General features: G+C 52.3%; 4 protein-coding genes across 5 annotated transcripts in view; 2 read left to right on the forward strand and 2 right to left on the reverse strand.

Annotated features, from left to right (window-relative positions):
• Positions 1-11,193, forward strand: part of UBE2G2 (ubiquitin conjugating enzyme E2 G2) — a 16,946-nt gene extending 5,753 nt beyond the window's left edge. For both annotated transcript variants that reach the window (XM_026036408.1, XM_026036409.1), the window contains exons 2-6: positions 508-543; positions 632-677; positions 6,163-6,281; positions 8,892-9,032; positions 9,665-11,193. In XM_026036408.1, the coding sequence (XP_025892193.1) occupies positions 508-543; positions 632-677; positions 6,163-6,281; positions 8,892-9,032; positions 9,665-9,777 (455 nt within the window). In that variant the 3' untranslated portion in view covers positions 9,778-11,193. The remainder of the gene's footprint in view (positions 1-507; positions 544-631; positions 678-6,162; positions 6,282-8,891; positions 9,033-9,664) is intronic.
• Positions 11,194-23,754: 12,561 nt separating this feature from the next.
• On the forward strand, positions 23,755-34,842 carry TSPEAR (thrombospondin type laminin G domain and EAR repeats). Its single transcript, XM_026036411.1, has 12 exons — positions 23,755-23,848; positions 26,822-27,042; positions 27,322-27,560; positions 27,707-27,797; positions 28,140-28,296; positions 28,655-28,786; positions 29,418-29,650; positions 31,105-31,291; positions 32,903-33,132; positions 33,432-33,619; positions 34,173-34,274; positions 34,689-34,842. Exons 1-12 carry the CDS (start codon positions 23,755-23,757, stop codon positions 34,840-34,842), a joined length of 2,028 nt encoding a protein of 675 aa, XP_025892196.1.
• A 2,813-nt stretch (positions 34,843-37,655) lies between these two features.
• LRRC3 (leucine rich repeat containing 3) lies at positions 37,656-38,712 on the reverse strand. The gene has a single exon (XM_026036396.1). It carries the CDS (start codon positions 38,563-38,565, stop codon positions 37,807-37,809), a length of 759 nt encoding a protein of 252 aa, XP_025892181.1. The 5' UTR covers positions 38,566-38,712; the 3' UTR covers positions 37,656-37,806.
• Positions 38,713-40,036: 1,324 nt separating this feature from the next.
• On the reverse strand, positions 40,037-59,611 carry TRPM2 (transient receptor potential cation channel subfamily M member 2). The gene is made up of 34 exons (XM_026036391.1): positions 59,488-59,611; positions 56,436-56,708; positions 56,024-56,109; positions 55,430-55,598; positions 54,789-54,969; positions 54,250-54,416; positions 53,626-53,806; positions 53,190-53,251; positions 52,710-52,910; positions 52,224-52,326; positions 51,667-51,788; positions 51,135-51,485; positions 50,495-50,632; positions 49,907-50,036; positions 49,447-49,592; positions 48,964-49,076; positions 48,293-48,506; positions 47,583-47,701; positions 47,118-47,250; positions 46,804-46,975; positions 46,092-46,275; positions 45,659-45,840; positions 45,362-45,494; positions 45,070-45,157; positions 44,736-44,823; positions 44,211-44,362; positions 43,267-43,343; positions 43,087-43,188; positions 42,644-42,730; positions 42,322-42,427; positions 41,943-42,044; positions 41,414-41,530; positions 41,028-41,123; positions 40,037-40,573 (listed from the first exon to the last, which is right to left on the reverse strand). Exons 2-34 carry the CDS (start codon positions 56,634-56,636, stop codon positions 40,544-40,546), a joined length of 4,533 nt encoding a protein of 1,510 aa, XP_025892176.1. The 5' UTR covers positions 56,637-56,708; positions 59,488-59,611; the 3' UTR covers positions 40,037-40,543.
• Between the last annotated feature and the right edge of the window lie 4,590 nt (positions 59,612-64,201).

Genomic DNA, 64,201 nt, shown 5'->3' on the forward strand with positions numbered 1-64,201 from the left:
TGGCTCCGGACAAGGGCAGTAGGGAGAGTTGGTCTTTATTTCTCTGTAGAGTGGAAAGAAATAATTGATATTTCATCCACGCACAGGATACTGCCTTTCAGGAGTCTTGCAGGGATCTCTGCTGCTCCTCCACCTTTTTGTGTTGAGTTTGGTGTTTTGCATTAAGATGTTGCCAAGGATGAATCAATGCAAAGTGCTGATGGGGACGGAAAACTCTTTCTCTCCAGGTTGTGGAGAAAATCCCCAAGCCCCAAATAATTTTGTTCAGTAACGTAAGTCTTCTATGAAGAAGTAAAATTATCAGCAGGGAGAAGCTGGGCCTTCTGGTTGTGGAGTCTTGCCCAGTAAAGCTAACAAAGTGCTCTGCCCCAGGTCTTCTCCAGCCTTCCTCCATGGGTGTCTGCTCCTGGCACCTCAGAGCTGAGCTAGGGCTGTCCAACCACCACAAAAATGTTCAGATTTGGAGGTGCCTTCACACTAACCTTGCCCGTGTTTTTCTCTTCACAGAACTGACCCTGAATCCACCAGAGGGGATAGTTGCAGGTGAGGAACCGAACAGTTTGTGCACTGTGGACTTGTAGCCTTTGCCTTCTGGTGGTCTTAGACATTGTTTTATTTTGCTTCTTTATAGGTCCCATGAACGAAGAGAACTTCTTTGAGTGGGAAGCTCTGATAATGTGAGTTAATGCTCTGATTATGTGAGTTTTTATCTGAAATCATCACTTGTTGTATGTCGTTAGTTTTCAGGAGGATAAGAACAAAAACATCCTAATTCTGCATAACACTTAGACCTGTCTTTGCATGAGAACTTCTTGTCCACCCCAGACAAGGAATTCTATTTGGGATTTAAACTGTGACAGGCTCATTGCTGGGCCAAAGTGGAGTTCCCTAGTGCTGGCTTTGTATAGCAGTTATAATAAGAAACATTCCCCGTGGGTAGTGCTGGGATTTAACAGGAACTACCATGTGGCCAACAGTGAATTATGTTCCGTGTACTGTAGGAAACGGTAAGTTGTAGGTAGATTACACAAACTTGTTGGGAACATTGCTCATCTGCAAACACAGCATGCGTTTGCTCATGTTCTCAATAGAACAAAGTATATGACTTACCAGTGATAGGAGAAATAAAAATCCATGACTAAAATCAATTTACTTATTCAGATTTCTTCTGAATTAATGAAAGGGGACAGTTCATTCAAACTTAAATCTTTAAAACCTTTTAAAATTCTTCAGACTTCACAAATGAGTTGATGCTGAGAAGGGGTTGTCTGGTGCAGTGACCCCATGTAGAAAGATCTGACTCACAAGCTGTTGTATTTTGGGAGGGTGACGAAGCCCTGTCCTCCTCCTCCTGAGCTGGTGAGGACAGTTTGCAGCAAGGTTTACACAGAATCATGGAACAGTTGAGGTTGGAAGGCACCTTAGAGATCCCCTAGTCCAACCCTCCTGCTCCAGCAGGGACACCTAGAGTATGTGGCCCAGGTCACATAACTTGAAAAGAGGCAATCTTCTGGAAAACCTTCTTGTCCAACATCTTGCATGTCTCTCCTCGTTAGCTTGCTCATCATGTGCTTTGCCTTGGGAATTTTAAATGCTTTGGAGTTGTTGAATTTCTTACAAATTCAAGTGGTAAATTGAGGGGAAAAAGAGAGACTTCTGTCACTCAGCCTTGACTGTTTATCCAAATGCCACAGTTTTGTGAGACCAGGAAGCTTCAAGGAGCTTCAAACTGCCAAGTTCACATTGAAGCTGATAATCTGTTAAGAGTTAATTGAGGATTTCATTTGCAACTTCTATTTAAGTCAGTTTTAAGTGTTCTAAGCAAAGAGAGGTGGTTTACTTTCCTTAAGGAAGGGCCAGGTGGTCCCTCTACTAGCCCCTGAGGTCACTGGCAAGAGTATTTTTGACTAATTCCAGGTAGTTCTGTCTCCTGGAAACAAAGACTTAACATAGAAATAAGCAAGTTAATTGTCCAGCCCTGCAAAATCTTAATGTTTTCTGTTCTTTAGGTGGGGGTAGTTAGCAGCCTTTTAAGCATGACCTTCGTAATGAATGACATCTCCATTGGGAAAGCTGAACGTTGTTACTTTAAACCCATGGAGATCCCTAAACTCAGTGCATTTCTTGGAGCAAAGTTGCTGTCTGTCAATACTTTCTCGTAGCAGAGATTTTGTGGTTGATTAGAGCTTTCATGGGGCATACTCCAAGCAGAACTGCTTTAATATTTAATTCATTGCCTAGAAAACATTTTCTCCGCTCCCCAGGTTTCCCATAACAAAAAGTTAAACAGAGGAGCAGCTCACAAACTTGAAAGCCCTCTAAAGTGCTGAGTTTGAGCTCTTTGTCGGTGCAAACTCAGGGGCGGAGGTGCTTTAATTTTCATTTCTGCGTTGTGTGTGTGTATATGTGTGTCATAATAAAATGATATTTTAACATCTGCTAAAATTTGAAGCTGTGGTACAATAGCAACATGTTTACCCTAAACATGTTTGGTTACTTTCATCCCTTGATGGATCTCTGTTAATAAAAAATGTTTGGGTACGTATAGACAGCAAGCTAAATAACTGGTTTGTATTTGGCTGTGATGATGTTCTGTAATGTTTTGTAATTCTGGGAATGAAACAGAAGTGCAGATGCGGAAATTAAAGCAAGATCGGCCTCAGATTTGACACAGATGAAGCATAAAAGATAAGTAAGGAGCATATTAAAGAAACAGAATAGGCATTTTTTTTCTCCTTCTCTACCCCACATTTGTATAAAGCACAATAGTCTCAAATAAGAAGGAATAGGCCCTAAGAGAGAGAAGTCTGAGATATCATCCGTTTATCAATCCGGAGGTGGGCTGGGAAATGTTACGGAGATTGATGTAAGAGCTTGACTTGGAGATAAAATAATCGCTTTTAAAATAATAATAATAATAATAATTTGCATTTCCCATGTTGTCGCCTGCAGCAGTGCTGCTGGAAATAGCACAAATGTTAAGGTTGTACCAACATGCACGCATGAAAGAAGAGCTCTTACATTCTCAAAGCAAGTGTATTTGGCCAAATCCAGAAGTAAAAGCGTGATGTAAATGCTAATCTTGTCAAAACATGTCAGAAGGGTTCCTCAAAATACTGCTTCATTCTTCAGGACCGTGTGGGCAGGCAGCATCACGCTGTGCAAGTTTGTGAATGCAGCAGGCAAAGTCCGAGGGGTTTTGTCCTCTTTGACCAGGCTGAGGAACTTCGGGAGCGCTGGCTCGTGCGAGTGCGTGCTGCTATTGAAGTTAGCTCCCAGAGACATAAGAACATATGATTGTTAAGAACTTCATTAGTTTGAAGGGTGCTTGAAAAACAGTTTAAATTGAAGCCATCTTATCAAAAAAAGAGGAACTGTTGAGAAGGGTAATTAGATCTATATATAGGCTTGCGACTTTTGTTTTATCTAGCATGGAATTCCCCTTTTTGCATCTGGTGACTGTGGGCTTGGGGCTTTTTAAGCTTCTTTTACACCTAAGAAGCCACTTACAAACACGCTAGAAGGTGTGATTATAGACTTAACTGTGCTTACGGATTCGTCTCTCCCTCCCATTTCGGCAGACCCGTGCCATCCTCTTCTTTCCTTGCCTTCATAATTAACATCCAGCTCATGGAGCCGAGAATTTCCTATCTCCACATATCCACGTGTCAACAGAGTTCTTCCTAGCATGATTTTCTCTGCATTTGGGTTCAACATCCTTACATGTGATATGGGAATAAAGTAACCTCCTGTTAGCTTCTTATATCCACACAGATGTCCTCGTCTTAGTCTCCTGGGGCAATGTAGAATCTGAATGAAACAAAAACACAAGCAGGAAAGAAAGGTTGAAATAACTGCTTGTCACAGGAACTGGGCCAGAAGGAGAGCTGGGTGCTTTGGTACCAGCTACTTAATGTCCTCCCTCCCCTTAACTGAACATCACTCTTTCAGCTCCTGCTTTGAATCCTTTCGGTGATGTTGCTGCTGGTAGGTGGACATCTCTGGAGGTTGGAGGACTGTTCTTGAACTGCAGAAGCCTACAAGTTTCTTAGTGATCCTTTGGGCTGAAAGGGGCTAAATGAAGTAAATGCTGATTGTGCAGGACTGTTTGGGTGCTCTCATAGGCTGTGTGCGAATCCTCAGCATCTCTCACACGTGGTTAATAAGGATCGTTCTCTTCTGGGAGTTTGGAAACTTTACTTGAGGTAATTCTTGCTTAATCTTCTGCACAGCCTGTTTTTTTTCTTGGAGGAATCCTAATCCGATCCTCCCGGTCCCGGACTCCGACTAGCAGCTCAGGTGAGATCATAGCATCAAGGCTTTGAAAATCTGAGGTCCTTTGAAATCTCTGTGGGACAGGTGTTGTGATTCCAAAAGGTGCTGCGCTCTTTACCTCTTTGGCCCTGGTGATAGCGTGTTTGAACTGCAAGGGATGCTGTCATGTTGGAGTTTTGGGCCCTTCTGAGGGTTTTGCAGTTGCAAACGCTGTTCTGGATTAACTCTTAATTTCTTTGAACTCGATCCCTGCAGTAACGAATGGCTAGAACAAAAGCTGTTTCCGCACTTAATATAAGGCCTAAAAATGGAGCATATTTGGTTAACGTATCTGACAGAAGAGCCCTCGAGGCTGTGGGTTTGCTCTCGAAAGAGAACATTAGACACCCACCAGCTTTTCAATGTGTGTATGTACATACTCTCAGAAGTTCAACAATGAGCCTTTAAAATGCAGCTGGCATCAAAATGCATCTGCAAAGAAACGCGTCGCCTTTACTCTCACATGCAGAATTGAGTCCTGAATAAATAGAGGAAAAACTTAGAAAGGGGACAAAAATGCTTGGGTGTTTTTTTTTTTTTTTTTTTTTAGCTTTGATTTTTGCAGCGCAAAGAAGTATTAGTCTGATTGTGCAAACAAATGCCAATATTCAGGTTTACAGTGCTTGCTACTTTTGATTATGGTTTCCTTAGCTTTACCAGTAAAGTCTTTTGAGTTGCAGAATTTAACAGAGATGAAGTTCTTGGGGCTTTAGATTTAGTCGCTCTTGTTTTTAGGTTATTGTTGCAGCCTTAACTCGTAAAGCACCATTGACCATTTGCCTTAGAAATGTTATGTTCTTACTAGCGTGGAGAGTGTGTTCGGAGGCTGAGAGGTGGAAGTACGTATATATATTTCTAAACAGTATTTTCCAGACAATATAGAGCTCTTCCTTGTGTGGAGAGCTTTCTGCTCAATGCACGAGGTTGCCTTGGCTGAGGTGTTTGGGCGATGAAGCTTGTTTACTGCCCTTTCCAATCAAGGGAGGTGGTGTTTGTTTTACAACTTCCAAATGGTCCATCAGATTTGAATCAATCATGTCCAACTAACTCTCTTGCTCATCTTCCAAGTATGTTTTGAGTAGAGAGGGTAAAATCAGTGTCTTTATATTCTCCCTCGATTGCGCTTTGAACTAGAGGGTGGAAACAAAAGGCGATGTTTGTACGAGAACCCCGGCAGAGCCATTTGTTCGCGGTGTGCATGCGAGGGAGTGAAAGCTAAATACCTGAAGCCTGTCAAGAAACACGTTTGCCCTACACCTTGCAATCACAGCCCCTGCGTTGTGTTTTTAAAACACAAAACAAACACAAAACATTGCTGTATTTTAATTTTTTTTCGCATCAGATAGCGATAAGTGTTTGTGTTATGCTCCATCCTGGCAACTTCAATCTTCTTAGCTCAATTAGATGACTCCTTGCCTAATCCTTGTTTTATATTATTACTATTTTTCTGAGCTGCAGTGTTTGACATCTCTGTCTATGCAGCATAAGAATATCTTCAAAGACACAGGGCTTCCACACCTGCCTGTGCTTTCCCTTGACGTGTAGGCTCTCAAATCCTGGAACATGCCTCGGAGCCAGATACTCCAATTATATCCCAACACACCCTGCTAATTAAGCAGTGTTGTGACCTTCCTAGTAATTTAGTGTGCAAGCTTTGATTTCCCCCTTCCCTCCCCTATCCCCTACTTGGAGTTGAGTTTAGGAGGTGTAGGGTAAGAGCGCATTAACTCTTTATCTTCTTGAGAAGACCATGATACAGCCCAAACCTAAGGTGTCTCATTAGACAAGAATTTGGGTGAAAGAAATATTGAAAACCCCGGTGAATGGCTTTTTTTTATCTCTTTCCAGGGGTCCTGAAGACACCTGTTTTGAGTATGGTGTTTTCCCTGCTGTTCTGAGCTTTCCACTCGACTATCCTCTAAGTCCTCCGAAGATGAGGTTCACGTGTGAGATGTTCCATCCAAACAGTAAGTTTGATATTTGAGAGGGGTTGGGATGGTTTTGCACAGTAAAGAAACAACGTTTTTTTGCAGCAGGACAGCTGTTGTTGCTCACTAAGAGAGTGCTTCATCTGCCTTCCTTTCCTTTTCTTGAGAATGCTGTAGGAGTGTTTGGCCGCCCAAGAGTTTCACCCTGTCATAGAGTCATGCTCCCTTGATCGTATTAATCTTCATTTATCTTTTGATCATAGTCTAATAAAGATGCCAGCAATGTGATTGTTTTCGAAGATCATTCCAGGAATACTTGAAGCTATTGCAAAAATAGTCCAAAGGTAAATGTTTCATACATGACACGACACATACATTGCAAAATGATGCAGTCTGGGTCGGCTCTTCTCCATGTTCCTCTGTGCCTGGTGTTTAAGTAGCTCAGTGCTATTTTAACACGTGAAAATCTGCTCATATTGACGTTTGGATGCGGCGTTACAGCATGGCTCTTTCTCATTAGATCAGGGGTTTAGTAACATCCTCTGATGGGATCTCTCTGAAATACAGTCTAAACAGCTGATAGATTTGTAGGCCTTTAAGATTTTATTGGCCTTTTCTTTGCAACTCTGGTGATGACAGTATCTCAGCTGTGTTATCTTAAAGCTTTTGAGTGGAAGGAATTAAAATTGCTGCAGATAGCTAACAAGCTTGAGCTTTGAACAGATGAAAACACCTACATCCCGCTTTGCAACCCCGAGCTCTCATTTCTGACGTTGGCCGTGGCAGCGTTCTTTATGAAATTGCTGCTTATCACGTCTGTTAGACCAACATTGATTGTGTAAAGTTTGTTTGCTATCACCCAGATTTGATGAGCTGGATCCATACTTCGGGCTATTAGGTCCCTGCAGCCTGCAAGCAATGAAAGGAAAACCCTGCCCTCTTGCCTAGTGTTTTCTTCCAAGCTGACATTCCTGACGCTTGCATAACATGAATCCTAATCTCAGCTGGGAATCTGTTTATTTCATCCCATTCTAAGGAATGTTGCAATTTCTTGAAGTTCTCTGGCTTTCCCTTCTGGGGACACCCCTAACACAGGTTTTTGCCCATCTTAACCCATTTATGGGCCCCTCTTCCCAGCCCCCTCTGGGGGGCACGTCTGCACCGTGCAAAACTGGTTTGGCATCACCTGTGTCCCTCAGGTGTCTACAGAAGCAGTATGGCCACATGAGCACATTGCTCCACCTGGACTCCTTCACCCAACCTCCTTGGCAGCACCCACCTCCGTGAGCAAATCCGCATCCATACAGCACTTGGATTTGCTTGTTCTGGGCCTGCCTTGAGGATCTCTGCTCGGAGCTGCCTTGCATGAGCAGCCCATGGCATAGGGCACTGTGCCCAGTCCCTGTGCTCTAGGTTGTGCTGGGGTGAATCTGAGATCACCAAAAGTAGCTGCTCAAGCCTTTCTTCTCGCTTGGGATTGGGGTGGTCTGGTTGTCCCCAGAAAGGCCATAGAAACGGACATTCTGTGCTCTTTGTGTCCTTAAATATTTACTCTGTGAGAAATTTCAAGGAAATTGTTAAAAATTAAAACATCCGCTATGCTTTCTTGGCTTTGCAGTGCTTGTGCATAGGGGGAATGGAGATGCCATGAAATCCTCTTCTCTTGTAATAAAGTGGTTTCAAAGGATGCTTCGGCTAAGCTACCTTCAAAGTAGCAATTAATGAAAAGCCTTTTGTGGGCATTTAGCCACTGAAGGGGAGGCTTCTTCCTGCAATCTGCCTTTTCGGTCTTGTCTATGCCCCTGGGAGCCAACTGTGTTAAATAAGATACTGCATTAAATTCACATGGTATAATAATATATAGGTGAGTTGTCTTCTCCCAGCGTGTTCCTGACGCGCAGGGGGAAATGCTGATGCAGCGTGTGCTGTTTTGGCCTCTTCCAGCTACGGCCAGGCCGGCTCCAGAGCCCAGCCTGGGGCTGCAGGAGCAGGTGTGAATATAATAAAAATCTCTCAGAAAATGTAGGTGTTACTGACTTGTGTAGACATTAGCTGGGTGAGCGGAAGGAGCTGGAGAAGAACCTCTTCCAGCAGTCATCTGCTCCTTGCTTTTCACTGGTTTTAAAAAATTCCTGGCAATGAGACAGGTTTGGTCATCAGGGAAAGCGCTAGGTGAAGTTGTAACTCCTGGGGACACTTGAGTTTGGCCGCCTTGCTAACGCAGTGTTTGGACCTTCGTTGTCACTTGGAGCTGCTGCTTCAACCTCTCACATCTCATCCTCAAGTCAAAGGAGGGACTCGGGGAAAGCCTCCAATGTGCGTTCAGAGCTGTTTGACTGTCACCTTTGGTTTAAGCAGGACTGCTCAGCTACTTGGGGTTACGTCTGTGCCTAACTACTTGGCCTGTTCCACCAAATGACCTCTCTTAGTTTTTCCTGAGGGACCTATCACAGGTATCGTGGCAGTTGAGTGCTCCTGGCAAGCTTCTGCTGGGGAAGGATGATCCTGGTTTGTTAGAACTGCTTAAAGGATGGTTTTGCCAGCATTTTTTTTTTTTAATCTTTCCAATCAAAATATTTGTGTCTGCTACAGATCTGGAGGGACCAAGTGTTTCCTTTGAGTAACAGTCAATCCCTTCTGCTTGTGCAGTTTACCCAGACGGGAGAGTTTGCATCTCTATTCTCCATGCTCCTGGCGACGATCCCATGGGATATGAGAGCAGTGCTGAGCGGTGGAGTCCTGTGCAGAGCGTTGAAAAGATCCTGCTGTCAGTTGTGAGCATGCTGGCAGGTAAGGACTACATCCGTACAGCTGCTCTGATGTCCGTTCAGCTATTTCAGCTCTTTTAGGGCTTTTGATTACCTCCCTGAGTAGAGTTTAGCTTTAGCAACACGAAGGTTCTCAGCTGGAGTCCCCTGTGATCCACAAATCAGCTCCTTCTATTTCTACATGTCAGTATGCCAGGCTGGGAAACGTACCCCATTCTGCCGTCTCTGATTTGGAGGAAGCCTTCTTGAGAAGAGAGGCGTCCTGGATGACTTCTTGGTCACATTTTATGTCACCTGTAACCAGTCTCCATGTGATAAAGGTTTGGACGTTAGAAGCAGCGAAGCCGAACAAAGACAAAGCAGCAGATTCCATCTGAATTGTCAACGTGGGCGTACTCGCCTGAGCACCCTACCCATCGGTCCCCATGGATGCCCTTTAATGGCAGATTATCTGTGTTGTGCCAAAAAAGACAGGAGCCTAAGAGATCTTCCATGACCTAAGGTGTTTCCTTTAAGGTCGTTGCCGTAATCCCAAGCAGAGGGAACGTGCCAAAGCCACAGGAAAGCACCTGTGTGGAGGCTTTGCTGAAAAGGCAAGAGGGTCTTGCCAAATTTGCCAGCCTGACCACCTCTCTTCCCATCTTCTCGTTTCAGAGCCAAACGATGAAAGTGGAGCCAACGTAGATGCCTCCAAGATGTGGCGAGAAGACAGAGAACAATTTAACAAAATTGCCAAGCAGATTGTGCAGAAATCGCTTGGACTTTAAGCTCCCCAAGAGACTGCAGCGTTTGGCGTTTCTCTGCACTTGAGAAGGAGCAGGGCTCAGTGCTGATACCAAAAAGGCAAACTTTGCAAAACTTTTGGCCTAGTTCTTCTCGTTCATCCCATATTTACCATCTTTTCATTTTTTTTCTGCTTCCACTGCTCCCGAGAAGCCTCTAGTTCACTCACTAAATTGCATGGCAAAGGGATTTATTATAGGAAAAATAATGGGATCAGTCCTGTTTCAAAGGCTGTTTGTTGCTACCTCACTTCGTGGTATGGGAAGCCTGGAGACTTGGCAGTCTAGAGCTCACTTCGGTCCAGCTGCTGTTTGCAAACAGAGCTGTTTTTAGATCATCTGCTGGAAGAATTAGCTTTACCTTCATATGGGCTGCATTGCATCTGGAGCATCAGAAGGCAGAAAATAATTCTATACATTTTACGTTTAGGGAAGTTTGAGGGAATTGTTGAGGGAATTTTATATTGAGACAGCATTTGCAGTCGGAACTCATCTGAAGAGCTGGGTTAGCACGAGAGACTGTAAAACGAGGCTATAACGAGAAGGGTTTAGCGTAGAACATGAATTTGCACCATGTATTTTTAAAAGGAAAAGTTCTTAAGAGAAGATCTAGGTATTTGTTGCCAGTGGTGGTCTAGAGTAGGCTGAGATTCCCCTATTGCACTGTGAATCCGTACTGAGCCTTTGAGTCAGTGTTTGCTTAGAAGTCCCCCCAAAGTGCTGTGTTATTCCCTAACGACACTCAGTATAACCTCTGGTCGTGATTAGATGTGCAGCACGCGAAGGTTTTGCTCCTGTGCACCGAGGGCCAGCTTGTCTGCATCCGAAAATGCAGCACGCCGGGGAATGCAAGATACCTCCACAGGGTGCTGAGTACATCTCGGCACCGTTGGCCTTTGCTGCTAGAGCCCAGGTCATCTTTTCTTTTTCAGCAAAGACTGACTTGATGGATTTTGAGTGAATTATAAGATGCTTTCTAATGGCTGCCCTTGCACGCTTGAATTGGGCTCGGAGAAAACCTTAATTCCCTTTTTTAGAAGGGGAAAGGATGCACGTTTAAAACTGCCGGGTGCTGCAGCTGGCTTGTGGTGTGGACAGGGTGCGGGAGGGTGAGGAATGCAGCGATCCGTTCGGAAAACCGCTTCGGGACCGCGTGCGACCTGTGTGCTCCGCAAGCACATCTTCTCTGAGGGCCCGGATCTCCTCCAGCGCATTGCACGCAGCCCCGTGCACGCCGGTGGCGCGCGGAGCGGGATCTGGTCGGCTCCTCGTGCACGCGCGGAGCTCGCCGGTAGCTCGTGGGCTGCTGCCCGTGCTGCGTGTTCCTGTGCTGCAGCTCGCCGTGCGCCCTCCCAGCGCACCTCCAAAGGGCCCGCAGCACTCCGGCTTGCCGGCTTCACCTCCGTGTGCAAGTGAGCCCAGCTCTGGCGCAAGGGTCTGCGGCGAGGGGGACCCAGCCTAATTTGGGAGCGGAGACATAATGAATTTAGTATTGTACCTAATTAGTATTTCAGGGCTTACAGGAACATGTTACAGCGTTCATGTGCAAAGCGAGAGCATTTCGGGATTGGAAGAGACGGCGCGGAACGATGCAGCCTCTTTTGGAAACAATGCTGGGAGAGGTCTGCACGCCACATGGCTTGCGCTTCGTGAAGCAAACGTGGTAAAACTGGGCTCTTTTTTTTAAGTGCGGGGTATTTTATTCATGTGTGCAAACTCATTATCCTTATTTTAATGGTGGGGTTTAGTCTGTATACTGAAAATAAAGAGATTATATTTTCTCCTTTCTTATAAGTATGTATTTCACTCCTTTGTTTTTTTTTTAAAGAGAGTCTGGTGCCAACTTTGGCCAAAGGAGTCAAGGGGTTTATTTTAACACAGCTAAAACACTGGGAATGGTTTATAGAAGCTTTCCCGACAGATGTCCCATTTCAAGTGGTGGCGCGACCACTTAGTATTTCATAGGGAAAGTGTGAAAATCCTGTAGCCAGATGGGACCAAGTTTGCTGCTCAGTGAAGGTCTTGAGTTACTGTTTGTATCTGGCCTCAAGAAGGTCATGGCTGAATCGTATATTTTAATAGATGACTCTAAATACGTCAATATTTGCTCTTGGGTTTGAGAAGGAACAGTACATGTCCATCTCCTCCTGAGAACTGCCATAGTCCCTTAAAATTGCTTAAAAAGAAGACCCATGCTTGGGCACGGCACACGTTATCCCAAGGGAGTGCTGTATAACCTGGATCCACATAGACTTCCCTGCAGTGTGAGGAGTGTTATGGGCTTTTCCTGCAAGGATTTCAGTGTTCGGGCTTGCTCTTTAGAACTGGAGAACATCTCTTGGTGTTCGAGCTTGCAAAGCTGCTCCTTCGGTATGGCTGTAGCCTTTCCTCAAAGACTTAATCCTCTCCTTAATATTAACATTAGCAAGTTGGGTAATACTAGCCAGTAGCAACTTCTTTTTTTTTCCCCCTCTTTTCCCTGAGCTTTTTCACAGCCTGAAACAGCTACTGTAAAACACGTTCCCCAGGGAGCGCCGGGGCTCTACATGTGTTTATGCACGCAAGTATTAAAGATTAAAAAATTGCCCTTCTCTGGATCATGTTTGCTTTAGGCTCTTCTACCAAAAAGTGTCAACGAAGCTGAAAAAAGGCAAGCGCCGTCCTCTTCAAAGCCTGTTTTTATGCACGTGCGTGTGCACACGCTCTTTGCTTTCCTTCTTGGCAAAGGGATGGGTGCCAGGACACGCGTGCTGGGGTGCGGGCCGCTCGTTTGGGGCGTTTGAGGTGTGTGAGCGCGCGAGGGCTGCTCTGAAGGTGCAAACTGCCCCACGGAAGCACCAGCCGCTCGGCCTCTCCGCGGGAGCGTGGCTTCGTCACTAGGTGTTTGATTTGTGTTTATTCCCCGTTAATCAGCATTTGGGCATTGCTGTTAATTTTACCAATAGTAGTTTTAGCTGGCTTGTCTACAACTCAGGTTCTTTTAGTAGATGAGCTGTGTGACAAACCCGCTCAGTTTCCAAGGATACCTCCTACCTCCATGAGAGCTCTCCGGTACTAGGGTAGAGCAGGACAGTGCACATGCAGATGATGCTTCTCACTAGTGTTCCTGATCTTATACCCTACTACTTCTAGGTTATGCAGCGTCATGGGCACAAGGGGAGCTTGCAAAGCTCCTTGGCACTGCAGGGAGGAAACCCAGGGCTAACGTCCAGTCCTTCGGCCTTCCTGAGGTCCACGTAAGTGTACTGGGTGCTCCTGCAGCCCCTTGGGTGTGTGGACCTACTTGGAGATCAGTGCCTTCCCAAGGGACTCCAGCCCTGTCACAGTCTTAAATCTCGGAGCATTTTGCAGGGATCCCCGTGGATTCTGCAGTCGCCTCCTGCTCCATCTCACATGGTGGATGGTGTAGGAGCCAAAGGACAGGCGGCTTTTGAAAGCAGCTCCCACGCCCCGAGATGGGACAGGAGCAGCAGTTAAGATTATGGGGTTTGTTAATATATAATTAATGGTAATAATACGATGGCGAATTATTATAGGGTGGCTGCCTCTGTTAGCAGCACGTGCGTGAGCTGCCACAGAGCTGCTGGAAGCCGCAGCACCGAACGAGCAGGTGTGAGAGATCATGTCATTCCCAAAGGAGGAGGTGAGTGAAGTCCTGGGCTGAGTCCCCATCATCTTTCTGCTGTGGTCCCCGCTGCTCTGCGGTGACCCCTCCGCCAGGGCCAGTCCTTTCCGCGGAGCTGGAGCAAACCTGGAAGGAGGAGGAGGAGGAGGGAAGAGCACGTCCCTCCCGCGGTGCTTCCCTTTGAAGGGCTCGGGAGGCAAGGCCGACGTGCCCGCCTGTCTAGGGCCTGTGGGATGACTCTGTAAGGTGGGTTCAAAGCTGTGGAGAAGCAGGATGCAACATGCCAGAAGGTGGTGGTGGGGAGCCCACGCTTTTGGGTGCTGGGCCCAGTGCAGGGAGTATCTCCACCCACCACCACTTTGGGAGTCTTGCCCTGAAACAAGTTCTCTCTTTTTTTTTTTTTTTTCCAATGCCAAAACAGTTGGGCAAATTGAACCTATATTTGGGCTGGCAGCATGACAACTTTCGGGGATTCGAGAATTGTAGCTGGTCCTGGTCTGTGGTTCTCCAGGATGCTTGGAAGGGATGTGGGAGCCTGGTGGTAGACTCGGGTTCTGGGAGGCCAGAGACCTTGCAAGATCTCTCTACTTCAAGAGATGGATGTTTGGCTGCTAAGAGACAACTCAATCAGGCGTCATGTGGACCCCACTACCACTGTGGAGTGGCAGATGGGAATCGGTGTGCTGTGTGGCTGTGCTGGGGCTATGTGGGCATCTCATCGGTGCTGGTTTCGTCAGTGCATCAATCCCACCAAGCCTGCTTAACAAGAGATATAAAGTCTTCACCTCAGGATGGAAATAGTTGGAGAAATCAAGAACAAGAGCAAAGTAATGGCTACGAAGGGAGGAAAGGGAAAAAACGGGGCAAGAGAGGAGCGGTCACCAGCTTGCTGCTCCTGGGCTGCCTCTCTTAGCTGAGACCGCACCGCAGTGTCAGTCCTCAGGGCCGCCTTTCCTGCCATTCATCCTTCCAAGTCGCTGGGAAACAGGAGAGCACGGGGCCGTGATGCAGTTAGTGCATCTGTGCTGATGCTCCCAGTGACTGGTGAAGCCTCTGAGGTTTGAGACCAGCCTCTTTGGCTTCCTTGGGCTTGCTTGGAAGTCATCTCTGGAGGGTCCTTGCTCGGAAAGAGCTGGGCTTTTCTGAGCTGCCCTCGTGCTCTTTCCTTCATGCTGGGCCAGCAGTTCTTGTGGGAGAATGTGGGATGCCAGACTGGAGAGACACTTAGGGATTGAGTTTGGACCCTTGTGCGTTAAATACCTTCTTCTATAGGAGCCCAGTGTCTTAGGTCTTTCCCAGGTAACTGTTGATCAGATGGCTTTGCTGCTTGTTTCTTGCCTGTCCTGTGGCTCCCATCTTCGTTCTTCTACCCCACCAGGAACTTGCAGTCAAGCTCCTTGGACCTTGCACCATACAGTCAGCCCGATTTACTCAGTGGGCTGTCCCCACACGTCCTGCATTTTGTTTGCAGCTTGTGTTTCCAGAGATTCTTCCCCCAGACCTTGGTGAGTTGGTTTCCACATGGCGTGGTGTGCTGGGGGGCTGCAGAGTGGGAGCTGCTTGTTGGTACCAGTGCCTGGGGACACAGCCCTGCTCCGTGGGTGGCAGAGTGGGTAGAGGGAGAGAACGCGTGACCTGGATTTGCAGGTGAGAAGCATCTTGATGCTCTGAAGTACCCTGCTGTGCTGCTCAAGCTCGCCTTGTTCACCCTGTCTGCCCGGACCCCAGCTCCATCAGAGTCTTTGCTGTGGCCAGAAGAAAGAGGGCAGGCCTGTTGCCTTCCTCAGGCAGCCTGGACTCTGATCTGGTCCTCCTCACGCCCTCCCCTTTCCTCCTGTAGCAGCAAGTCATCAGCCTGCTGTGCGCTGGGCTGGGTACTGTGTTACTGCACTGGGATGGGAGAGCAGCTCCCAAAACGTGGCCCTGGTGGGGAGGAGTCAACGCGCAGGTTAAGGGTAGAGAATCCCCTAAAAATCCTCTGCTTGCTTCCTGACACTGGCCAGAGCCTGGAGTTGGTCCTCTTGGTGGGAGGCCTGGGCTGACTCGTGGCTTTCCTGGTCTGCAGCTGGGTGCTGCGCTGCTTTCAGCATTTGAGTTTGTCTGAGGATGAAGGTGGCCGCAAGGTAGCCACCACATGGTTCCCTGCCTGCTCTGGCCGTGTGATGCCAGGTCTCTCTGGGCTGCTGGGGATTTGGCTTGTTGGCAATGTCCTTCAGGGCCTCAGCAGATAAGGAGCTGCTGTGTGGCTTTGGTGGATCCAATTCTGTCTCGTCTACAAGAGAACAAGTCCCCTGTCCGTGCCCACAACAGGGCCCTTAGAACGGGTTTAGAATATCACTACACAAGGCCAAACACCAGGGATATAGTTGGTGGTTGGTGCCACCATTGACTGTGGACTGTGATGGCAGGGAAGGGGATGGGAGGTCTGGGACAGGACGTTTGCTGAGGGAGCTGGTGCATGGAGAGCTGAGGCTTTTTCCCAGCTGGAGGAGGTCTGGGCTAAGCCACAGATGTGAGCTCACAGCTCTGTATGGCCGTGGGCACAGGAGACGAAGGGAAAGGGCCGTCCCTCTCGTGGCACTCCATGATCTTCTCTGGCCTTGTGGCCAATGGGATCAGCACTGTCCTCCCCAGGACCCTGGTGGATCCTGCTCTTGGTGTGCCAAGAGCCTTGGTGATGGGATGTGCTCGAGATGTCCCTGCCTGATCAGGGGGGTTGGACTAGATGATCTTGAGAGGTCCCTTCCAACCTCAAGCATTCTGTGATTCCCATCCCCGTTTGAGTCTCTGCTCTGACTCTACTCCATTCTCCCTGCTGGGAAGCACAGTTGGGATCACGCAGCTCCAGCGTGACCTCCCAGAAAGCACAGACTTCAAAGGCAGAGACCGCTCTGTGCCGCGACGCTGGACTTGCTGAGGAAGGGCTATAATTAGAGCTGGGCCCGGGTGTGATCAAGGGCTGCTGGTCCTGCTGGTAGCAGCAGTCCCCAGCTGTTATCTCCCTCTCTCCAACGGGGAGGCCTGTGTTTAGGGCCGTGCAGGCCCATTAGCAACAAAGGCGGCTCTCCTTTTGATGTGGATTGTGCGGGAGCTGGAAAACGGGAGGAAGAGCCGAGTTCCCTGGGAGGACCTGCTCTTTCCTTCTCCTTCCTCACTGCTGGGAACCGTGGGCCAGGCTCAGCCTGCCCTGCTGCAGGGAGAAAGTGTGGGATGTGGCCAGCTGCCTGACGGGAAAGGGGTGCAAGTGCTGGTGTGGTGGCATCTCACGGGCTTCACTCTAGGGCACGTCGGTGCTGGTGCAGCCCACAGTCAGGCTCTTGTGGCAGGAGAGGACTTGAAAGAGCTAGTCCCAGGATCCCTTCTGCTCTTGCATGGCCTCTGCTGACAAGTAGGTGCCCTCATTTGCCCCTGTCTGACTTTGGCATTTTATGGAAGTCTCTGTGGATGAATGTAGTGTGCCTGGGTGCTGGGGCCTTTCCTGGGCTGAGGTGGACCACATCTACCTACATCAAGCACGTTTTCAAGACATGCTTGAGGCAAACCTGGGGTCCTGGGGCATGGCTTCATTCACAGGGACCAGATAGAGCTTTGCTGATCTCCATCTCCTGTAACCAGACAAATGGTGAGTAGGTCCCGAAGGAGAATGCGGGTTAGGACCTGCCTGCGTTCTCCTCCATGTCTGAGCATCTCTCTGGTATTGGACAGTGCTAGGAGCAGAAGAGGAGCCCAGCAGGATCAAAGCTGCCTTCGGTGTGCTGAATGACTGCCGAGGAAGCCAATTCCTCCATGGTAGAAGGAGTCAGGCTCCCAAAGTTGGGTGTGAGATGCTTTGGGATGGAGGCTCTGCCTCTGCCTGAGCTTGTAGAGCTCCCAGTGCGGTGGGGCCTCCGTCCCGTAACCAGAGTCTCTGGGCAGCAACAAAGCACTGAAAGAATCGGCCCTAAGAAAGCCTGGAGAAACAATAGCAATTGTTCTCCAGCTTTGTTCCCATCCCTCCCCGGATGCTGGAGGAGAAGACGGAGCTGCGCCCCGGCTGCTCGCGGGTGGCCAGAGCGGGCTGCGAGTGCTCCCAACCTGGCGCCAGAGCCTGAGGCAGAGGCGACTTGGCGACAGGGATGCAGCTGGCTTGGCCACCCGCTCCTGGTTAGTGTGCCGGTATTTAGTGCCTGCCCCGGGCTTGTATGGAGCTGGGCAGGAATGGGACACAACTGGATGTGCACCATGACCTGTGGGTCCTTGTGGACCGCTCAGCTGCTGGACCTGGAGAAGCTCTGGTTGCACAAGGGCCTCCACCTTTTCCTACTGCTCCACAAGGTAGGAGATGGATTTTGGTAGGAAGAGAAGTCGCTGTGCTCTGGGCCTCGCTGAGCTGTGTTGGCTGGTACCGAACCCCAGAGCTGCGAGTTTCTTTCCAGTCTAAGCAGCGTTGTGCCTCACCTCTCCCATTGCTTCTCCCGTCCCTGCAGGTCCTCGACTGGCCCCAGCGTGCGGAGACAGGTCCCAGGGCTTCCCTAGCGTGGCTTTCCCTGCCGCGAGCTTGAGCACGCGGTCAGCCGCTGGCTGCCCGGATCAAAGCGGCGGGTGCCGAGGCTTCCCCGCGGGGCTCCGCAGGGAGATCCCGGGCTGCGCGGGGAGCGGCTCTCCCCCGTCTCCGAACCCCCGGGAAGCCGCGGCCCCGGGACGCCTGCTCGCAGAGACGTGGCGTTTGGCACGCGGGCCCTGTGCAGCCAAACCCACTCCTATTTCCCCAAGCAAGGCCCTTCACTTGGCGTATTCCTCGCAGCTAACTGCTGCTGAGACCAGTTTTAGGCATTCGGAAACCCTTCCGCTCTCTTGCCTTGCAGGCTGCAAGTCTGTGCCCTGCAAGTCCCTGCAGTCCTGGGCCAAGTGCTGTTGCTGATAAGATGCTGCGGCCCCAAGTGCTCCGGGCACTTCCGAGCGCTGAGTCTGCTTTGCCTCCTGCCTTTGGGGCTTAGGAGCTACATTTGTTCCTCTTCTAGACAGATACCTAACTGAGGTCAAAGGAAAGTGGATCTTTCAGGTTGCAGATCAAGTGAGGAGTCTAATCAGAGCTCCTGGATTTCTCCATGCCACAGGACTGGATTTTTTTTTACACCCTCCACTCTTTGCTTACCTCTGTGCAGAGCCGAGATCTACTGCAAGTGCCTGGAGAACCATTTCCTTACTTTATATGCTTGCAGAGCTGTTCAGTTTTGATGATCTCTGTTGAGATTGAGCCCCCTCCTTGAGAAGTGTCAGGTCCCCAGTTGATGGAGGATGAGTTGGTCGTGATTCCTTCCCCGCCTGCATCTTTAGATACAGTGATGGGGGCTAGGAGGAGCGGAGAAAAGAAGTCATTACCAGCAAGGGTCCAACAGAGGTAAAAAGGCTGTTTCTTGGGTGTAGGGTAGAAGCCAGGGAAAAGGGGACCCTAAACACTGCAGTTAATCCTGGGGAGCACTGGTGCAGAAACAGGAGGGAAATGCACATTTCTATTGCCCTCGTGTTGGCTAAACTCAGCTGATAGTTTTTTGGAGATCTCAGCTGTGGGCATTGAGGTAGCCATCTGTCCTGCCCATGGCCAAACTCGGGATGCTCTGGTTGGGATGCTTGTTTTCAGCTCCTCCAGGGCCGCAGCCGGGCTCCTTTCTCCGGGCGACGTGGGACGAGCGGAAGGCACGTGGGCATGTGCTGGGACGTGAGCGATGCCGGTGGCTCTCTGCAGCAGGGTGGGAATCGGCCCCAGGCGCTGCTCCCTGCCTGGGAAGGTGGTGGCAGGACCAGCAGCGCTGGGGCAGCTTTGTGCTTTTTTGGTGGCGTTCCTAAAAACAGTGGCTTTTGCAATTCTTGCAGTGCCTGGACCAAAACTTCCTGGCAAAAACCCTTTCCAGATTTTGGGGAACAAAGTTTTTGAAAGGCGGCTGTATGAAAGGCAATTACTGCTTTTGCATGACGCTGACAGGTTTACTTGTGTGGAGATTTCCTGTGGGAAGCCTGGCTGATGCCAGTGGGTCGCGCTCAGAGAGCTGAAGTTGCTCCAGGAAATACACTGAAGATTTTCTGCTTAAACCAACAGGCTGAATCCGTGAAGGAAGATGCCAGCCCTGGCTCTTTCTCCCTCTCTTCCTGCCTGCTCCAATCCGCTGATTTGTCTCCCGTGTTTACTCTGCGTTGCCTATGGGATTGGGGGCTGGAAAAGCGCCTATTTGTGCAGTACCTCAGTGCCGTCTGGCCTCAATCTGCCTGCCCGCCGGGCACCGTTGCTACAGGGATGGTTAAACTAATATCAGAGCCTCGTGCCGAGTGGCCCCTCGGTGCTCGCGGGACTCTCGCAGGCTACATTCGCGCAACCAGTGCTGGCTTTAAAGCTGCCCGTGTTTAAAGCTGCTTTGGGCGTTGGGGAGTTAGGATGCAAGAACTCAGCGGAGAGCGGCCGTGGCGCCCTGCAGGCTCCGCGGGTGCTTTCAGCCTCTCTGCGTGGCCGGGGACCTCCGCGTGTTGGGGCTGGTGTCCGCCTGGCCCTGCTGAGTGGCCCTTGCTGAGCGAGGGGAAGCCTCCAAGGACCGGAGTTTCACCCATGGTGTTGGAGGGATCATGCAGTCACAGCGGGTGCTGGCACAAGGGTCCCCCCAAGGCTGGTCTCCCATCCAGTGTCCCACTTGCAGTGGGTCTTTGGTCAGCACTAGGTGACACGGGTGGTGAATTTGTCTAGATGAGTCTTCAAAACTGCGGTCCTTGGGATACAGGTGAGACCAACTCTGCATGCTCAGCCTTTGTCTGGTGGCCTCCCTGGAGAGGGCTTCCTTTCCCAGGAGGTCCAGCCTCCCCTTCTCCCAGGGATCTCTGTTACGCTCCCAGCCCTGGAGCAATGCGAGGAGCTCCGAGAAGGGCTTGGGAGCTCTTTTTGCTGTAATTTATTCACTACCAGCAACATGAGCTCTCCTTTCTTCTCTCTGACCTTTCCCAGCTGCTAGGAGAGCAGCTTTTGAAGATCACACCTGCATGGTAACTGTCTAGGCTCTCACTGCAAGAGCCCTGGGATGTGGGGAACACTCGGCTTGGCTGCCCATGGCACTTGCCCGGCCTCGTGGGAGGACAGATGCTCTGCTGACCGCTGCCAGCCGTAACCCATACCCTGCTCTGAAAGGATGGGCCTTTCCGTGCTGGCCAATGGATTGCTTGAGATTGGGATGACTTTGAACTGGAGAGCAGTTGGTGTTTGTCTGAGGGTCACATTGCTGGCCAAAGTTTGCATCCTAGCTCTGCTTCACATAGAGGTTGATCCCTCTGGCAAATCCTCCATTCCCAGGACTGGGACCCCACAGAAGATCCCATCTCTTGGAGTGTAATCTGATGAAGGGATGACCAGGAAAAGGGTCCACAGGCATACAATCTCTTCCAAAATCCTACTCAATGGAGTAGGGAGGCTGCATTTATCCATGCGGCCAATGGAAGAGGGTCCCCTTAGGCTTTGCCACCAGTGGTCTATATGCGTGTGTGACATTTAATGTTAGAAAGCGCCTTTGCAAATGTCAGGAATGAAGACTGAAATTAATAAGGCACAGCAAGCCCTGAGAAATGTCTTGGGTCTGCTAATAATAAGGAATGAGTTATGATCTTGGAAAAGCAGAAACATCATCCTATGTGCAGGGTCCAGCATATCCCTGGTCTTGATTAGATGCCATTCTCACACCGTCCTCTGCATGTGAGCGCTGCTTGAAATGTATTGTCTACAGAAGCATTTCTCAACCCTTTCTTGTCCAGGGACAGCCAAACCTTTTTGGTAGAGATCCAGGGATCATTTTGTTCAGAGCTGCCACATGGTTTTATTTACAACCCATAAGAATTAGGCGAACGTCTGGCTGTTTGTCTCTTTTATTTCATCCTCTCTCGCTTGCTTGTGCACATCGGAATGCGCGCGTGTGTGTTTAGGAACGATTTTTGCCGACCACTTCCTAGTGTTGCTGAGACAAGGAGCAGAGCCGGAACCGAACATGACAGCAAGCAAAGCGATGGACCCGGTTGTCCTTATTTAACATCACGGAGCAGTTCCCCGGGCAGATCCAAGGAGGGAGAAGAGCCACAGATGTGGTCCAAGCTATCTCACTAACCATCTTCTGCCAGGCTAGGATCCTAAGTTCAAGGATGCTGAAGGACCTCGAGAACCATCAACCGTCCCCATCTTCACCCCACCACGAGCTTCAGCCTGGAGCTTTGGGGCCATCCCGTTCATTGATGCACAAGACTAAAACACAGAGCACGTTGCTTGACTAGTACCATCTTTCTCATCCTTTTATGCTGATAAACCAAGACTTTTGTTTTTCTACCTTCTCCTTTGCACTTCACAGGTTCCCCTGCTTCTGAATGGAGCATCCTCACTTGGAGGCCTTGGTGTCCTTCAAGAGATGCTGAAGTTGCGTGTGGTGCTGCTCATCGGGTGATGCACTTTTCCATGTCACATTGGGACCCAGTTGGGAGACGGAATGGTCCCTGCTCAATGTTTCTGGGCAGGTTTCCATGATGTGCTCCCAGGCGGGACCTCTGCAGATCCAGGGGTGCACTGGTTGGCATTAATGGGCGCTGCTGTCCTTGGGGGACTTCCAGAAAACCCAGGCCATTTATATAAGCCCCCTGCTAAGGACAGTGGGGCGGCGCTGCCAGCTCTCAAAGCCCTGCTTAACTTGACACATGTGTGCGGTCCTGTTAAATGTGGTCGCTCTGATTCTCATTTGTGCCGAGTCCCTTTGCGCCAACCTGCCGGAAGGGAAGGAGCCTTCCGACGGGTGCGCTTAGCTCCATGGCTGTTCCCTTCCCAATGTACTGATCCATCTGCCAGCAGAGCCAGCGTTGGCTCCTGCTGGTGGCACTGAGGTGACATCCTGCTGATGGGAGATGACTAGCCCCTGAGCTTGCCGGTGTCTGCAGGGTATTGGGGAGCTCTGCAAAGAGCTGACACTATTAGGTAAGATCTTGCCCTGCATCTTGGACCTCCCTTGTCACCCTGCAGTCCCCATTTGGGGATCACTGCTGGCTCTGTGCAGCTGATGGACAGGGAGGTGATGCCCATGGTGTTGGCCCCAGGCTGGGGACAAGGGAAGAGTGATTGGAAGAGGGACGGGGAGCCAGGCCACTGTCCTGCCCAGCTTTCCAGGTGGAGCTACTTAGAGGTGCTCCAAATGAATCCCCTGAGCTGGGGGACAGCACCAGCTCTCCTCTGCCATTCCCCGGTATCCTGCAAGTGTTGCATCCTCCACAATTCTACACGGATCCTCCCTGGATGGCAGATCTCAGAGAAGCCCGTTTGTGGATATGTCTTCGGCCATTCCTCACTGGTGATACCCTGGCTTGCAAAACTTCTTGGCATTTTGTCCCGGCCATCCGCTTTCTATTCTGTAGTTTGCCCTGGGGAAATACTTGGCGGCGGGGGATGAAGGGAAGCTAATTTCAATTGTTTGGAGAATGGAAGTAACTTGTTTTGTGGCTAGAGAAACCGAGCGGAGCTTGCTGTGTGTCGGGCGTTTTTCCACTGCTGCCTCCTGTTTGAATATTGTGACCTTGGGGCTTTCTAAGCTCATGCTTCGCACATCTCTGCCTCCCTTGGAGCAGATTCTGGCCTTCGGGCTGGAAGCACAGCCCAGGACACCGATGATATAGCTCTACATCACCTAGACAAGATATTTTTTGGTGACAGATGCATGTTATGGGGTCTGGCTTTTTTGGGGGGCAGGGTTGAGCGAAACAGAAGTAGTGGAGGATTCCCCTAGTCTGGCTTGGGATGACCCTGCTCAAAGCCGAGGGGCTTGGACAGGCAGTGAGCTCTTTGCTTTGGGCTGCTCCCCGCTGCGCAGGGGTGAATGTCCCACCTACCCCCACGTGACCCCCCAAAAATGAATCACCATAAATGAAAGGGTAAAAAAAAAAAAAATCCCTCCCCAAAGCCGCCTTCTAGAGGGTTGGGCAAAAGATAAAAGCTCTCCAAGGAGACGGGGCTCCTCCTCTCCCACCGCCGACTTCTCATTTAAATGTCTGCAAGTGCCGGCCGCTGCTGCCGACGCTGCCTTGGCGTCCCCGGCGCGAGAGCCCGTGGTGCCAGGAGCCCCGCGCGCCCATGCGCCTGCCACCCGCTCTCCACGGGAAGGTGCCGGAGCGGCCAGCGGCCCAGGCTATGGATTAGCGGCTTGGCACTCGAGGAGAGGCCAAGCATCCCCGCAGAGGGTCGCCCTTCAGGGTGCCTTTGGGCGGCCCTGCATATGGACTATGCAAGAGCGCCCGGGGGAGCTTGAGTGGCGCAGAGCAGGAGGGTCCCGGTGGATGGACCCAGCGGAGCCAGCCCCCTGATGTCGGCTCCGCTGCTGCTCTGGGCTGTCCTCTTGCACTGGGTCGCCGGCGGGGACCTCGGTCGAGGAGGGAAGACGTGGCAGCACTGCACAGGTAGGAGCGGGGGCTGACAGGGAGGGACGCTTCCAGGACTATCCTCGTCATGCTGGGGATGCTCCTGAGCCTGTGGGCTTCTGTGATCCTGGTGTTCTCCAAGCCACTGCCCTGGCCAGCTGGAGTAGTCCCTGGCAAGTGGGCCCTGCTTTGGAGAAGGGGCATGACTGCCCGTCACCAGTGTCTTCCTGGCACCAGGGTTTCAGTGGGGCTTTCATGGACTGAGTCCTGTGGGGGATGCATGGTGTGATGCCCAGCACTGCTAGAGCTGCCTCCTTTTCTCCCTACAACTTCTGGGATAAGCAGGGGCTGTCCAAGGGTCTGGAGTACCTGAGAGCAGTGTGAGTAGCTGCAGAGACCTATTGAGCAGAACAAGGAGCCCTTGTCCTTGTCAGCGGTGACAGCTTTGTGTCTGTCCATCCCCTGTGGTCACCTGTCCTGCTGCAGGGCGGTGCCCTAGGAGAGCCCCAGCTCCAGGTCAAAACGTGGGGAGCAGTAGCCCTGAAGGGTGGGGAAGGGCTGTGGGGGAATTTTATGATATTTTGGGAAGTACCTCCCATCCCAGCTTCTTTAATTGCTCCCCAGCTCTCTAACAAACCCTTTCAGTGGCAAAACCTCTAGGAAATTTGCTGTCCTGTCTTCCTGATTTTGCCTTTGATCCTGTGTCTCTTGGTTTTGAGCTCCCCATTCTGCATCCCGTGTAGCACATGGTCCCTGTTGAAGGCATCAGGCTCCCTTTGCCTAGTTTTGGCAAAGCCTTTGTCACTTTGGGCTCAAATTTGGCATGCCTGTGGCTTGCTTCAGTTTGAAAGATTCCTCATTTATGTTTTGTTACAGCCAGGCTGGTTCTTAGAAGGAAAGCTAGGAGAAAACACTGTTTTTACGTCCCTTGGAGAACATTTCTCCTCACCTTCTCTCCTAAATCCTCCAATCTTTCCAGAAACTCATGGGACAGCTGGACTGGCCTCACCTGAACGGGAGCTCAGCTATATGGAGTTAATTTGGAGATAATCAACTCCGAATTTCCTCCTCGCAGCACCTCTCCTCTCTTCTCCAGGCCCAGCTTGGCCAACGGGGGCCAACAGGGCCAGCAGAGCGTACAGGCTCCAGCCCCTTAATGCTGGCCAACCTGTGCTCAAACGCTCCCAGCTGCTCTCCGAGTCACTAGGGGGTTTTGAGCAACTGCCAGCCCAGCTTTAATCATTAGCAGCAACTCTGATGTGGGAGGCAAACTGGGACTTGCGGCTTCGGCTTTAATTAAAAACTGCCTTCAGTGGCAGAGGCTCCTTTGCTGAGCACGATGGCATGGGAGACGCCGAGCCTTGTAGATGTCCCAGGCATGCTGGCCTTGAAGGCTGCCACGTGGAATTGGTTCCATCCGCCGGCCCCTGGGCTGTGTCCCAGCCCGGTCCCCTGCTGCGTGGCGCACTCGGCGGGACGGATGTGCAAGGATGCTGCCAAGGGCTGGGGAACACCAAGTGGGGCAAGGGGTTGAGTCACCGTGTGTGGACTCAAATGCATGCATGCCTTTGCACAGTATCGCTCCGTTTTCAGGCCACGTGTGCTGGAGATCACGAGGTGGCCGTTCCCTCTGGAAGAGGCAGGAGATAGGCCTGGCCGCGTGATGCTGGACAAGGCCACGTTACTCAGTTCCTCCCCAGGTCCCTTACTGGTCATTTGTGTGGTTGCTCGAGTTGGTCCCCGTGTCCAGCCCTGAGGCACTGCCTGTGCTGGAGGAGAGGAGTTCTCATCCCCAGCAGCCAGTGGCAAAGACCATGCATGGATGCATGGATGCGTGGCACCTGCTGTCCTCCAGCCCATTGGGAGATATGGGGGGATGGAGAAGATTTCAGGTTGGGTCAGCAGGAGGTGTGTGGAGGTGGAAATGCTTTTCAACTGCAACCAGCTTGAGTTGCTGGTCCAGTCTTGCCCACCAGCCTCCCCTGCTTGTCTTTCAGTGCCTAAGCAGTCAAGATGTATTAGTGCCAATAGGAGCTGAAAGCCTGTGTTAAGTTGGATGCGTGGATATCCCAGCTGCAGGTTCCCAGCTGAAAGCAAAACGTGGGAGTGGAAAGATGCCACCTAATTTTTGCATCTCCCCTTGCTCAGCAAGGGCTGCAGCCTGTCCCATAAATGAGGCCGGGGAAATGCATTCATGGGGTGCGGGGGATGAGGTGCTTGGTAAGCCAGAAACCAGCACTGTTGCCCTGCCAAAGGGGCTGAGATGGGGAAGGACCACCAAGTGCCTGCCCCAGGTCCAGCCCTTTGCCTGGGCAGCTCCTTGCAAAAGCACCAAACCTAGGGCGTTCTCACAAGCCTGCACGTGGCGAGGGTTTTGCTGGGCCCTGCTCAGCTGCTGCTGTCTTGGGCTGTCTGCCTCCCAGATGGGTGCAAGCAGAGGGTTTTCCTCCCAGGGCAGGGCGTGTTGTTGTCTCCTCTGGGGAGAGGATAATTGTTTAATGAGGGATTTTTTTTCTGGTGTTTGCCAGCAGAGTATGTGAGTGCAAATGATTAGGGCTGGGCTGGGGAGCTTGGACCTCAGCTAGAAGGAAGGTAGGGCTGCACTAGAGCACCCTGGGGACGATGGCACCATGGTCAGGATTGGGTGCCCCTATAGGGAGCTGCACAGCAGAGCCCCAAGGATGCTCAGAGAGGCCAGGCTACTGAGACTTGATCCTGGGAGCTGTGGTTGGAGATGCATCCCCATGGAATGGTTTGTGCTGGTGAGCCTGCACTCTTGGCACCACGTTATGGCTCCAGCAATGGCAAGATGCCAGCATCACCATGAGGAGGGACTCACAAGGCTCCCAGGGTGCAGATAGCCAAGGTCCCTGTCACGCCACCAGCCAAGGTTGGAGATGAGCTTGCTGCCCAAGGGCTCTGGAGCTGGTGGGAGGGCAGAACCCCCATGATACCTGGGCAGACTGGTATTTCTGCTGAGGCCATCACATACTCTCTGGTCTCTCTGCACAGAGCTGCGCCCTCTGGACATCCTTGCCGAGGTGGTCCCTGCCAGTGGCCTGGGCCGCAGCATGAGGGTGTTCCAGGTACAGGGAGTGCGCGGCTTCCAGCTCACCGCCTCGCGGCCCCGGGCCCTGAGCTTCCCGGCATCCCGGCTCTTCATCCACTGTGACCGCTTCCCTGAGGAGTTTTCCATCATCGTCACGCTGAGAGTGCTTAATGTCCCTGCCAAGGTAAGCACTGCTAGATAGAGATATAACCTGACCATGTTGAGTTGGACCTGGAGATTGGGAAAGGAGTGGACACGACTGGGTCCCGGAGCTTGTGGCAGTGAGATTTGACCACACTGTCTAGGAACCACCAGTGGCCCCATCTTCACTGTGTTTAGAGCCTACCTGAATGTATTGATGATCCACGTATGCCCTGTGAGCACTGCTCCCATCAGCTCACTTGCAACAGCTCTTCCAGCCCAAATCCCATCCTCTAACGTGCCATTTCACCTCTTCTTGCAGAGAAATGAATACCTCTTCACCCTCATGGCGGAGGAGAGCCACAATGTGCTGGTGGGGCTCCGCTACTCACCCAACAAGCTTCACTTTCTCTTCTGGAGCCAGGAGCACTCCAATGGCTGGCAGACCCGTGTCACCTTCCGCAACGTCTCCTTGTCAGACAACCAGTGGCACACACTCATCCTGGCTGTCTCTGGCCAGTCCTTTTCCCTGACAGTGGACTGCAAAGTCCCCAATGACGTGTAAGTTGGAAGAGACACAGGAGGAGGCAGTTGCTGGGGACTGGGAGAGGTGGTAGAAGTTGCCAGGATCTTGGAGTTTCTACCAGGACCTTGTGGTGGGCAGGAGCTGCTCGTGAAATTTTCTTCTATTTCCTCTCTGTTCACAGGATGGTGGAGACACCATTTCCAACCTCTCTGTCTGTGAAGAGAGCCAGCTTTTATCTGGGCAACAGGAGGAGAAGGAAAGGCTTGTTTACAGTAAGTGTCCCCCATGGTGCCCAGCTGTCCTAGGACATGGACCGTGGGCCTCTGGGCTGCCTCAGACAGAGGCTCCCAGGACAGGACAGCCCGCCGTGGCAGAGGATGCACCTCCACAACCTTCTTGTCAGTTTTCCCATGGTGTCACCTGCTAAATTGCCAAAGCCTTCAAGGCTGAAGATGTAACAAGGACCTGGGCCTGAATCATGGGGAGGCTTTCAAAGCCTGGGAGGGAGATGAGCAAGATTATGGGGGGAGATTCAGGTCATGAATCACCTGCTATTTCCATCATCTCTTGGTCTTGTTGAACTTGTTTCTGTCATGCTTTTTCCTCTTTTCCAGGGCTTGCTCAGACAGCTTGTTCTGTTGCCAGGGGCTGATGCTACCCCCCGAATATGCCCATCCATGAATTTTAAAGTCACAACACTCTCTGTGCCCGCTATTCTCCACGACCTCCCAGTGAAGCCAGCAAGCAATGAGGTGCTGAAATACCCTTATGGTCAGTAAAAACCAGCAGCAAGGGCTTGGAGTGTTTGGCCTTTTCTGCTTTTGTGGTGAAGGGCTCTTTATTTATGACTAGGCAAAGAGCTGGGGCAGAGGGAAAGAGAATTCCCCCCAAACCTTGTGTTTCTGAAAGTGTGTTTAGGTTCTTGAGTCCACAGGGGGATTTTGTCTAACCTAGGGATGCTAGAGATCTTTCCGAGGTGGTCTGAGCTCAGGAAGGAAAGGTTGAGAAGCTGGATGTCTCAGGGCATGGTGGAGATCACCACTGCTGAGCCCTCCCTGTGTGGTGGAGCGAGCACACCACTTCTCCTTTGCAAATGCCAAGAGTCTGCTTTGCTCTTGCCCACGCTTAGAGACTGACATGAAGGTGACCCTTGGATCCCGTCCGCCCTGCACCAAGCACGAGAAGGCTCATTTCTGGTTCAATGCCTCCCAGAGAGGGCTGTACCTGTGCAACGGCAGCACCTGGATCTCTATGCTAGAAGGTAATGGTGTATGTTGACTGCACCGCAATCTGGGCTGTGGAGCAGGGCTTGAGGAGCAGAGAGTTGTCTTGACAGCATTTTGGAACAGGAACCAAATCTGTGAAGAAAGGTCAGGGCAGTATGATGTGGCTATGGGGTCCCTGCATGGCGCTCTCCTGCTTGGTAGGGTTTTGCTCTCTGTAGCTGCGTGGACACTTTTGGTGTAGCTCTTGACTCAAGAACATCCAGAAGCAAGGCCTCCTGAGTTTCTTTTGCGATGGCAACCTCATTCTGGGTTTGGGCATGCGTTTTGTCCTCTGGGGGAGTTGGAAGTGACTGGCTTCCCTCTCCTGTCCCTTGAGGATGACCTTCGGGCTATCAGAATTGGTGCCATGATTTGAAGCACCACACTGCAGACTAGAGCATCAGGATGCATGGGGCTGAATGTGCTGCTCAACAAGACTGGGCCTATCTGTTCACAAGCCCCTCAGGTCTAGGCCCTTCGCTGCCCAGGATGCCACAACCTTTCTTTCCATCCTAAAGCTCCATGCAGAAGCATATGCCACCACACCAGCTATGCAACATGAGGCACATCTGAAGACAGGATGTTCTGCTTTTAGCCTGACTCCTTGTTTTTCATATCATATCCTAGCCAAAAAACGGCTTGACTATGTGGAGGAATACCAGAATCTGGTGACCAACTCTGAAACGATGGGCCTTGAGGTCTTCACCATTCCCAAGGTGGGGCTGTTTGCAGCCACTGCCAACCGGTACACCCCGCCTGGGTCAGCTATCTACAAGTGGACTGATGGGAAGTTTGTGCCCTACCAGAACATCCCCACCTACCAAGCGCAGTCCTGGAAGTATTTCACTATAGGGAAAAAGGTAAATCTGTCTAGAAGATTATTTCAGTGCTGTAAACTGCAAATGCCAAACACCATCCCAGACCGAAGCTGAGTCTCTGCCATGGTTTTAGGGGCAAATGTTCATCTCTGCTGTTTTTGATAGAGTTATGCTGATACACATATTCATCAGATAAGGGTCTGTCCTGGGGGCTGCCTGATGTTCAGTGTGTACAGGCTGGACTGTGCTATGTATTCTAGTATTCTGCCAAGACACAACAGCATCCATTCCATGTTCAGTAATTGATGCTTGTAGCACAGAAAACTACATGTCCAGATAGCTCAGATCTCACCTCCAAGCTATGCAGCTCTCCAGGATGCCCCATGGGTGCTCTCCAGCGCTCCGCTGTGTCCAACTGCCAGCATTTTTAAGTTCTTCCATGAGTTTGGATCCATCTCTCCTGCCCTAGGCAATGTGCCTCATGACCTCTGCAGAGGATCTGCCTGGCTTCTCTCCTTGGGGAGCTACTCATCACCCTTCGGGAAGCCCCAGGCCAGCAGAGCCAATGTTTCCCAAGAGACAGCCCTGTGCAGAGCTCCCAGAGCAATGCCCATCACTCCTCCTCCTCTAGCATGATGTACGTTGGCTTGTTGCCACCCTCCCTTTGAAGGCCACCTGAGGGCTGCAGACAGACAGAAATCCTGCCTCCAGGCTTTGCTGGCACTGGAGAGAGCTGTGCTTAGCTGTGCAGACCTCTGTCTGCATCCTCATGGGCAGAACATGGGGACATCCTTGGCTGCACTGGTGGGAGCCAACCTGGCTTCTTACTCTCCATCTAGACCCACAGCACCCCCCTCAGAGCAATCACTGCACCTCAGGAGAAGGAAACCAGGCTGGTGGCCCCCAAGAGCAGCCAGAACAGGGCCAGGACACCCAGGGGAGCTTCTTGCACAGTGAAGCTCCCATGTTGCCATTAATCAAGGCTAAGGTGCTTCTTTGCCTTCAGCTCTGCACAGTTTTCAGCTGTCCTGCTGTGGCAGAGCTGCATAGAACATATTTCCGTGTATTCATCCTTATATAGGAGCTATGCATCTGCATATGATGTTAGAAGTAGATTGGCCCTAGGTCTATTGGGCAAGGGAGTCCTCTCTCCTGGACAGTTTGGGCATATTTTCTAGCTGGGGCCTAGCCTGAGCACTCAGAAGCTGGAGGAGATAGAGGCACACATAGCTGCAGTGCCCTGTGCTCAGCTCAAAGTGCTCGGGGTATGAGATGAAGATGCCCTGAAGTGGGAGATCTCCTTGAGATGGGAGCTCATTGGCGTGCACAGGAGACCTTGCTTCTTCCCAAAGGTCCCAGGTGCTTCCTGAGCACTGAGAAATCCATGGTGTGTGCCCTGGGCTCTCCCAGCCCCACGTCGTGCTTTCCCCCGCCTTTGCTTGACTGTGCCCCTGCAAGAGGAGAAAACCAAGATGTCCTGGTTTGTTATTTTTCAGATCTTCCTAGCAGTGGCTAATTTTGAGCGGAATGACAGGGGTCAGGAGTACTCCGTAATATACAAGTGGAGCCGCAGGAAAGAGAAATTCGTCACGTACCAGCGGATCACCACGCACAGCGCTAGGGACTGGGAGGCATTTGTCATTGAGGGAGAGGCCTTCCTCGCGGTGGTCAACCACAGAGAAGGTACCCAGCTCTTATTCCTTCTTGGCCCGGCTCCGGTGGGTGTGTGGCCAGGGCAGGGGGCTTGGTGGATGTGTCACGGGGGACCCGCTGCAGGGATCAAGCTTCAGAGCATCCTCCCATGGTCAAGGTGGCACTGCAGCTGCCTTGGATGCCAGGCACATGGGATAAAGCCAGGGGGTCGGTGGACAGGGATTGCACTGCAATGTGCACTGGGAAACGCAAACCGCCTCGTTTTATGAGAACAAAATGTCTGGGGAAGTGGCTGATTCTGCCCCCCTCTCTGCTCCCAGCTGCAGGGGATGAGGACAGGAGCAGGGGCAGAGATTTTTGCCAAATCTCTCCACTTTTCATCTGCTTGCCCAGAGCTAGATAACATGGTGGGGTGGGTAGGGCAGGAACAGAGCCTTTGGAACAGCCAGAGCATCAGCCTCATGGGTGCATGATGAAAACTAAGGGGACAATGGCTGTTCTCTCCAAATCAGCCTGCTTGGCATGTCCTCCCTCCCTGGACGCCCTGCAGACGTGATTCACCCTCATTGCCCTCCCAGACTATTTGGGGCTCTTTGGGGCTGGGGGATGTATCCTCCACATGTAGCATGATGGGGATGATACCATGGCCCTGCCAGAGAGCCAGAGTGCCCTCAGCTGGGTTTGGAGCCAGCTGGGTTTGGTACCAGTTGTGACATCCCCTGTCGCAGCCGTCGATCCTTCACCATGGCCAATGCAGATGTGACCTACTCCTGCAGCAAAAGGCAGGAGGGTCCCGTTGCGCATGGTTGGGGACCATGCACATTGTGCAAGGGTTAAGACCATCCGTGGCCAAAACAAACCTTGCTGTGATGATTGCCCATAAACCCCATTAGCACATAGCCCTGCTGCTGCTCAGACATCAGAAGCATCAATAGGACAGAACTGACGTGAGCGTGGGGTGGAAAGGGCTGAGGCCGGCTCTTTATGGGAAGAACACCTCCAGCCTGGGCTGAGTGGAGATGCCACACTGAAGCACAAAGAGGTTGTCACATTTAAATGCCACCTGGGCCTGCCATGGATATGAGGCCACGAGTTTTGAGCAGAGCTCAGAAATGGGCCAGAGCATGTGCCTCGGTGCCTGATGGCCTCGCAGCAAGTGCTCAGGGTCTTGCAGGACTTCGGGTTACCATTCTAATTGCTCCTTCTGGAGCTGTGTGAGCTAATGTGTGAGCTTGCATGCAGAGCAACTACAGCAGCCCAGGATGTTTGTATCTTGGGGCCCGGTTCCTCCACACACAACCCTTTCCCTAGGGCAAAGCAGAGCTTGGTTGCCTTGAGGTGCTGGCACAGTGCTACCGAGTTTGAATAGTACTTGCATGAGGTAATAGCATCCTTGCTTCTCTCTGCTGGGAAGGAAGGCTGCGAAGCTATCACCGTGTGCTTGAGAACACATGAAACGTTGAGTCAATGTTTCAGAGAGGTGGAGGCGCTTTGGTTGGTTCTTGGGGAACAATCTATTCCTAGCAAACTGTATTCAAAGCGCAAAGTATTTGCATAGCTGCCACCATTTCTGGGTCTCAGTTCTCATATGAGCTTAGTATTCATTTCTTTTCCTTGACTTGCCTGTCTTTCTGTCTTCAGGGAATAATCACAACATAGACAGCGTAATATACAGGTGGAACCCCAGGACGGGGCTGTTTGAGACCAACCAGACCATCCCTACCTCTGGAGCCTATGACTGGGAGTTTTTCACCATCGGGCCGTATTCCTTCCTAGCCGTGGCCAACACATTTAACGGCACATCCACCAAGATCTACTCTCACATCTACATCTGGCTCAGTGGCTCTTTCCAGCTCTTCCAGTCTATCCCGGTAAGGACTGGCAACTAGTAAAACTCCGTTCCTCAGTTTCCCTTCTAAATACATGTCACTGGGGTTCAGGTAAGGCCAGAGACTAGTTACAGAGGCAGTTGTCTGCAAAGACAGCGACACTTTCCTAGTAGTTCTTCCCTAAGGAGTGAACGTGTAAGGTCTACTTCTGTTCCCCTAGAGAGTTTTAAGAGCAGGTGGCCTCTCCCTGCACCTCCAGCAATCCTGCCACACTTTTCAGTGTGCTTGGCTTGCAAAGGTTTGTCTGCGCCCAGTTTCTCACATGGCTTCATCCCCTGCAGACATTCGGGGCTGCTGACTGGGAGGTCTTTCACATTGGGGACAGAGTCTTCCTGGCTGTGGCGAACAGCCACAGCTACGACAGTGGCACATCCATGCCTTCCAACTTCTACGCCATAAACTCCTCCATCTACGAGCTGAACATCACTGCGCAGATGTTTGTCAAGTTCCAGGACCTACTCACCTACAGGTACCTGTGCAAAAAGAGCCGAGGCACTCCATTATCCTTCCTATGAGTCCCCCAAACTGTGTAATGTTCTTTTGGTGGGCCCCAGGCCTTCCTGCAAGCTTGCATATTGAGGGGACAAGGCAGGTGGGGAGGACAATGAGTGATGCGCCCTGGGCACCCAGTTCCCTGGATCTGGAAGCGAGGATGGGGTCTTGTCACCCGTCACTGGGGTGGTGGTGGCATTCCTGTTGGCCCGTGCCAGCAACCCTGCTTCGTATGAGCACCATGTGAAGTCTAACATGTGCAAGCACCCACTCTGCTGTCCTAGGCTCAGGACTAACATGCTGGGAGTCCTCAACCTGGGGCTTTATATCCCTCTCCCCCGATGGGTCCCACTCAGGAAGGATGAAAGGGCCCAAACACTAAATACCTTGGGCAGAGTGGGTCCAACAGACGTCAGGGCAAGCTGGGCTCAACCCTGTGGGCAAGGAGGACGTGTTTGCATGCAGCCCCTTCCTCGGCCTGGCCGCAGAGGGACCGTCTCACCAACACCTGTGCTTCCTTCACGCCACAGCGCCCTGGACTGGGAGTTCTTCTCGGTGGGAGACGACTCTTTTCTGGTGGTAGCAAACTCCTTTGATGGCTTCACCTTCTCGGTTAACAGTATTATCTACAGGTACTGCGGCACGGCCAGGGCAGGGCGAGCTCTCCCACAGGCCTGGCCCTGTGTGGGGAGGTGAAGCGCAGACGTGCCCGCGGGGGCAGCAGTGGGGACATGGGACACCTCTGCTCACTGCCACGGAGCTGTGCCTGGCTCTGCGCCTGCACAGGCCTAGGTCACACTCACTGGGAGGGTTCAGGACCCTGTGATGTCCATAGACCCTGGTGCCTCTTCCTAGAGGAGGTAGATAGGAGAGCTCCCAGTTTTTTTTTAACTGGTTGAGCAAGAAGCCCCAGCAAAGGGCATCCTCCTGCACTAAACCACAGGATGGGGATGGAGGATAACCCCCTCACAGTTTGTCTTTCCTGGTTCTATGCCAGATGGGGTTCCCAGCTCGTGCCCCCGAAGTTAACTACCCTCCCTGCACAGGTGGCAAGGCTATGAAGGCTTCGTAGCGGTTCATCACCTCCCCACGGTGGGCTGCAGAGACTGGGAGGCGTTTAACACCACCGAGGGCTCCTACCTCCTCTACTCCAGTGCCAAGGAGCCGCTTTCCAAGGTGCTCAAGCTGAAAACCACCTGAGGTGGCCGAGATGAGTTCAGCTCACCACCAAGACCAGAGCAAGCTGTGCACTGAGGTGAGGAGAACCTCCTGCCTGGGGTGGATGGATCATGGTACCTCAGGACCACCGTAACCGTGGCCCTCGCATCAGCCCCAGGGTCACTTGGCTGAGTGCTCTGCAGGATGAAGAGGAGGAGGGGAGCTCCCAGGTGCTCCTGCAGCCCTGATCAGGGCCCTGATTCTGCTCTCAGGCAATCTCTCCTGAGCAAACTCTTCTGACATGCCCCAGAGCCATGCCACAAGGACTGGGTCCTCCATGAGGTGCCTGGAGCCAAAGTGTTTCCCTAGTTATGTGGTGCTAGGGGCTTGCCTGAGACCCCAGCATGGGGCATTCTCCAGTTAGGAGGTCTCAAATCTGCTGTAGGACCTGCAGGAGCTCACATGAGAAAGGCCAAGCAGAGCACACGCTATTGGGATAACCATGTGGTGGTGGGGAGGAAATTGCATATCAGAAACTGGGAGGAAAAAAAAAAGTGACTTCAGGCTCAGGCTTCACAGTGGTTGAGGTTAAGATGTTATCAAGGGCCGGTCTGACCCATTGCACTGTGTCTGTCCTCGGACTGTTCCTGTGGGGTGCCCACCCTGAGACATCCTGTGTCTCCAACCATTCATGCTGGCTGATAACTGTGCCAGCATCTTCTGTGCTGCACCAGACCTCATCCTGGTGCCTTGCTGCTGCACAGTGCCTGCAGACCTGTCTGCTCCACCATGGCTGATTGCAGTTGTCTTCGCTGAGCAATCTGTGTGTGTTGTACAACTCCATAGATATATTTTACAGCCGGATTTGGCAAACGGAATTTGTCACAGTTGGCATCATGTAGTTGGTGGGGCAGGGGATCTGGAGCAATGGCATTTGCACTCAGCTTGAAGGGGTTTACAGACTCGCTTTGACATCATGCTGGTGCCCACCACGGGATGAGTGACCTCCAGGCAAATGCACCATGCATTAGGATGGATCTCTATTGTTGGAATGGGAAAGACCAAGAAGTGCTCCAGATGACAGTGTGGCCCCTGTACCTCATCCTGTCCTTATGGTGGAGAAGTGGAGCATTTCTACTTAACTGGAGCTCTAATAAACCATGCACACAGTAAACCAACTTCCATCCCACACACATGCTGCAGAGCTGCTCTGCCCCCAGAGGAGCCTTTCCCCTCAATCCATGCAGCCCTTCCAGGGGATCTCTGTGCATCTGGTTCTCCTCTGGGCTCTGGCAGGGTCTAGGACCAGGGAAAATGTGGGGGTGGGTGCTCCCACACCCAGCCTAAGATAGGTGTTAGCCTTGACCTGGGCTCAGCTGGTAACTTCCATCCCTGAGGGCTACAGTCCAGGTAGCAGAGGGATACTTTGTACCTGGCTGGCTTGTACCACCCCACAGGAGGTCTGTGCCTCCTCCAAGGGCTTCCCTCATCCCACCAGCAGCAGCACTCTCCCAGAGACCAGCTCTAGAATTGCCCACTGATAGCTCTGACCAGGGACACCAGTTGCCTATGAGGATGAAGCAGTTCTTAGTACATCAGGGTGCTTGGGTGAAGGTGACCCTCTGCCTTGACCAAACATGGCTCCTCCTGCCTCTCCCAGCTGATCCATAGCACTGCCCAGCTGTTCGCAGCCTCTGGGCTTCTTGCTCAAGGCTAGAGACCACAACCTGGATCCCAGACAGCTGTGGAAAGACCACGAGAAGTGCAAATCCCCAGGGAAGAGTGTTGTGAGGAAAGCACTCCTGATCCACCTTGGGATCCAGGCCAAAGGGGGCCCATTTCCCCAGCCCCTGCAGATTGCTCCATCACCTCTCGCTGACAGCACAGCCCTCTGGCCCAGTGGCAGATAAGCCTCGCTTTGCCGGGAAGGCTCATTTCCTCCTGCCTCTGAGCGAGGCAGAATTCAATTTGGTCCCACTGCTCTGAGCCAAGAGCAGCATCTGTAATTCAGCCCCGAGACGGAAGAAAGGTGAGACAGGGTGAGCTGTCCCTACACCCAGCGAGATGCAGAAACACGATTTTGTCTGCAGAGCAAGCCTGCTGGCCCCTGCTCGAAACACGAGAGGATTTAATCTAATGGGAGCTGAGCTGCTGCATTGATTTTAGAGCTTCAGACAAGAGCACCATCACCCTCCCTCCCTCATCTCTGGGGCAGAACACCTGGTTTCTCTTTCCAGATGGGATGTAGGTGGATGCAAAAGCTTGAGGACCGTTCCTGGAGCCTGGGGCGAGCCTGTGAGGGAGGACTCACCTCTGGAAGCCGGATGAGCCAAGGGTGGAGAGGTTGCCTGGGGAATCTGACAGCGGGGGAGGTTCAGACCTCTAGCTCCCCATCTGCACTCTGTCTCCCACATGCCCAGCTTCCCGTGTAAGGAAATCCCAGGGACTTTTCCCAGATACAGGGCTTTATTGAGGAAACAGAAGTTTAGGAGAACATCCTGACACTGCTGGGAGCTATCAAGATACTGCGGGTGCTAGGGATGACGTCCTGCGCTCTGCAAGGCCGGTTGGAGCCATGATGGGATGATCCTGCTGCATGGACCAGCCTGTCCCTCTCCACTGCAGACTTTAGGGACCACAGCTTTCCTCTGAGTGGCAAAGTGAAGGCCATCTGTGTCTCCCATGGATCTGTTGTCCTTAAACCATGTCCACCACAAGTGGTGTGGCTGGGGTGTTTACCTGCTAGCCTGGCTGGCAGTGAGTGCTCCTGTGGGGGAAAAGGGTGCTCCACACCGGGGAGATGTTCTTCCCAGGCTTCTGTGCTCCACAGGCAGATCTGCATCACTGGTGTCCCCTGCACATCCGTCTGCATCCCCCATCACATCACTCTCCCAGGCTTGCTCCGTGGCTGCTGGAGTTGGCTCCAGACCTCCATCCCTGCTGAGGTGGTCACTGGTTTGCAGGTTCTCTGCAGAGAAGCTGGGAGCAAGGCACCCCAGCTTTGTGCTACAGGACAGTGCTGATGGTCTCTGCAGGGTTCTGGGTGTTTGGTAAAGATTTCAGGTACTCCACGTGCTTGCGGGTGTCCTCTCGATTGTGTCGGACATAGCAGACCACGTAGGCGATTACCATGGCAAACCAGCCAAACATGGTGATGAACATGGCCACGTCTGTGGTCCTTTGGCGCACGCTACAGAAGTTGACACCAGCATCCAGGACCTGGAGCAGCGGCTTCCCCACATATTCTTCCCGTGGGGCTGTGTGGCAGGTGATGTCCTGGACGGAGTCGGGGTCCAGCCGTGCCTCCCACAGCACCTCCTGCAAGGTGCACTCACAATGCCAGGGGTTGTTGGCCAGCCGGAGCTTGGCATTGAGCATCAGCAAAGCCTCTTTGGGGATGCTGCGGATGCGGTTGCTGGAGAGGTCGAGGGTGCGCAGGCCAGCGGCCACCCCTTTGAAAGCCGCCCCGTCGATCTTCTCAATGGCGTTCCTGGAGAGGTCGAGCTCCTCCAGGTGGGACAGGTGCCTGAAGGCATTGCTGGGGATCCTGGTGATGCTGTTGGCGTCCAGCTTGAGGAACACCGCATCTTGGGGGATGTCCTTGGGGATCTCCTCCAAGTGCTGGGCGCTGCAGAGGACAGCCTTCGCCCCTGCCCGCTCCGTGCACTGGCAGCTCGGAGGGCAGGAGCTGCCCCAGGAGAGGCACAGGAGGAAGCAAATGAAAGCCTGGGTGACTCTGCCTGCTGCTACGATGGTGAGCGTCATCTTGCACCCGGGCAGCTCGGCATGGCTGCTAGCAACGCCTCAGTAGCTGGAGGAACTCTGGGCTGGCAGGGCATCTCCTCTGTGCTCCTGCAAAGGCCTCTCCTACTGCCGGAGGGAAGCGGAGGGCAGGAGGTGACACGGCATTATTCCTTCCCTCTTACATCTGATGCATTATGTGCCCTGAAAAAGCAAGGAGAGGTTGGGCTCTGGAGCCCTGGCTTAATGATGCTGAGGACAGTATAAATAGGCTTCAGACTAATTGCATCTAGACAGAGAGCAGCAGGGACCCCCCCCTTCCTTTTTCTCCACTTGCTCCCTGCACTTCCCACCCGGGTGGGCAAAAGGCTGCTGTTGGATGCGGGTGCCGAGTTGGGCGCAGCCTGGGAGCGCACGGCGTGTGGTGATTTGCTGCTGGGGAACAGCAGTGGCAAGTTCCCATCTCACTCCAAGGCAGGCGTTAAAATAAAACCAATGACTCAGACTCCCCAGATCATCAGAGCAGCTTAATCACCCCTGGGTTTTTAAATAACAAGATCAGGAGCTCTTCTGCTTTCTCCATCTGTGAGCTGGTACGAGTCATATTTCTGAGGGCTTTTGTCAAAGGAAGGATTAAGAAGTGAGTGCTCTTCTATCCTTCATTTTTTTTAAAAAATATAAATGAACAGTATGGATAAATATTTGACTCCAGGAGCCGTATCTTAGAGAGGAGCCACTGAATATCACGGTAATGGGGGTGATCCAGGACTCACAAACCTCACCACATACATCTGCTGCTGCAGCCGAGCTGGGGGTAAGAGACCTAAGAGACCTCCACAGAGGGGCTTGTTGGTGGGAAGGGACCCTGTGAGCCTCATGGAGCCTTTTCCCCAGGGATGAACTTGCCCATGGCGAGCTCAGCAGATGAGCCGGGCAGTGAGCAGCACGCAGAAAGTCTTGTGGGAGAAGACACCCTCCCTGTGGTACCAGCACTCGTAAGGCATCCGCCTCCCTCGGGTACCAGCATCCGTTGGGTACCTTTGTCCCGCTGATAAAGAGCATCCTTTAATACATCAGCATCCCTGGGCACCAGCACTCCCCGCTCCCGGCCGCTCACCCTGGGCAGCCTCTTACCTGCTGCTCCCGGGGCGGTTCGGCTCCGTGCGGCTCCCGCTCCGCGCGGCTCCGGCTCGGCACCGGTACCAGCGGCAGGCGAGGTGCTGTCCCCACTTGTTGCTGCGGCTGCTGCTGCCTGTGGCCCAGGGACGGGCGGTCCTTGGCTTGGTGCCGGGGCGGCACCGGGGCCCGGGGCGGCGCGGCGGGGAGCCGGGGCGGTGCTGGGAGCTGAAGGTTGGGAATGTGCAAACTGGGCTCACCCCAGGAGTTTGCTCTGAACGCGGCCTCCGCGCATGTCCGCTGGTTAAACAGCTGTAACGCCACAGCTGATAATTATTTAATGAACAGTTTATTGAGCTGGGTTGACTAAATTGCCTGCCCATCTCACTGAGTCCCAGTGCATCACCAGCAAAGCTGCAGTTGTGCTGTGATGGCCACCAGCGTGGGAAGGATAGTTCCATCTGCCCAATGTCTGATCCTTTGGGAGGATTTAGAGGAAGGAAAATCCCTCCCTGAGCATAGTAACCAGTCCCATGGGACTGTTCTGAGGTTATCAAGAGCCCCTGGAGACTGTCCCCACTGTGTCATGTTCTCCTTTCACCAGGCATCAGAAAAGGTAAAAGTGAAGGACCCCTTAAGAGCAGAGAAGGACCCCTTAAGAGCAGAGATATCTGAGATGGTCCCGCTAATGTTCCCTCTTTGGTCCCTTCTCGCCCAAGGGGCCACAGAGCATGACCACCTGAGTCCCAGCAAGTTGTCCATTTTCTCTCACCTGTGTGAGGAGTTGGGGCAGGCAGGTGACCTTTAGCACAGGACATCCATGCTTTGGCTTGCACAGAAGGAAGGAATTCAGCTACAACATGGCACTCGGTGTATGCAGGCAGGGTCAGGCAACAGCACGGCATATGTGGGGCACCTGCTTGGAGGCATGAAGCTATAAACTCACTGAGCGAAGGGAAGCCTTACAGGAATGGTCCTGGGAATCTGCTTGTCCCTGGGCTAATGACTTGGCTTGGCCGATGAGGAAGCACCAAGAGATGGGCTAGAATTGACCTCTGCTCCTTCAAAGGATGGGTCCATGGGGTTCCAGCCCCAGCAGTGACCAGCATGGTGCATGGTCACTGCCCTGACAGCCCTTGTGCCCAAGAGCTTGGTGGTGGATGCAGTGAATGGTGGTGGGCAAAGGACATTTCTTCTCCCAGAGACCTGACATGTACATTCATGAAGGGAGAGAAGACCTTGTCTCCATCAGCTGCCCCTGGTCTCAGAGCGAAGCTGGGGATAGTCCCGAAGAGGGTTCTGGTCCAGGGCAGCAGGAGCCCTGGGGTATTCTGGAGGACTCAGTAGTAGGAGCCTAGGAGGGTTGAGACCTTGTGCAGGAGCAACTTGTGGTTGGCATGCAGAGGCATCCTCTTGTCCAGGACCTGCCAGCGGATGCACAGCTCTGGATCACAGCCTTGCAGGAACTGAAAGGGACAAAAGATACTGCATGCTGCAGGCAAGAAGGCATAGCAGGCACATCTGTCCAGCCCCCAGCCTCCTGCCTGTTCTTTTGGGATTCTCCATTGCTTTGTTACCCCATGATATATTTCTGCTGCATGGAGAAAGCTCATGCAGCTGGAGAAATCCACCCTTGATGAGGGTAAGATCTGAAACCAAATGGATTTGGTGGGCGGATCTGCCTTGCTTGTGGTCCCATCTGCTCCATGCTTGCTCAGAGACAGGTTAAAGACTTATGGAGGCAAGAAGCCCTTACCGAGTTCATCCGCTTCATTTCCACATTGTTCTGGTCATCAAAATGCACACTGATGGCAACAGTCTCAACCCAAGCATTGTCCGTGTTGCGGGGATCGTCGAGGTACCCCTTATGTATCTGTGCATGGAAGAGGACTGCTGTATTACCAGAGCCCTGGACACTTCTCCGACAGCACCGAGAGGTCCCATGAATCTCATAACCAACTGGGTGCATGTGCTGAGGTGGAGGGGATATTGCTTTACCACTTCTCTCCTCTGCTGGAGAGCTGTGACCTGTTTGCATTATGTGTCCTCTGAGCTACAGCCATGAAAAATGATTGCAGTGGGTGCATGCGCCCACCAGTCTGCTACGATGGGTTGGTACCTCTCAGATCTGGAAATGGTCTCAGGCCATCGTGCTGTTCCTCCTCCACCAACTATTCCTACCCCAGCCCGAGGGCTCTGCATGAGCATTGGCAAAAAGGGATTTTACACTGCTGCCCTACTTCTGTAAGCCTCGCGTAGTGCCATGACACCTTATGGCCCCGTACCTCTGTGCCTTGTTTCAACAAGTTCTGGAATTGGGGCCAGAACTCCCTTCGCAGGATCCACTTGAGCTTCAGTGGTAGCAGCTCGCCCGGCTCCAGTGACCCCTGCACCAAAGCAGATGTCACCAGAGGGGCCTGACCATGGGCCAAGGCAGCCCTCCCTCCCTCACTGCAGCCAGTTTGGTGCATCAGAGACCCTGTGGCCACACACTGCTGTGGGCAGAAGGGACCTCATCAGACAGAGGTCTATGAAATCCACTTCCATTTCTTTTTTTTTTTTTTTCCCCCAAAGTGCATCTGCTAGGCCAGCAGATCTTGGGCTCAGGTGGGCCCCTGGCCTACATGGACTCTTCTGAGCCAGAGGATTTCAGCTAACTCTTACCCCAGGCAGCGCCCAGACGTCCGACAGGGGGTACTGGGCAACTAAGACTTCCAGCATCTTCTTCAAGCTCTTCCTGATAATGGATCCATCTGAATTCCTCCTCCAGCTGTGAGAGAGAGCCCTGTGACTCTGCAGCAGAACTTGGTTCCCCCTTTCCCAGCATGTTGGCAAAGGTTCCCACTTTGAGAGGGCAGCAAAGAGATTTACCAGAGAACCCCATCTTCCTGGAATAGTTTTGTGTCCCCATGCCCACCTGCACCCCTGGCACCACTTCCCGACACCAGTCCTGGAGCAGCACCCCTCACAGATTCCATGCACTCACCGGGTCACAACTGGGTGCAGGGCATGGTTGGGTCCAAAGCAGTGCAGGCTCCCACGGCCTCGTAGACCCGTCCTGCCCATGGGATTCCTAGCAGGGAGAAAGCATGAGAGAAGGCATCAGGGTGCCTCACCTCAGACTGTGAGGTTGCTTAAACTTAGAATTTCCCAGCACAGCACCATTAGTGTTCTGAGCTTCTGGGGATGCTTTGGAAAGGCCCTGAATAAAATGTATTATTTCCATGCTCAACCATTAGCTGCTTGGAAAATGGAAGGTATATTTGATACACCCAGGCCCTCCTGTCACATATGGCCAGGACAGCATTTTTTGGCTTTAATGGTATTTTGCAAAGGTTCTTGGTAGCACAGGCGTGTGGGCCCTAGGCACATGTTTCCCATTTCCCTATTTTCACTTCACCCATCCATCCTTTTGGGCAACAGACTCACAGTGGCAGCCCATCCTGCACTGCATAGAGGCCGTGGAAGCTCTGCCGGTTGATCAGCCCATCCATGGCATTGTAATTTATCTTCAGGAGTGACTCTAAGGACCTGGACAGCAGGATACAAATAGTCAGGGCAGGGGAAAGGAGCAGGAGCTTCAGGAAAAGGACTGGGGAGGACACTCACAGGCTGAACGGGTCCTGCACAGCCATATCATTGTGGTTAGCCGAGTAGGAGACAGGATTGTAGAGTGGGAACTCCACCTGCAGAGCATATGGTGGCATTAGGCCCAGCTCACATCCCTGCTCTGATGACAGCATCACTCTGGGGGCAGGCAGGGACCAGAACTCATGGGATTACTTTCTATCCCAGTCTTTCTCTTCATCTAGCTCTTGGCATCAAGCCTGGAGGCATGTAGAGCCCAGGAGCTGGCTCTGTCCTCTCTGGAGCTGAACTCAGGATCTCAGCAGGAGGACCAGTGCCTCACTTGTGCATTCACAGCAGCTGGTGCCAGACCCTGCTCCTGGCCGAGACAGCCCCAGAGCAGGCCCCGATTCAGGAAATGAGGTAGTAAATGCTATTCCCCCTCTGTCTCCTAACAGCATATCCCTGACATCCCAGCAGGAATGATGTCTGCTTCTCCCTTTCTCTCTGAGAGCTCCAGAGGTGCAGTTTACCTGGGAACAGAGTCTCACTGTAACTGCCATTCCCCAGTGCAGGTGCCCTGCAGGATTTTGGCAATGGGGCAGACTCACTAACAGTGAAAAAAAGCATGGCCATCCCCATCTGGAGCAGCCCAGGACATTCCAAGCGAGTCCCAGTGCTATTCTCCTGATGGCAACCGAAACACTTCCCAAAGGAGGCATCTCAACCCATGGATGGGCCCTCTGCCAAGCAAAGACTCAGCTCTGGGTTGCTTACTAGCAGCATTCTCATGAGGCTTCTTGTCCAAGGACACGGGAGAACAGAAGCTCCCAAATTTGTCTCTTTTCAATTTGGAGGTAGACGCAATGACATGGCCATTCCCCTTGACATGTCCCCACCTCCTACTGTCTGTTGGAGAAGTACAAAACCCCCTCCTGCCGCTGCTGAGCCTGCCAGGCCCTGCTCCCCACGGTCAGAGCTCCTACCTCCCAGGGCACCTTCTCATCCGGCACAGGAAAGCGGACAGTGTGAGACCCTGGATACAGGAGGTTTCGAGCAAGCACATGGTATGGGGGCTTCATCTCTTCAGTTTTCTCCTCCAGGTCAAACTCTCTCATTTCCGAGGTTTTGCTGGAGACTGCAAGGCAGACACAGAGACTGAGATCCCACCATACTGAGTGCGGAGTCAAAGCGATATTGATTCTGTGGGTTGTGACTCTGCTGACTGGTGGCTGGCCATGAAAAGACTTGGAAATGGGCTTCGCAGAGAGCTCCAAAGTGGGGAATTGAGGGTGAGAATGGCCACAGGACAGGCTGGACAATTTCACAGAGACCTCAGTTCTGCAGGTGGTCTGAGGGATGAAGCAGGTGAAGCATCTGTCACATGAGGTGGCCCCAAAACCTCCCATACCAAAGGAGCCCAGAGTCTCTGCTTTGCTCTTTAACACAGGGGCACGAGGGTTCGCTCTGCCCTGGTCACCAGGGGCAGGGTGGAGACTAGCTCTGCTTACCCAGGGGTGGCATGTCCTTGTCTAAACCAAAGCCATTCCCATGCAGGGCCTGCATCATCCAGTTCAAGGCTTTAGCACTCTGATGCATCTGTAAGGGATAGGAGAAGTCATCAACCCCTTCCCATACTGCCAGAACCAGCAGGCACTGGGGCACACAGACCTTTCCCTCTCAGCACTGCACTGCACTGCTCAGCTTTGGACTAGAAATTGTCAAGAAAGGTCTCCTTGGGAAAGGAGTTACCTTCTGCCCTGATAGTTTTCTTTCACTGATGTAGTTCAGCTGACACTTGAACAACCTCACCTATCCAGGGCAGTTGTTCAACTTCTGTCTCACCTGCTCTTCCAAGGTGACCAGTCTCTGCTCCACGAGCCCTGTCCTCTTCACGCGATCCGAATTCAGCAAGTCTGCGAGTACATCAACTCTGAAGGGGCAGCACAAAGAGGAGACTCCTTTGGAGCTGGGTCTGGTGTAGGAGGCCAGAAGCCCACTCCATGTTAGTGCCTCCCCATCCTCAGAGGTCCTGTGAGCATTCCCTCCCTTGCCTAAGTGCACAGCCAAGGTTACAACAGCCCAGACTACCAGATTTCTGCCCAGGTTGCCCTTGGACAGGAGGACACCCTGGTACCTCTGTGCAATGTCTCGGATCCTCTGCTCCATGCTCTGCTTCTCCTGGCACTGCTGGTGCTGCAGGTAATTCTCCTTCAGATACATCTCCCAGGAGAGGAGGGCAGCTTCTTCATTCTTCTCCAGCTTCTCTTCTGCCAGAAGAAGGGAATGGTGGTGCTCAGAACAGGGAACTGTTCAATCTCTGAGTATCTCGGGCCATGGTGCCACAGCCCAGAGGCCAATCCATGTGCCTCGATGCACCACGCCATGAGTCAGGGAGGGAGTGAAGGAAGGGAGGAGAGAGGTTGTTTCTCACTGAGCTGCTTGTGGCGTGTGGCTGGCCTGCGGAGCAGGATCCGCTGGACCACGAGCTGCAGGTGGTTGAGCAGGATGAAGGGGGGAGGCGCAGGAGGGCGGCCATGGTACTCCTCGATCAGATCATGTCGCTGAAACTTCCAGATCTGGTCCGTGTGCTCCTGGACCTGCTGGAATGTGTAGCTGCAGAGGCAGAGCCTGGGCATCAGCCGTGCTGTAAGAGCATACAGCACACCTGCATGCTGTCACACCTCCTGCCCCATCTCTCTGACCAGTTCTGAGTCTATACTTCTTCCGTCTGCCTATGAAGTGCCTCCAAGACCCAGTCAGGATATCCCGAAGCCTCTCTTTGCACTCTCACAGCATGTGAGGCCCTGACCCTACCTGCAAGCAAAGCAAGCTTGATCAGGGCCATGGGGCCAGGTCAGACTCACTTGAACATGGCGATGAGGAGGTTCAGGAGAAGGATATTGGTGAAAAGCAGGTACAGGCACAGTAAGATGACCGTCAGCCACTCTGGGAAGATGGGCTCCTTGCTATCCTCATTGGTTTCTGGGCACTTGGGCTTGTAGGGGTCGGTCCCGTTGGGGCTGCATTGATCAATGTTAAAGTTGACCCCTGCAAGCGAGCACAGCACAACTCCAGCACAGCCAGACCTCATGGTATCTCAGGGAGCATGTTGTAATCAACAGTAGCCAGTGGCAAGGGAGCTCAGCACCTTGCAGAGCTTTTAGCCGCTGCCATGCACACAGGGTTCTGAGCTTGACCTGCAATGTCTGTTCTGTCCCAAGTGCTCTGCTTATTTCACCAGCTTTATAGCTGAATGAGATCAACTCATGCCAGCTGGCAATCTGCTCTCATGAGTTTGCCAATGTGATATCTCAGCCAGTTGGGCAACTTCAGCCCCTGGGTTTGGCATCATGTGGATGCTCAGGATGTGCCAGAGTAGGACTCCAGCTCCATCATTACTCCCTCCTGGTCTCCTGCCTATGATACGCTTGGGGAGGACAGTCCTTTGTAGAACTCCTATGGGCAAGCAGAGCAGGAACTAGACAGACTGCAGGATGAGCATGGCATCCCTCAGCCTTGTCACAGATCTACTCTGCTCATAAGCAGGCATCGCATCGATAAGCAGGCATCCCTTACCATCAATGTAAGAGGGGATTTGCCCAAAGATGGTCAGGTAGGAGTGGTAGACGACTCCACGGAAAAGCCAGTCCACACGTTCCTCATTGTGGATCAAGATAGCCTGCTTGGCAACCCCAAAAGACACCACCCATACTGCAAGCAGGAAGAGGAAGAAGAAGACATCCTTCATCTGCAAAGACACAGGCAAAGTAAAATTGTGTCTTAGAGCAAAGAACTCTCTGGCATAGCATAACATGGGTGGCACATTCCATGCAGGCATCTGGCTGCTCGAGCTGAGAGCCAGGCCTGACGGAGTGGAGGGGAACTCTCACCATGCGTTTCACAATGATGATCTTGGGCCCCAGCGTCTTACTGACGGTGAAAATATGCATCAGGCGCAAGCAGAAAATAATAAAAGCCAGTGACAGTATGATCCGCCCAGGATACAAAGTAGATGGGATCAGCCTGAGCACAGAACAGAGGAAAGGAAACATCTCAGTGCTAAGAGGCTAGATTTTCTTCTGAATTCCTAGTATTAAAGCTCCGCAAAACTACCAAGCTTTACCAGAGTGCTGAGAGTTGCAGCACAGAAAACATCACTCCTAAAAAGAGCTGAAAACACAGAGAAGTCAGTAAGAATTAATCATGTGACCATGAAAACCTTCATTGGTCTTTTGAAGAATAAATTGTAATTTAGAAAACGTACACAATTCTATTGCCCCAGATTGGGTCTGCCTGAAGCCTAAAATAGCAGCTTCGAGTCTCTGTGCTGCCAGGTAAACAGCCCTACAGCTCACCTGCAGGTCAATCCTGTGATAAAGACCAGAATGGCACAGACATCCAACCTATTCCAGAAGTCCTTGAAGTACAGGGAAGCCTTTTTCAGGATCCCAAGCCCATCTGGGTCATATAGCAGCTGTTGGGAAGAGGATGAGTTAGTAATTTGGTGAAAACCTTGTAGGATGTTCACATGCAATGTACAGAATGGGGACTGCACAGATCAACTGACCATTGCTGGACTGTCTTGCTTACCTGGAGTCAACCTTAGCCTACAGGGTTTTCTACAAGGGCATGAAAGGAGCATAGGAAGAGATATCTGAGGAAAAAAAGAAGCTCCTTTGTTCAATGAAGATAAGCAGAGAGAGGTGCTGAAACAAAAGCTGAAAAAAAAAGAAATGCAAAGCCTGGAAATGCTCCTAGCAACAAAAGCCCAAGGAAAGAAGTGGTCCCTTCATCTCCTGACATACTCAACACTAGACAGAGTGTCTGTCTGTAGGTAGCCAGGGCCAGGTCAGTTGTAGCTGAGGAAATTCTGTGTCCCGGGAGACATGAGAGATCTGGTATTTCCTTCTGCTAACACTTCTTTGACTGGATGGATATACAAGAGGCAGCACATGAGCTACATAGAGACTTTCTGTGAGCACCCAGAGGCATGGCTCCCCCTTAGGCTGCTGTGCCTGGATCCCGTCACCTCCTCCCCAGACACCTCCCCCTGTCCATGCTGTACCTGACGGGTCTCCTCACACACCAAGGAGAAGAGCCAGAAGTAGATGAGGTATTCCCGCCAGGATGGCAGTGGCTGGAAGTCAACCATCAGGACGTAGGCGAAGAGCAAGAGGAAGGTGAAGTAAGACAGGATGTTCATGTGGAAGATGACAACAGGTGCCGTGAAGAAGGCCCTCAAACGTGTCAGGCAGCCCAGGGGCTGCAGCCTCTTCTCTCTGAAGGGAGGAAGGGACAAACACTTGATTCAGCTATCTGAGATCTATGTGCTAGCAACGCCCATGAGGAACACTGCTCCAACCTTGCAGTGTGTTACTAATAATGAGCTCCCATGACAACCTGTTGGGGAGATCTTGTTGGCTTATCTGTTCCCAAGCCACATGCTGTCCAAGGAGACATTACAATAGCTTCTCCCAACCTATGTGGTGCTCCATGTAGACTGTCCTGACGAGGATGGGGCGAGGATGTGATCCTGGGGCACTTCAACCTCCCAAGGGGCTACAGGTACCACAGTGGGGCGGAAAGTGCAGGCACACAGGGTGTTCTTGGGTGCATGTGGGACTGGCTCTGTGAAGGAAAGACTCCTGACCACCGTGGTCACAGTGAGCCAGCCGAATGGTGATGCTTGGAGGAAACCCCTGCCTCAATGCACATCCCCCTAGCTGTGAGAGGTACCTGAAGGTGATGAGGCTGGTGTACAGAAGAGGGAAGAACAGCATGCACACAATGACTCGCCAGAGCCCGTTGTCCACACACATCTTCCCCCACCACACTTTGGTTAGAAAGGACTGTAAGAAGAAAGAGGAGCACCAGTTACAGTCAGCCCCTCTCCACACAGGGCACAACTCATGGCGCAATTGGCTAGTCTGGCTGAGGGACAGACACTAGGCTGGATCTAGCCCCTGAGAAGTCCAGGTCAGCTCTGTAGGAGTCCTGGGGACAATTGATCCCCACTAGCATAGAGCAGGAAGGAGATCAACAGGCCCATGGCACAGTTCACCATGGGGTGCAGGGTTATATCAACCTCTGAGCCCTAGGAATGGGGATGCAGAGCACAGCCCAGCTATTTGAGCCTCAGTCCTACAAATGAGAAATCCTTAATCTGGAGCAAGGGAGGTATAGGTACTTCTAGCACATGCACCACCACCGGCAACTCACCTGCACACCCCCATGAGATACAAAATTCATGTTCTTGGCCTCCAGTGCCAACTGCAGACATGTTGTTTTCCCCCAGGCTTCAGACACACGGGTGAGGAGTTTCTGGGCTCTCTCTTCATCCTTGCGATAACACTCTGTGAACACCCCTAGCCAGGCAGAGATCAGGAAAGCATGAATGAGCTCCAGGGCCAGCTTGGCACTCAATAATATGCCTGTAGAGTTGGCCTTTGTAGCGGGATCTGGATACTGCAGCATCATCTGCCCTTGGCATTTCCTCTTCTACACTTGCAGTGTCAGCTGGAGCACAGCCCTCACCACCACTGCCATGATTAGGGGACCCTTGTTTGACATTGTCCTCCCCACCCGTCACCCCAACGTACAGCCTGTGGAGAAGGGCAAAGCCAGTTAGTGCTACAGGACAAGAGAAGAGCTCTATACTGCCAATCCACCTCCCACTCACCGATAGCTTTGTGCTCATACTGCTCAGCCAGGGCCAGCATTTCCTCGGTGGTGTCGGTGTCATCTTCTTCCTTGGCAAGCTCCTTCAGGATCTTGCTGCAGGCCAGACCAGCCGCCATGCAGTCCTGGCTCTAGAACAGAAGAGGCCAGAGGGAGGTTGGGATTCTGGTCCTATCCTACATATTCCCAGGAGATCTGCTGAGCCCTTCAGGTCTCCTGCACCATGGGAAAAGGTCTCGCAAGCTGACTGCTGCATGTGAAGGACAGATTTCTATGGCAAAGGTTGAGCAGCCTTCCATTATGGGAGCTTTTGTGCTGGGAGGCTGGGGGTGAAGGGACAGGTGACCCAACTACTGAGCCTGGCATGCTCATGGTATGCAGCTGGGACTAAATTTCAAGCATACGTGGGCAGTGGGGAGCTGTCACAGGCTTGCTTGCTGGCTCTCCTTTGGCTTGGGCACTGCTATAGGTCTGTGGGTGACTCTCCTGCCATCCTGAATCCCAGCAACTGGTATATTGCCTCTTGAGGATGGGAGGTTTGGCTTATCTGAGCCTTAGAGCTGAGACCAAGAACCTTGGGTTGTAGTACCTGTGTCCAGATGATTTCTGCCAGCTCCTTGCGGTTCTGAACCACAGCCCAGATGAGCAGGTCACGGACTGGGTCCATGGTGAAGGTGACTCGGTTGGCAGAGCGCTTGTAGAGGGACCGGAGACTTGACCCTTGAACCTGCAGGGCATGCAGCAGTTAGACCCATTCCCCATGTTAATAGGCAGCCAAGAGCAGACGCGACCCCTCCACAGAAGACCCCCTCAAAACCTGTGCTGCCACCAGCACCTGTGGAAAGGCGTTTTCTGCAAACAGTGGCAGTGACCAAGGCTGGACTTGCCTTGGAAGTAGTGGAAATGCCACTACTTCCAGGCTGAGCATGTGCTCAGCCTGTGCAGTGCACATGGAGTGTCTCTATTCTATAGCCTGGTGAGCCTTGCCCACCAGAGTCACACAGTGCCATGGGTGCAGGACACGGGTGCAGGCTCACAAGGGTCATCGTAACAGGGTGGGGATTGCACCTTGGATGTGGGACAGATCACCTAGGTAGAGATTTAAGCTACTTTAAATGAGGAATCTTGAGTGGGCAAGAGAGCAGCAAGCTGACTGCAAGCCCAGGGATTGTTTCTAGACTCCCCCTCCCAAATGCCACCCTACCACTACGTAATGTGGATATGCATACGTTGAGCTTGATGTGTGGAACAGGGATGGGAAGCCGGGGCCGCTCCGTTTGCTTGGGCTTGGGGTAGAGCGGCTGTGTGGAGCGGCCTAGCAGCTCCTGTAGCACCTGCGAGACGTGGTGCAGTTGGACTCTTGGCATTTTGGAGCCAGCTGTGTGCTCCTTCTCTTCCAGCAGGACCTTCTGCAGCTTGCTGTGGAACAGGCAGGACGGCGCTATGTTGTCATAGAGGTAAACCAGGACATCCCAAGTGACAAACTCCTTGAGACGCACTCCTTGCTCCAGGAACAGCTTGACAAATTCCGGTTTGTTGGAGATCAGGGCAGCTGCCATCATGGGGTGCAAATCTGTGGGCTGTCAGGCCAGAGGCAGAGATCAGGGGCTCTGGGGCCACAGAGTGGGGCCTCACCATGCTCCATGCTCATATGGGGGTATGGTGTTATTCTTGAGCAAGGGTTTTGCCCTAAGCTCTTTGTCTCTTGTGGAAGCCATGCAGCAGACAAGTAGCATAGGCATGTGAGGAGGCCTGTCTCACCCTCCATTCATGGTCATCCGTGAAGATCTCACTCCGAGCAATGTCCACCCTATTCCAGGCCACAGCTAACTTCAGCTGGTGGTCCCAGTTCTCATGGCCAAAATGGTCCCGGTTTCGGGATGCTGCATTCAAAGGATATGGGTGAGAAACAGAAGATATTTACTCTGCAGGAAGATATTATCTGGAATCCCCTGTGGAAACTGGGCCCTTTGGGGGAAAAAAAAAAGATCTCTTCACTCAATCCTTACATCCCCCATCTTGTTCACATTCTACACAGACTAATCAAGCCAAGCACTTGGCTCTAAGAGTGTCTTCACCACACACCAGAAGTTCTCTGCATAGGAAACCAGGTGGGAACACTGCTGAGGTGCCTTTAGCCTGCCTGCAACACACCACCACTTCTGCCTTTGGGAAAACCCCATGAGCTGTCCGGCTCATCATCACAAGGTCTAGGGAGTCTTTTGAGAGCCCATAAGCCAAGCATATGTAGGAGGTGCCTCACGACCCCTGTCCCATTCTCCTCTCTCCATGCACCCAAGCAGCGCCCAGCCCCTCACCTTTGAGCAGGGCCTGCAGGATGGCAACATCCACATCCTGCTGGCCATACTTGCCCTCTCTGAAAATTGTTAGGAGCTGCCGACTCCTCACAATGTCTTGGATCTGCAAGGAAAATCATGGGCAAGTTACACTGCAGCAACAACATCTCCTCCCTGCTACTTCCTACAGCCTTCTGTGCATCCATGTCCTGCCTGGGACAATGCCTTGATCCTCTTGGGCTGCCTGCAGGCCCTCTGACCTGTGTCTCCCAGTCTCGATGCAGTTATTCCCATTTGACATCTTTCTAACCAAAGGGGAGGGGTTGAGCTTGAGCCACAGGGTGCCCACCTGGCCAATGCTGAGCATTGCCAGGGGATCTAGGGTGTTGGGGGGAAGCTCAGGCCCAAACGTCATATGGGGAGACCTGCTGTTCATGGGTAAGAATACCTAGGTCCCTTTAGATCACCACATGCTTGGGAAAGGGGCAATCTACATGAGAGTCTCACCTTCTTAGTCCACTCCACTAGTTTGCTCTCAGTGAAGTACTCGTAGGTGTCATGGAAGAGCATGCTCAGCTTCTTCTGGATCAAGGCAATGGTTATACTGGAGACAGGCAGGCTGGCCACCTGTGCAATGACATCAGCCACGCGACCAGAGCCCTCCACAATCACACAGGGGGTCCCATTGTTGATGGCATTGTAAATGGTCTGCAAGAGAGCAGGGATACTGATTCCAATCACACTCAGAGACCAGAAAAGTCCCACTGAGTTTGAAAACCCCACTGCTTCACTACATCACTTCTATCCAACTGCATTTCAGCTAACGTAGGAACACGTTGACACCAGGTCTTTGCCAACACCAGGGGAGCAGCACCTCCAAGGAAGAGGCAGTCCTGCAGCTCTGGACCCTGGCTGCCCATGTCACAGGTTTTCCTTTCCATTGTACCCTCTCAGCTCTGCTGGGAGAAGGCAGGACAGGATACTTACATCAAGTGTGCCAGGGCCTCCTTCTAGCACCACACACACGATGGGGATCTTGATTGCAACTCCTGCAGAGAAGCGGAGATGAAGGTCAGCTCTATAAAGAGTGGAGCCTTCCTGCAGCTGAACTGCTCCCTTGGGCAGTGAAGTGCAAAAGGTAAGAGTGGAAGTATCATCCAACACATGCCAGATGCCAGAAGGACAAGGAAAAGTTTCCTGACATGTCCTGAAGCCATCCTCTGTCAGAAAAATGTACTTCGATTTGGGCCACTGAGGAACCGGACAGGAAACATGGTCCCTGTTTCATGAGCATCAAATTCCACCCTCCAGGGAAGCCAGTTCACTGCCTCCCTTCTCACCAGAGGGGCAGTGCTTTTTAATGGACACTTCATCCCACCTCCCTCACTCCCCTGCCTCAGGCTTGGAGAGTTGCTGCTGTTACCTCCTTTCACCTTTGTCTGCTCAGAAATGAATTTCTCCAGCCTGGTCCTCAGGGAAATTTCCACACCGTACCGCCCATGGGTCCCGTCATCCACCAGGATGAAGTGGGAGTGGTTGCTGTCCAGGCAGGACAGGGTACCTTGGTTCTCCTCATCCAGTACATACTCAGCTGGAAAACCACCCTGCAAGGTACCACAGGAGACACACTGCACAAAGTCTCATAGCGTTCAGGTGGGTCACTGCATACCCAAGCAAGCACCACATGGAACGGGAACAGGTCAGCATGCTGGGGCAGCCCGGCCAACAACTCTGACTGCTATCTCTTGAGTGCTCATGTCAGCCTTCCCCCAAGGCCTCTCTGTCTCTGCTCCACCTGCCCTCCCAGGCTCCTCCCTGACACCCAAGGGTCCTTCCAGGAGTAGTAATGTACCCATACAGGACACTGGGTATGGTGGAGGGGCTGCTTGGAGAGCAAGGGCCAGGGGCCAGCACTCCTGTTCTGACTACACTTTGCTAGTGCTGCTGGCCACAGCCACTCTTGGAGCACCCCTTCCCATCAGTTAAGACTTCACTGGTGGCACAGGCATGGGCAAAATGAAAGTATCTGCAACTCAGCCCATCTCACCATGGGGCAGATGAGGGTGTCCCGGTTGTATATGGTTCCCCAGGTGGCTATGCCAATGGTGACAATCTCATTCTCCTTGTAGTTGCTGCTCAGGATGAAGTCTCGTACTGCCTCTCCCACCTGTTTCATCACACCAGTGTGGGACCCCCCTGTGATGATCCAAGCCCCTGGAGGTCAGAAAGAGACTTGGGAAGGGAGGGGGTCTGCTTGCAGTGACCTGCTCACATCCCCCTACATAGCAGTAGGAAGATCTAGTCCTCAGCAATGCTCTATCCCCGAAAAGAAATCTTCCCTTCCCAATACACCAAGCCCTGGCAGCATGAGAGATGCCTTCTTCCGCACAGTAGGTTCTCTCTCAATCCCACTGTTTGCAGTAAGGACAGACTATTCCTGATGCTAGTATTTCAGAGGGGGACCTACAGTCCTTCTGCACCAGCTCAGATATACCTCCACAGCAGCCAAACTCACTGCAGCTGTCATGGTGACACAACAGGCCTCTTTCCAACTATAGTCTTCAGGACTACCTGCACATCTCTTACCGGTGGTCTGGGCCACTTTGACTAGCCCTTGCCTGAAGATGTTCTTCAGCCTTGGCTTCATGATGAAGTTTTTAGCTCCCCCAGTGACTGAGATGAGAAGGTTAGGAGCATCGAGGCCCCAGTGCTGTGTCATGAGGTGGTAGATGATCCGTGGGGGTGTATCGGAGGAGACGCGCACATACTGCAGAAAGGGAGCATCAGGGTTAAACATGAAGGGACAGGGGAAAAGAGCACTTCCAAGACAATTTTGCCTGCCCTAGTGGACTTCTCCCATCATTTTCCAGCAAGTCCTGTTGCTGCTGCCCCAGGTCTAGGTGCTGGGCTCTGTTTCCCTTCACTTCTCTGGGTTCAGCATGATTGAGACGCACGTAAAGACAAGGAACTTGTCTTTCCCTGGGGCATGGGCTTCACAAAATTAAGGTCAGTCTCACAGCTTCATAAAAGGACTGGATACAGGGTAGGAAGACAGGAGGGATCCTGTCACACCCGCCTTTCTGTGCTTAGGTCAGTGTTGCTTTTGGGCCATTTCCACGCTTTTACCATCTCCTTTCACTAAGGAGGGAAATGCCCACATTTCCTCTTCCACGGACCCTAAACAGACCCTGGCTCCCAAAACACCACAGAGGCAAAAACCAGATCACCTTTCCCATCTTCTGCCCCAGGCCCGTGAAGCAGATGTCACCGAAAGCATCTGTGGGCATTTCCTGGATGTGCCTGCTGGGGTCCCATTCCTTCCCCAGGAAGATGGGTGGCTTGGCAGCATCTTCTATGTGCTGTTCCCTGAGGTAGCCGCATTCACACACAACCCTCCTGGAAAGCACACAACCAGTTTGTCCAAAAGCAAGCAAAGCCCAAAGGACAAAACCCAGGTGGCCCATTTAGTTAGCTCAGAAGAAAGCAGTGGTGTTTTCATTAAGAATGACTTGTGTACCAGCATCTCCCTCCTAGCTTGCCTTCCAGCTCAGAAATTGCACAGAAACCAAAACATTGTTTGGGGTAAAATCAGAAAAAAATGCATTTCTACTTGCTGAAGCCTTTGATAGAAACATAAAGGCTGGTGTGGATGAAGCATAGATGGAAACATTTGCATGCAAAAGCATCAGAAGGGCTACACACTGTGAAAGTAGATATCAACAATGGTGTGAATGTGAGATTTTCTAGTGCTGTAGGTTTTTCACCAAATGCTCCTTCTGCTTTCCTACCAAGGGAGAGGAATGAAGCAAAGTTTGACTTACCCAGAGTCAGATGTCTGGGAACTTTCAACAAAGTACATGCACTCTTTCTTCCGGATGTTTTCAGGAATCCACGAGATAAGATTTTCCTGAGGGAGTAAAAAGAGCAGCAGATGTTCAGGGTTTCTGATATGTGAGGGCTGAGAAACCTTGGTTCTTGGGTAACATCTGGATACTTCTTGTGATATGAAGGATGAAAGTTCATGTCTGACAAAGCCAAGTGTCTTCCACAGGACGATGGTACAAGTGCTGGGCATGCAAATACACTTCAGCTGTTTGTCATTTTCTGCACATGCCTCAAATTAAAGTGATATTTTATTAATGTTCCCCCCAACCCAGCTGGCGATTCACCAGTAACGTTTCAAGGGATAACACAGTGATGCAGCCAGCTCCCATCTCTCTCCATGCCTCCTACCCTTGCCTTCTCATTGCTGCTGGAGGAGAAATGTGCCTTCCGCCTGCTCTTGGAGACACTGCTGCTGCTCTGCCGGAGGTTGGGGACCACCTCAAAGTCACTCATCCTCCTGGGGTGCGTGGTAGGGCTGTCTCCTCTCTCGGGGCACACTTTGTTCAGTTCGGAAGGAAGAACCTTGATGCGTCGGCTGCGCACAGCCATGGCAGCGATATCGCACCCCACTCTGCCCTCTTCCTGGCATTCCTAGGCTGGCAGGTCCTGAACGTCTCCATCCTGAGTACAGTGGGGAAAAAAAAGAAAAAGATAAATGTGGCCTGGAAGTTCCGAGATACCCTGTTTGGCACTCCTTTGGTGGTGGTGGTGGTTGTGGGATGCTCTTTGGCAACAGCCTCTCTTTATATTGCCCTGCTGCTGTTCATGCCAGTAAGAAGACAGAGATTTCCATAAAAACCATGCAGGATGTGCTTGCTGCTTACGGACAGATGTGTTTGCTGCAGTCTCCATGTCTCTGACAGAGCGCAAGGCTTTGCGGGCTGTTAAACACCTTTATCAAGCCCCTCCAAAACAGAAAGACACAACCCATGGCCACTTGCCACTAGACAAGGACATCAATGCCTGCCTTGTCCACAAGAAATTTGATTTGCTTTGCTCAGGGGAACAGGACCCAGGAATTTAGATACCTACTACACTTTCTGGGCTCGGTCACTACTCCCGAAGCATTAGAGCCTTCTCCCTCCATGAGACCCAGGCGTGGCCGGCTGGCACAGAGCCATGGCAGAGCCTCCGAGGGCCGACTGTGACCATCAAACACCAGGAGCGGAAGAACCCTAGCCTAGGAAAAACAAAGCCCTGAAGGAGCAGATGTAGGGTGCCTCTAGAGAGGAGACTCACGCTGGGGGACCTTGCCTCAAGGAGCAAACCTGTGGCTATTAGCGCAGCCACTGGTGTGGGTAGGCAGCATAGACAGGTCGCAGTTCTCCTCCCAGCTCAGCAAGAGAGCTCTCCCCATGGTCATTACCCTCACTAATGATTTAACTGAAGTCATGGTGTCCACTCGGCAGAAAGCCAGCACTAGGGAGACTGTGGGGACGCAGACTGAGGTGCCACATGTACATGCAGCCGTCGAGGTCTCCAGTTGCCTGGTGTGTCTGAGCCTCTCAGTGTTCATCGGGGCAGCAGAGGTAATGCCTGCATTAGGTTTGGATGAACCTCTTATCCTGGTAGTGTCACTGAAGGAGGATGTAGAAAGGCTAAGGAGCATCAGAGAGTGTGAAAAAGAGTTAGATTTGTCACATCCTTGAGGGTACGAAGATCCTACAGATTTGGATAAACTTGTTCAATAGGGAAGAGAAGGTTCAGGGGATACCTGCAAGGAGATTGTAGTGTGGCATGGGTTAGTCTCCAGAATAACTGTGGATAGGGCAAAAGGAAATGGCCTCAGGTTGCGCCAGGGCAGGTTCAGGTTAGATATTAGGAAAAAAATCCTACACAGAACCATAATGATTCTATGATTACATGGCCAGGACACATCCTCTGGGCCACACAAGGCATGGGAATGTTATTGCATCGTAGTCAAGGTCAAGATCCTAATGCATTGGACACAGCATTGCAGGCCCTGCAGAGGGCTAAAGGGCCACGCTCTGTCCACCTAGGTGCTCTGAACCATTGCCAAGCTACCCAACTAGCAAACCAATCTCAGTGCATCCCTGGGCCTACAGAAGAAACACCTCTCTGTAGGTGGCTCAAGGTATGGCTCCAGCTTTATCACCTCGCTGCCTCACTGCCTTGTCTTGTGCTCAGCCCTTCAGTTTCTGTCTCCTGAGCCTGCTGCCTCCTGCCCACTAGCGCAGAGCTCCCCGGCCTGCCAGCTCTGCTGCTGCCTGCAGCTTTCCTTGCTTGCTCTCTGTTCCAGGCAGCTGGGTTATTTCTGGCAGCTGAGAAAGCAGAAAGCGGGTCTCTTGTGCAAACAAGCACGGCTCTGCATGGAAAACAGTGCCCTCGCTCTGCATCAATGTGCTGGCTGCATGCCTCTGTATGGGGGTCTTGTGACCTTGCAGAGGTCTCCTGTGCACATGCCCTGGGCGTGCTGGCAGGCAAGGGAGGCTACGGCGTGGTACGTTCTTCCTTCATGCCTTGGAAAGGGCATGTTGAATGAAGCAGGAAGGGTCTGGATGGGACCTCCCCAGTCACTGTTTGCTCCAAGGGAGTTGTGATTAGGCAATGAAGGAAGCAAAGCGTTCAGGTGATGCACTGGTACATCTGTCTGGGTTTCGTGAAAACTTGGGGCTTTCTGCAAACCAGACTCTGCCATCATACCTGAACTTACAAAGGTCACAAGGAACAGTGGGGGCTTCCTGTTGTGAGAGGAACATCAGAGCAAGATCATGGCTAATGTTGTGTTTCATTCCTGTCTTGACCTGCTGGTGGGTTTCCCTCAGATTCAACCAAGAAGCCAAGAGAAGCTCCCCAGCCAAGAAGCAGGGAGAAAAGGGCTTTTTTACAGTCTCACTGGTCTTTTGCATCAGCATTACTGAAAGCAGATGCAATCATTTGAGGAGCTGCCTAAATAATAGCAAAACCCCCTAATTTTTATCTCTAGCTCTCCTGGCCCCATAAGGTGGGCTGGTGCAAATTTATGGTATGCCCACAAGCATGCACAGGAAGGACTCTCCCCCCAGGTCCTCCACAGGCACTCTGAGGTGTGCCACAGCTATGCTCAAAAAAATGCCCAGAATACCTGCTTGTAATGAAATCCACGGCCACAGGCAAATCCTGTCCCATTGCACATGCTGTGCCCCCTCACTCCATTGAGTAGCACCCTGGGAAGAGGGCTGAACCCTAAAGCACCCATCCACCTATATAGCTGCGCGCAACACAGATCCACTCAGCCCAGCTCCGGGCATCGGGTCACCTCTCAGCTCCAGCAGGAAGGTCACAGCACCCACAGGAACAGAGGTGCAAAGCCCTGGCTGCGGACACCAAAAACTGGCTACCAGCCACCTCCATCATCGTGCCCGACGCCCAGCTCAGCCACAGACACAGCAGCCCCTACCTGCCTTGCAGCCTCCTCCTCCTGCATTGCGTGCTCCTCCGCTTTGCACCTCTCACGAGTGGCTCAGCTCTGCATCCCTCTCCAGCAGGTCATTTAATCACTTGAGACGGTGACGAGAGGAGAGGGCTGAGCTGCCTGCAAGATGACTGCAGAGAGGAGGAGGTGGCACAGTGACTGGCAGCCTCCCAGCTAATCAGACTGCAGCAGCAGTCCCGGCACCTTGCTGAGAAGCCGTAGCACAAAACGCAAGCCTGTGTTTGCTAGACCAGCTGAGTCACGCTTCTCAGCTCGGAGCATCAACTTCTACCCAAAGTCTCAAAGCATGGGATCTTTCCTTGCTGTCACTCCAGTACAGGGGATGGAATTGCGTGTGGACTGATGATTCATTCCTACCTGCCCATTTCAAATGCTCTCCTCCTCCAGTTATGCCCCATGCCCCAAAGGCAGTGACTTCTCAATTGGATTTTCAGCCAGGTAACTTCTGCTGGCCACAAAACTTGCTTAACAAAACCAGCTTTCAACTTCTTTAGTCAGCAGGAACAAGCCCCCCCCCTCCAATAACATGACTCATGACTTGCTGGAGAATATGACACATTCTTAGTCCCTGGGAGGATGGTAGAGGAGCATGGTGCAGAGCCAGAGACAGATGGAAAAACAGATGTTTCAGGTTATCAGGGTTGGGCACTGAACCCATACGCCCCCACAACGAACATCACATTGCAATGCTGGAGGGCAATGCATTAACCAAACAAATATGGTCCAAATGAAAACAGTTTTTTTGTCCTTGAAGTCGCTCTCCAGCCAAAGCGTGTAAGATGGCATAGGCCACCTATGCAATGAGTTCTGCTAGTCCCCTTGAACAAGAGCAAGCAGACGAGACGTTTGGCTGGGAGAACAGATGCCATTAATAAGGCAGTAAATAAAATCCATGTGCAACATTTAACAGTTCAGGTTGTAATTAACTCTGCGCTGACAAAGAATATGAGCCAGAAAGACATTATGTGCCATTACCCAATAATGCAAACACTGCTTTCCACTAGGCAGCTCTCTGGAGACCTCTTTTATTTCATTTGAGTGAGGGGCAAAACCACTGCAGCCTGGTGGGGACCCAGCATGGGGTTCAGGTCTTCTGGGATGGTTCCCACTGTACCTTCTAGAAACCCATACCTAGGAGAAATGAAAGTTGGTGCCCACTGAATCTTGTCCTACCACGAGATATTCCTGAGAAGAGTCTGGCTTCAACAGCTTTCGGTTTAAATCTGATTCTGTTATGAGAAACCTCAGAAGAGAATGCACCCGATGACATATTTTTGCTGCTGTTGCTGGTATATTATGAGAGAATATGGACAAAATAGTAGGTGTTACTGGGACATTACTAGAGAAACAAAACAGCAAACATCGGTTAAAGACGAAGATAAGGACCACCATATCTTCAAGGACAGCTGAAAGGGGACAGTAGGACCAAAACAGGGCTTTCTGAATCAAAATGAGGTCATATATAGAAGTGAGTTACTAGAGGTCATTGAATGGATGCAAAGAGACGACCACCAGGGGTCTCAAAAAGACCACCAGAGACCACCAAAGGGACAGAGGGTGCACTCGCGCGAGGCTGGGGTATATTGTAATTAGTACCAGGAAATAGAATGAATATGTATGATCATTCCAAGAATTTAATGCATTTGTAGATAATAGAGAAATAAATTTTTAGCAAGTGCACCTTAGGGCGTGCACGATAGGTGGAGCTATCCCCTGTGTATCCAGAGCTGCAATAAAGTGAATGCCTGCTTCTTAATACTACATTGGTGTTAAGAGGTTTATTTCCGTTTTCGGTTACAATTCACTAGCAGCTTCCCGGAGTCCTTGTACTAAAAGTTTCTGTAACAACTAAAAGCTGTTACAGTAAGCACAGCTGAAGCTGATGGGACACCAGGATTTCTTCTGCAAAAAGAAATCTGCTAGCAGCCCACTGATAATCCTATCGATTACATAGCATTTGGTCCAGTAAGAAAAGGCCATCCTACTGACAACAAAATGAAGTCTGGAGGAAAAGAAGGAAACATTTTGACTTGGTGGCCCCAGTGGCATCTCTCCAAAAGAGTACTTACATATTAAACATATATTTCAGGGAATAAGGAGCTGTACAGAAATTACGGCAATGTACATACCTCACACTGCTAGGCTGCTAAGTTAAGATGTGAATATAGAAAGATATGTTCTGATATATTAATCTGAACTAGGGGTTTTACCAGCATTAACAATGGAGGAGCTCAGAGCCGACCCCATGTCCCGGTCCTTGAAGGGCCCATGCCCTCAACTCCACTAGCTCCCGAAGCTGCAAGAGCAGTTGAAATTGCTGCCCCTGCCACTCAGAGCACTGACCACAGGAGGGAAGCACCTGGCCAGAAACAGGGGCAGTGCCAGATACGTTCCAAGTATAGGGAGAGGCATGGGGAAATGGTCAGGGACTGTGCAGGTCCTGCCAAGCCTTCCTTGTCCACGCTGCATTATCTCCGTCCTTCCAAGCCTCCCTGCCCCAAGGCCTTTGTGGTGCCCCAAGCACACTAATATCTACACACTGGCTTATAAAACCAGTGCCCAAGTCAGCATGAGGCAAAGGAGTTACCCAGGCTGTGCACTCGGCTCTGCGGTGTCCTTCGAGAACACGGGACCGCAAGGGCAGTCCTGGGAGCCAGTCTGTGCTCATACCGCTAGAGAGACGGGGTTGAACTGGAGCGAGTGTGGATGAGGAAGGGCTTGGTGCTTCAGTTGCCTCAGGATAGGCTGCGGAGCTGAGACAGTTGAGAGTGAAGGAGGTTTAGGGGGATCCTTTCCAGGGACCTGCTGGAGCCTGGAGGAAGAGGGAGATGGAGTGGGACTCTTGTCAGTGGTGCCCAGTGACAATGGGCGATGCAGTGGACAAATGACGAAGGACAAACAATTTGTTAAAAGAAAAAAAAACTTTTTAATCAACATCAGTAGCAGCACATAGCGTTGCTATACTGCTGCTATACTGCTGCTATACTGCTGCTATACTGCTCCTTTGGCACAATTAGCTATGAGCGGCTGTGCCTGTGATGGCTGCGGGAGCTGCGCCGAGCTGGGTGTCCTSATCTGYRCCTTTGCACGGAGACATCTCAGCYGTCCTGYCGTCGTCCCCGTTGGCGGCGCCGGGTGCTCCGTGAGGGGCCCTGCTCGTCGTCCCTCCTGGGGGAGCGGCTGCGGTGGCCGTCGCGCGCAGGGGACGGCTCCGTGCGCCTGCTGCGCCGGATCCTGCTGCTGCGCCTCCGTGGCTGCTCCTGCGGTGCTCGGGTGCGCGCCGGGCGCAGGGTGTGCGYTGCGGGGGCAGAGCTGCCCGCCTGCTGGGCAGAGCGCCCCGAGCTTTCCTCCGGGGACGGGTCTCGTGCGGGAGCCCTTGCAGCGCTGGCGTGGGAGGGCCGCGGGGCGTCGTGCTGCTCAGGGGCCGGCTGTCCCGATGAGGTGGAGGCGTCTGCGGGCCGGCTGGGAGGAGCTGCTGAGCGTGCCGCGCTGCGGGCAGGGCTGCGAGACCTGTAGCGGGAACGGCCCCGCAATCGGGATCCCCTGGCAGGGCCAGCAGCGTGCCGAGCCCTGCGCCRTCGCCGCCTGCTTCTCCCTGCGGAGTGCTGGCCGCCTGAGCTGTGGCGCCGCCGCCTGCGCCCATCACGCTGGCGCCTGGGCGACCTGCTTCGGGCCCTCGCAGGGGATGCACTGTCGCTGCTGTCGCTGCTGGAGGAGCTGCTCTGCCGACGCGCTCGGGACCTCAAGTTCCGTCTTCCACGGCCGCTGGAGGAGCTGCTGTCGGAGCGCCCCACGATGTGCTCCTCGTAATCATTGTCCGCTCGCACCGTGTGGAGGATGGAGCTGAAGGGGCTGCGGCAGAGCGGGCACTCGGCTCTGGTGGCTGACCACTGGCGGATGCAACCRAAGCAGAACCGGTGCATGCAGTAGGCAACGTAGGCGGCATTGTCCACTGTGCCCAKGCAGATGGTGCAGAGCTGGGATTCAGAGGCAGCCGCCGGCGTTGCCTGAGGCAGGCGGCTCGTGCTGGCACCAGGCAAAGAGCCACTGCTGCCGGGCAAGTCGTCTCCTGACGACGGCATGACCTGCAAAGGACAGAGCGCTGGAGCTCATCAGCTGTCCTGCGGACGAAGCAGGGGGACAGCAGAAAGGTCGTGGTGGTGGAGAGCCCAGGATATGCGCAGGGAACGTCGATCGCCCCGCCAGGACAAGAGGAACTGTGCCATGGGCTGGGAGCTAATAATTGGTGACTTTCTTCTCCCCCATTTTCCCCTAGAGGGTTGGATTAAGGGGTTCCCAAGCAGGAGCAGTGCTCGAACCACCACTGGTGGCCCCTCTGCCTCCATGTGTTTCACAAGCAGAACTCACCTGCACACGTCAGGTCCTGTGTAGAACAAAAGACCTCGTACACTTCGAAGGGTCCCCAACAGGCCAGCACCCACAGCGGGTGCCCCAGACACTGGACAGGAACCACTCGAGATGCACAAGTCTCCTCTGAGCCAGGCAAGGAAGCTGCCAGCTGCAGAGCAAAGCCCCACGAGAATCCGTGAGCCGGACGGGCCCAGGACGCCTCGCGTGCCACCCAGCGGGGAGCTTGGGGCTAAGTGAGGGCTCCCGGCTGCGCGGCCGCCTCCAAGCTGTGACGTCACGCGCGTCACAGGAGCTCTCTGGTGACGTC

This window comes from Nothoprocta perdicaria, unplaced genomic scaffold, assembly GCF_003342845.1.
Source record: "Nothoprocta perdicaria isolate Ctin4 unplaced genomic scaffold, notPer1 scaffold_177, whole genome shotgun sequence".
Lineage (NCBI taxonomy): Eukaryota > Metazoa > Chordata > Aves > Tinamiformes > Tinamidae > Nothoprocta > Nothoprocta perdicaria.

What these genes read in the sequence shown, in the direction of transcription:
- TSPEAR (XM_026036411.1), top strand. Translation starts at nt 23,755, where the DNA reads ATGTCGGCTCCGCTGCTGCTCTGGGCTGTCCTCTTGCACTGGGTCGCC. An exon ending in ATTTCACTATAGGGAAAAAG is followed by an intron (nt 29,651 to 31,104) that starts GTAAATCTGTCT and finishes GTTATTTTTCAG; the next exon opens with ATCTTCCTAGCAGTGGCTAA. An exon ending in CAGGACCTACTCACCTACAG is followed by an intron (nt 33,620 to 34,172) that starts GTACCTGTGCAA and finishes TTCACGCCACAG; the next exon opens with CGCCCTGGACTGGGAGTTCT.
- LRRC3 (XM_026036396.1), bottom strand. Translation starts at nt 38,565, where the DNA reads ATGACGCTCACCATCGTAGCAGCAGGCAGAGTCACCCAGGCTTTCATT.
- TRPM2 (XM_026036391.1), bottom strand. Translation starts at nt 56,636, where the DNA reads ATGGCTGTGCGCAGCCGACGCATCAAGGTTCTTCCTTCCGAACTGAAC. An exon ending in CAGAAATCATCTGGACACAG is followed by an intron (nt 50,037 to 50,494) that starts GTACTACAACCC and finishes CTTCTGTTCTAG; the next exon opens with AGCCAGGACTGCATGGCGGC. An exon ending in AAATGAAGCGGATGAACTCG is followed by an intron (nt 41,124 to 41,413) that starts GTAAGGGCTTCT and finishes TGTCCCTTTCAG; the next exon opens with TTCCTGCAAGGCTGTGATCC.